The sequence below is a fragment of the Pelmatolapia mariae genome, linkage group LG3_W (assembly GCF_036321145.2).
Source record: "Pelmatolapia mariae isolate MD_Pm_ZW linkage group LG3_W, Pm_UMD_F_2, whole genome shotgun sequence".
Classification (NCBI taxonomy): domain Eukaryota; kingdom Metazoa; phylum Chordata; class Actinopteri; order Cichliformes; family Cichlidae; genus Pelmatolapia; species Pelmatolapia mariae.
Genome location: NC_086229.1, coordinates 1,105,192 through 1,177,280, shown reverse-complemented (window position 1 = coordinate 1,177,280; position 72,089 = coordinate 1,105,192). Strand labels below are relative to the sequence as shown.

The following is a 72,089-nucleotide window of genomic DNA, read 5'->3' as shown; positions in this document are numbered from 1 at the left end:
TCACCTGCAGAAACAGTCGGTGCAGACAGCAGCAGCACACACACACCTGCAACAGGAGGTTACTAAAGGTCAGAGGTCACAAACAGGCAGACCACAGTCTGGACCCAGACCCTGTCAGATCCAAACCAACAACCAAATCAGATTTTCCAACCTGCATTTAGCTGATGCGACTAACGTGGACCTGAAGCTTGTAAGAGGTGACCTTCCACCACTGAGACGAGTTTCTCAGCTTTGACTCTGAGCATCGTCACCATGTTTGGCTCCACACACTAAAGCAGTTTCTCCACAGTCGACATAATCACAGCTAAATATGGTTCCCAGCTCATCAGTGAGCTCCTCCACATGTGTGTGAGGCTCTGAGTCAGCCAGGGTTAAAATCCTGGCAGCACAAGCTGGAGCTCAGTTTACTCACAGAGCAGAAACGTGCAAAAGCACAGCAGAGTGGAAACTGTGGTTGAGATGTGTTACCAGTATAACTGAGACACAGTCAGTGTGTGAAACAGAAAAGAGGAAATTCAAGTTCTTTCTCTTTTTATTTATGTCCCTTTGAACATGCATCACATTGTATTATGTTAAAATGGAGCATTATGCATATGAACAGTCTTACATATGTGTTTACTTCTATGTTGCATCTACATATCTGTATCTGTGTGTTTATGTTTGATCCTCTGGACTTTAGCTTCAAGACACTGTCTCTGACACGACCTCTTTAAACTTTAGATTAATACACCTGGTTTACATGATCATTACACACACACACACACACACACACACACACACGGTTACCAAGACTACGTGAAGTATCCTCAGCAGATCTACTAGATGATGTGAATGCAGGACCACACCTACTGCAACCAGCTCATCTACACCACAGCAGGAGAGATCAGTGAGATGCTACAAGCAGCAGTGGCCTCCATGGAGAAGGAGACTAGAGGCCAAGGTCAAAGTATCACGGAGGGAGGTTGAAGTGGTCTTGAGCAGCAGTTCTCCAGGGTTTATGATCAGCATTCAAGTTTTTTCTTTGGACATATTTGGTTGTTTTCTCACTGGTTTCCAGTCGAGTAGAAGTCAGCAGGAAGTCACATGTTGTTAGTAGCATTAGCTTCAAATTCAGAACAGGGTGCTCTCTGTGCCCTGTGCTGTGTGGATGGAAGAGTCAGCACTGAAAATCCACCACGCACAGACCTGTACCTACCCCCATCACTCCCACAGATGGTTTTAAAGGTGAGTGAAAAGAGGCAGCAGTAATACAGAGATACTATTTCCTGAGGAGTGTGTTCTTTTTCATGTATTTACATTCACACACTGGTGATGGTAAGCTACATTATAGCCACATCTACCCTGGGTTGCATTAAGACTGCTAGACACTGGCAGCACCGGGCCCTCTGACCAACCAGTAGGCAACAGTGAAGTGTGTTGCCCAAGGACACAACGACCGGGACTGTCCAAGCCGGGGCTCAAAGCAACAACTTTCCGATTACAAGGCGAACTCCCAACTCTTGAGCCACGATCGCCCCGGACTGGCAGCCTTCCAAATCTCATCCTCTATATGAACATGTTCCCTCCTTTCATCCCTGAGGGAAAAAGAAGTGGCTGATTGGGACCCACAACCGTTTTCACACCTTGGCTCATGTGATTAGGTAAAAGATCATCAGGAGGTCCTTTGTACCTATTTGGGGGGAAACTCCCACTGGGTTTAAATCTGGGACTCTCCACCATTGGACCTTAGAACTGAAGAAGCTTCTCGGGTGAAACGTCTTCAAGCAACTCAAAGAAGTCCAGACGCTTTTCTTTCCAAGCTCTGTGGCCTGTGCTGTGCTCTTTAAGGTGGATGGAAGAGTCAGCACTGAAAATCCACCCACGCACAGACCTGTACCTACCCAAGGGCGTAGATTTGGCATGGACGGAAGGGACATGTCCTCACCAGTATCCAGAGATTATTGAATTGTCACAATAATTTGATCTCTTTGAGTAAAGCAAAACAAACCCAATAGAAGAAAAAAACAATCTGTCAACATCTCATTCACCCAGCGGTGCAGAAAGAGTTAAATTACGTTCTCTACTGGAGTCCTACATCATGTGACAAATATTTCAGGGAGCTCTGTTTAGTTTTAGCAGCGGCAAGCCTGCGCTGCGAGGACCTGCAAGGAGGACGGCAGCAAAAAAGGAAGAACCTGAATATTAGAAAGTATTTTTCAAAGAAACCTGTAAGTCACTCAAAGCCAAGTTAACTCATAAAATGTGTCCGTCATAATAACGTTACAGGCTATGCTAGGCTTTGGCACACATCAGTCTAAAATTATATGTAACCATTAATAACGTGTTTTGCAAACTAACTCAAAAACATGCAGCTCTGTTAGTTCTCTCAGTCTCAGAGCAGCATTTCTAATTTTGATTGAAACTGTCAGAGAAAACGGCAGCCTGGAGCAAGCCAGGATATTAGTTTAAGGTGGCTGTTAAAATTATATGTCTAACGTTAAAATGTTGGTGACACAGTAATTTCATCCTAATGGTACTGACATATTCATAGGGTTAATTTTTGAGACAAAATATCATGAGGTAGTCAAATATTCCACCTTGTAGTGCAGTTTGAACATTTTTTTAAAAAATGCACTCACCCTACAAACATTACTGATGAGTGACTCATCAGTAATTTTTGGTAAGTCCTTGTGTTTTACACCTTTTCATGTACACAGTGTCCTAGACCACTGAAATCAGTATTTTAAAATGCTTTTCCTGCTTGTTTAACCATAATTATTAGTGTGTAGTCACTCTGGTGTACTGGAGAATTATTAATGTGTATAAAAAGTGTTTTTATTTAAATTCATGACCTGATGGCATTGTTTTTGTAAACTGTTATTAAACGACGGTAAACATTAAGTAGACTGAACTCAATTTTTATCAGTTTGTTATTAGATCTCAGGTTAGGTAAGTTACCAGTACTTTATATTCAAAGAGCTGATCAACTCAGTTTATTTGAGTTGTCTTAAATTAGAAAAACTAAGTAAGCTGGAAATTTTGACTTTATGGTTTGAAAATGCCACGTCACTACCGTCCTCTTTTCTGGAATATGTTGAGCAAACCTGGAGAAGCTTCAGCTCAAGAGATCATTGTTGTCACTGCTGTGGATCTTTACCTGATACACTGACTCAGTGAGTAAATCTTTACTCTTATTCAAACTGTTTTTGTGCCTTCTCTCAGTTTAGCACCAGGTTTAAGAACTTGCTAGCTAGCTAGTGTTAGCCTAGCGTTGCTGCTGCCTCTGGGCTCATGTTACTTAAAAATTAACCCACAGCTTTAAAAACATATAAAATCTCTCAGTGAAGTTTTCTGTTGATTGTTTGAAATAGAAATATGAGCAGATACCAGATAAGAGCCCAGCTGTTAGGGGCGGGGCTTGTTTTCAACCCACTTTTATAACACATGCACTGCATCTTCTTAACCTCTGTATTTACAGGGAGTGCAGAATTATTAGGCAAGTTGTATTTTTGAGGAATAATTTTATTATTGAGCAACAACCATGTTCTCAATTAACCCAAAAAACTCATTAATATCAAAGCTGAATGTTTTTGGAAGTAGTTTTTAGTTTGTTTTTAGTTTTAGCTATTTTAGGGGGATATCTGTGTGTGCAGGTGACTATTACTATGCATAACTATTAGGTAACTTAACAAAAAACAAATATATACCCATTTCAATTATTTATTTTTACCAGTGAAACCAATATAACATCTCGACATTCACAAATATACATTTCTGACATTCAAAAACAAAACAAAAACAAATCAGCGACCAATATAGCCACCTTTCTTTGCAAGGACACTCAAAAGCCTGCCATCCATGGATTCTGTCAGTGTTTTGATCTGTTCACCATCAACATTGCGTGCAGCAGCAACCACAGCCTCCCAGACACTGTTCAGAGAGGTGTACTGTTTTCCCTCCTTGTAAATCTCACATTTGATGATGGACCACAGGTTCTCAATGGGGTTCAGATCAGGTGAATAAGGAGGCCATGTCATTAGTTTTTCTTCTTTTATACCCTTTCTTGCCAGCCACGCTGTGGAGTACTTGGACGCGTGTGATGGAGCATTGTCCTGCATGAAAATCATGTTTTTCTTGAAGGATGCAGACTTCTTCCTGTACCACTGCTTGAAGAAGGTGTCTTCCAGAAACTGGACTGGGAGTTGAGCTTGACTCCATCCTCAACCCGAAAAGGCCCCACAAGCTCATCTTTGATGATACCAGCCCAAACCAGTACTCCACCTCCACCTTGCTGGCGTCTGAGTCGGACTGGAGCTCTCTGCCCTTTACCAATCCAGCCACGGGCCCATCCATCTGGCCCATCAAGACTCACTCTCATTTCATCAGTCCATAAAACCTTAGAAAACTCAGTCTTGAGATATTTCTTGGCCCAGTCTTGACGTTTCAGCTTGTGTGTCTTGTTCAGTGGTGGTCGTCTTTCAGCCTTTCTTACCTTGGCCATGTCTCTGAGTATTGCACACCTTGTGCTTTTGGGCACTCCAGTGATGTTGCAGCTCTGAAATATGGCCAAACTGGTGGCAAGTTTTGACTTTTCTGAGCCTGTCAAGTCCTTCTTTTGACCCATTTGGCCAAAGGAAAGGAAGTTGCCTAATAATTATGCACACCTGATATAGGGTGTTGATGTCATTAGACCACACCCCTTCTCAATACAGAGATGCACATCACCTAATATGCTTAATTGGAAGTAGGCTTTCGAGACTATACAGCTTGGAGTAAGACAACATGCATGAAGAGGATGATGTGGACAAAATACTCATTTGCCTAATAATTCTGCACTCCCTGTATTTTAATACTTTGTGGTAGCTTTTCACATTACATCAAACTCTTGCAAGTCTAGAAAAGGAGCTGTTGGACAGAAAGACATCAGCTGAGTGGGAAGTATTTTGGTTACAGTTTACTTCCCACAATATATTTGTAGCTGTCACATTTATATTGATCAGGCTGAACTTGAATCATACTTTAGATCAAACTCGCTGTTTCCTTTATGCTTTGGTTTCCTGTCTTCTATTATTAGACCTGAGATGTGACTGCTCTGTGCTGTTGCTGATGACTCCAGTTAATCCTACAAGACATGCTGTGTAAGTAACAAACAACGACAGTTTGGTCTGCATTTATTCAAAGATCACAGACTTAGTTTAGAGGGTCCACACTGTCTGCACTGTATATAGTGAAGTCTGTAAGTTTTTGAACAGTGAAATTTGTTTTGTGCTCAAATTATTCTATTTTTAAAATTATGCTTTCATGACATTATCATGTGTCGGGTGGTGGTCAGAGCTATCAGTGAATGTCACCTCTCTGGTGGGGGTGGAGCCTGAGATTGAGTCTAAACTGAGGTCTGTTCTATAGCAAATGCTGGAAAAACATGTTTTAATAAAGCAAATAAGTTGTTGTTCTAAAGAATCTGATTGTTTGCTTGCAGGACACCAGCAGAGATGAGTCCTCCATCACTGATGGTTGGTCAGTGACCTGCAGGTCAAAGGTCATTGCATCTCCAGCCCACATCCACTGCTACTGTACTGAAGGGAAGTTAAAGACTTTCTGCTGCACTTACATTTGGATCATCTCGATCCATGACAGTCATTCAGGCAGTGATGCCTGGACTGGAAACAAGCATCCTTAAAATATTACAACACACCAGCTCCTGTGTTTGAATGTAAAACAAATGTGTTGTTTGATCTGGAGACTGAACAATAAATACATTTTATTTTGATTATAGAAGTAATGTAACTACAAACAAACTTAATAAAGTAATAAGAATAAACTAATAATAAGAATAATTAAATCTGAGACGTTGTTTCATTGTAAGATATAACAATGATGACAGTATAACTGTTGTTGTTCAGCAGAACAGTGTCCAGGATGTTGGCTGTTGTTTTACATTTCAAAATAAAAGTTGGGCTGATAGAAACACCATTACAAGAAGTGTTGTTAATTATTCTCTTTGAATCACATTTGCATACAGTGTTATATTAATATAAGTTACTACAAGTTGTTCTTTAATGTAGCAGAACTTGACATGTTTGTCAGTGGGTGAACACTCAGTGTTACACAATCATCAAGTTATTCTTAGAACTGTGCACTTAATGAATAAGTTGTCCTAATATAATCATCTTAAGCTTTACTCTGTTTTTTTGAGGCAACAAGTTTATTAGTTTTTTTAGTTCTGGGAGCTAATTAGATTTCACAGTGTGGATTTAGTGTCTGTGTCTGTCCTGCATGACAGTTTCCCACATTCCCGGCTGTGTGTAGCAGAGCTTCCATTCAGTTTAATGCTGATGAATAAAGGAGCAGCAGCTCTGAGTTTGACTCACCGAGGAGCAGAGAGACACACGGAGTCTTCATCGTGTCTGGATGACGACTGAACATCAGTCTGAGCAGCAGCGAGACGCCTTCAGCTTCATCACTTCCCCTTTAACAAGTTTAACACATGAAGTGTTTCACTGGCTGAACTCCACCACACTGTGTGGTTGGTGAGGGCGGGGCTTACTTTACTGCGCCGCAGCCTGTAGTTATCATGTACCAAGCTAACGTTCATCATTGTCCCAGCACACACACACTCAGGAAAAGGACAAAGCCCACCATCAGAACCATTAACACCTTCTCTGAGGAAGCTCTGGCTCAGCTGCAGGACTGTTTTGCTCACAGAGTGTCTCTGAACAGGACGACCTAGAGACTCACACAACCGCAGTGCTGGGTTACATCAAACACTGCATGGACACGGTCACCACGGAAAAGTGCTACAAACCGTAAACCCTGGATGACAAGTCAGGTTCAGGCATGTTAAAGGCAACTCTACATACAAATCTGGGGACCAGGACATGTACAGCAGAGCAAGAGCAGACCTTAAAAAAGGCGTCAGAGCAGCAAAACTGGACATTTCAAACAAGTTATCAGATCTCCTCTCTGATAACGACTCCAAGAAGGTATGGGAGGGCCTGAAACACATCACCAACTACAAAGGCAACTGGACAAATACAGATAACATGGACATCTCATTAGCAGAGGAACTTCCACTTCGAGAGAACTGCAGACACCCCCACCATGCACACTGCCCACAGCCTCCTGTGAGCACAGCAAACACACATTTAGCCTCCAAGAACAGCAGGTTCACTGTGTTCAGAGCAATAAACTGCCTCCCATAGGAGCTCAGTTTGAGTGGAGTTCTGTTTTTTCTCCTCTTGTACCTGATGTGGGTAATTTCCTTTGTTTTCCTACCATTCCACCTCTCTGACCTGTCTTCACTATGTGAATGTTTGTGCTGTGTATGTGTGGTCGGTAGGGTCCAGTTTTACTGCAAGTAATTGTACGTGTAACATGCAACATGTAAACTTTGCATGTGACAATAAAGATTGACTTTACCACAGGGGTGTGTGCTGAGTCCTCTCCTGTACACCATCTACACCAGTGACTGCACCCCCATGCATCCCTGCAACATCATCATCATCTGCAGCTGTTTGCCAGGTGTTTCCACTTCCCCTTTATTTAAGTCCTCTGTGTTGTTCAGTGTCAGCTCGTCTGTTCTCCTCCTACCACGTCACGTCAGGACTTTCACGATGCTCAGGTTATATTCATGTTCATGTTCTTCAGAGTTTGTCTCACACACCTGTGCAGAGTTGTGTTCATGTCACTGTTTAATAGTCAGTCATTCCAGTTTAGGCTTTAATTTAGTTTTGTTCCCGTTCCTGGATCTGTACATGTGATCAGCAGTATATTCTCCACACTACAGTGGAGACTATGTCTGCTGAGAAAATGTTTTTTACAAACACAGTTTCTCTCATGTTTCACATACAGAGAAATCATTTATGACACACCTCCAAATTTCTTTGTCCATTAAATATAAAAAGAAAACACCAGCTGGCACAAACTTGTCACTTATAATTAATTTAAAAAATGCAAAATAAATAAATGATTAAATCAATATGTGAGGAGTCTAATAAGTCACCCTGATCTGTGACTGAAATTGCTGTTTTACCCGAGTGACTCTGAACTAAGCAGGAGGCTCAGTTATGATGTCACATGAAAAAATGATTTGCAGTGGTAAGAAGATGAAAACAGGAACAAAAGAAAAAAGGAGGACGTGCCACAACAAAAATAGATGATTACTGAGGAAGGAAACAGCACAGAGCTGAGTGACAGAGCTACTTAGATGTTCTTTTAGATTATTGTAGGCTCTGCTTTAACTGTTGTTGTGATTTGCTGCTGTATAAATTGAATTAAATTGAATCGTTGCCTCTAAACCAGACAGTCTGCTGGAGCAGACATTGTCCTCATGTTAGGGTACCTGGGTCGTTGACCCAGTGGTTTCAGTTTTGTACCTTTTTATTGGTGTTCTTATCTTAGTTTGTTTTTGTGAAGGTTTTGGTTTCTGTTTTGCATTTCTAATTCTTCCCCAGTTCTTCTTGATGTTTGATTATGTAGTTCTCAGGTTTGGGTTTCTCTCTCTATTCTGTGTCCAGTCAGTGTGTGTCTGTTCCCACGTCTCTGTTACCTGCCTGCTTGTGAGTCTGTGTCTATAAGTTCAGTCTGTTTCCTGTTTTATTTTGAAGGTCCATGTCTTATGTTAATGTATCTGGTTTTGCTTCCCCTGTTTCGTTAGGCCTGATTTGCCCCAGCTGTGTTTCTCTGCTGTTACTCGTTCCCTGATTGCTGCTCTGTGTATTTAAGCCCTGTGTTTCTCTGTGTCCGTGTCGCCATCTGCCCTCATCTTGCTGTGTGTTCTGTCTGTGTGAGCTTATTTTGTAGTCCTAGTTTTGTTACCCTTTTGAGTTCAGCATTAAAGCTGTTTTGAGTTCATGTTTCGTTCCCTGAGTCTGCATTTTGGGTCCACCGTTCCTGCCTGCACACAGCCCTCACATGACAGGCTGAGAATATATAAATTGTAGTTGTTGTGGAAAATCTTGACCCAGAACAGCATTTATTAAACACAAAATAAACCTTTATTATCAGAGATAGTAAATCCAGATGGCTGAAGAAGGAAGGGTTCAAATCAGGTAATACTTGAGGCAAACACTTAAACAATCCGAGTACAACACGAATTAAAGAAAACTGAGGCTTAACTGCACATAAGCGAGTCAGGAAAAGACACACAGTTTGGAAAAAGAAGGCACAGGAAAACAGGATATCAAAATAAGACAGGAAACATCAAATATCAAACAGGAAACTGGGTACAAAACCCAGGATCATGACACTAATGCAGATATCTTCATTCTTGATTCAAGTCTCAGTTTGATCTCATATGAGGAAATGAAAACATTAAATATAATGAAAGGTCTCAGGCACACTATGGTATTTTGGTTGTTTCTTGAACATGTATGCTGCATGAGGTCATGCAACAATCATGCATGACCTGCCGGATACATGATGGACGGGTGGCATAACTGGAGGGTCGTGTGCCTGGCGGGACTGTATTGAGGACACTGAAGACACCTGCCTGTTCTGAACCATGATAACAGGGTTCTTGCTGATCAGAGCTGGCTTGGCCCTGACTTATCGAAGATTAAATAAAACAGAACCAGCTGTTCAAACCCCACAAGTCTGCCCACTGGGATTGAAACGATGGGATGAGTCGTGAGTTCTCAAAATGGGCTCATTGAGTGCAGCACAGATAAGATATTGGAGAAGTTTACGGCTGCCGTGAACACTCAGAATAAGATCTCTGAGTGCAAACTGGATTACATCATGGAGAAGCTCACGCCTCTCCAACGGGAGATTGAGAGACCAGTGTCGGACTGTTACAACAGCTTTGAAATTCACATGAGTTGTTCGCACTAAAGTTTAAACCACCATCATTTCATGTGGATACCCCTTCAGTGCCAGCTGCGGTCTCAAGGCTGGAGCTGAACAACAACACCCTGATAACGACTGTGTTTAGACTGTTCTTCCTATCCTATGCAAGGCCACCTGGGTTGGCTGGAAGACTGTTTACTTAGCCTGGCAGGGCGAAGGACACTGTCTCAGCTGAACTCTGGACACACACACACACACATATACACACAGATATACACTCATCCCCCCTCCACTTCCAAACGCCTTCGACGCTTATCCCGATGCAGACGTGGATCAAAGGAGACCAGCGCATACGCTGCAGGCACAGATGTGCTGTCTACACTGGCTGTCTCTCACCCTTTACCATCCCTGTTGCTTGTCATGCGTTTCTTTTGTGTATTAAGAGTTTTTCATGTGCTATGTGCAGAGGTGTTTCTTTTTTCTGGTCCCAAACTGATCTCCCTGTTGGAGCTCAGTCTGGGGGGAGTTATTTTTTTTCTCCTTGTCTGTCCTGATGTTGTGGATGTTATTTTCCACTGTTCCTGGTCGCTGCTCGTGCGGCTGACCGGCCAGCTACCCAGCCTGACCTGTCTCCCCAATGTGATGTTTGTGTTTTGTATGTACCGACCGTACACACAGACAAGGCCAGTCTCTCAAATGCCCCTCAGGGATAAATAAACTTGTCTGAATCTGAATTTCACAAGCCTCCCACTTCCGGCCTTCTTGGCCTTCGAGGACACGGCCCACATAACGCGAAGGCCGCCTCCTCCAAGGATGCAGACCCTGAATTGGGACATGCCAAGAGGCTTCAGTTTTCAGGCCCCATCTTATCTTAATGACCTTGTAGTACCATATCACCCTATTAGAGCACTTCGCTCTCACACTGCAGGCCTACTTGTTGTTCCTGAGTATTTAAAAGTAGAATGGGAGGGAGAGCCTTCAGTTTTCAGGCCCCTCTTCTGTGGAACCAGCTTCCAGTTTGGATTCAGGAGACAGACACTGTCTCTAAAATTAGACTTCAAACTTTCCTTTTGCTAAAGCATATAGTTAGGGTTGGATCAACTCTGTGGAGATGGACAAGTCTGTGATGCTTCAGTGTTCAGCTATTTGAACTTAACAGATGAATTAAATGGATCAATCACTCTTACTGGCCTCAGCAGTAAAGGCCCTCCATCAGGACCTGGGTGGTGTAAATCCATGTTCTTTGTTTTTCAATGTAAAAGGTTTACATGCTGTGACATTTTGTTTTTTTAGGATTTCAGTTTAAAAACAGTTTACAGTTGCTTGCAAAAGTATTCAGCCCCCTTGAACTTTTTGAATGGCCCAGTCAAAGTCCAGATCTAAATCCAGTCGAGAATCTGTGGCAAGATCTGAAAACTGCTGTTCACAAACGCTGTCCATCTAATCTGACTGAGCTGGAGCTGTTTTGCAAAGAAGAATGGGCAAGGATTTCAGTCTGTAGATGTGCAAAGCTGGTAGAGACAAACCCTAAAAGACTGGCAGCTGTAATTGCAGCAAAAGGTGGTTCTACAAAGTATTGACTCAGGGGGCTGAATAATTAGGCACACCCCACTTTTCAGTTATTTATGTGTAAAAAAAATGTTTGGAATCATGTATGATTTTCGTTCCACTTCTCACGTGTACACCACTTTGTGTTGGTCTTTCACGTGGAATTCCAATAAAATTGATTCATGTTTGTGGCTGTAATGTGACAAAATGTGGAAAAGTTCAAGGGGGCCGAATACTTTTGCAAGCCACTGTAGATGAGGTAACAGCTGCAGGTTGTTTTTGCTATTTTCTTCCTGTCAGTTGAAGACAGAGTAAGAAGTCTTGTTCCTGTTTTTCTCTGTGGTCTCAGAGTTGAAGAGATAAAAATGTGCAAACAATTAATTTATTAAAACTAAAGAAAAGCAGAAGTCCTGTGAAGGACAGTTTGACACATCAGCTGTGAGTGAGCTGTTTTCACATTAAAAACAGGAGTGACGTCATGATAAGATCAGCTCTGTGTTTGTGAGGACTCGTCTTACTTGGAGGTGCGATGTTTGTCTTTGTTCTGTTTGTTCCTGTTTCCTAGTGATGTGTTGGTCGCGAACGAAAAGGCTCTTAGAGCCGGATCTTTGAGGTGAACGACGCGAGCCGGCTCCTTATCGCGAGCCGTGGGTTTTGTTTGTTTTTTTTCTTTCTCTCACCCTCTCTCTCGCACTTTTTTTCCGCATCACTCGTGAGGCCTTGTGCTTTGCGCTGGGAAGAGGGGGGAGGGGCGGTAGTTACACTCGCAGTAGCACAGGAACAGAGCGGGAGGGAGAGAGAGAGAAAGAGAGCCAGGGATTAGAAAGGTATAGTAATCATCAACAACTATTTTCAGTTGCAGATGATAAAGGATTCAGAAAGTTTATTCATGCAGGCCCACATGACAGAGAATATGCATCTTCTTTTTGTTTTCATATTTTAATTTATATTTAATTGTGTTGTGGTTTGCAGTGTTTTGTGTTGTTTCTTTTTAATTTGTTTAAAAGGAAAAAGCTGAAAATTTAAATAGTTAAAAGTTGAAATGTGAATAGTTGGTTTTTTTATTATATGATTTATTTATTGCATTTTATGTGGAGTGAATAAATAAAAGTATATTTACGGTGGCCCCTACAGACAAAGCACGTACAAACTCCAAAACACGTAAAAACTCCAAAACATGTAAAAACTCCAAAACACGTACAAAACACAACAGAAGTGCTCCAGGATGCTCGGCGCAGTGTTGAGCTTTTGTTACCTAGTGGCTACACAAGCCAGCAAGTACCAACGACTGGAATTGGTGTGTGGTAGTAACAGCTAAATGAACTTTTTTTTAAAATTATTTGAATATATATGAGTGCTTGTGTATAAATACACAAACCACACACATATGCTTTCAATTGTGTAATTTAAGTGATCTAGGTAGCTCTGTTTTGGAAGTTCAGTTAACGCTAGAAATGTGTTTTTGTCAGGGCTCTGTGTGCAGGCAGGCGGGGAGGAGGATCCAAGTGCAGGACTCAAACACAGAATTGTAACTTAAAACCTCAGCTTTATTGCTGGCATGAAAACGAAACATAAACTGAGCAATGGTACTGAATACTAGTGATGGGTCCTGCAACACTGACGCACCGACGCTTGTATCAAGCTCACCTAGCGAAGCCTGTATCGGTGCGTGTGTCGCTTTAAGAAAAAGTCACGTGATCGATACAGCTGCTGTATCGCTCATTGCCAACGCGCGAAACTGTGTTTAAAAAAATACCGCATCCGCATCTGTCAACGGAATGAGTCGCCACAAAACAAAAAACCCACGAAATTACTCTCGCAAAGATAAAAAACAAAACAAAAAACAAATCTCTCCATAACAAAATGGAGCCCGAAAGAAAAAGAAATGTTTCTGCTGTGTGGGATCATTTTGATCTTTTAACTGCAAATAAGGTAATAGTTTGTCTGTCTTTGTTTCAGTGTAATCTATCAGAACAGGAAAAACAGCAATGTCACTTGCAGTGTAAATTATTTATTTCATTTTATGCAGGTTAAATGTCGCATCTGTTCTGCATTTCTTACACAAACAAAAGCACCTCCTCAGTGTTTAGGCATTACAGAGCCAAACATGAAAATGACGAGACAAACACACCGAGAATGAACACAGGTCGGCCTATATTGACACTGAACAGCTTTATCAACACTTTTCTTTTATTAATATGTGTTTTATTATTTTGAAATCAAGCATCTAGGAAGACTGTTCTGGACCAGGCAGTCCTGAATTTTATTCTAAAGGGCTGCCAACCCCTTAGTATTGTGGAGAGTGTCGGAGAGAAACATTCCAAGATCAGAGGATCCTTTAACGTACTGGGGGAATAGGAAGACATCTTATCAGAACTTTTTCCACCTGGCTTTACAGTTTTTGTGTACCCCAGCTTCATCTGTGCCTGTGAGTTTTCCAAAGCTGGGGAAATTGTGTCAAAAAAACGCAATAGACTGAATGCAAAAACATTGGATAAACTTATTTTTCTGAATAGAATTTTATAATAAACTCTGAGTCAAATGGGTAATATTATATTCACAATACTTTCATTTTAATTTTCACTTAGTGTCATTCACAATATATTTTATAGATGTCTACAATATTTGAAATGTAAAAGATATAAAATGATTCCATGGAAAGTACAATACCTTAGTGTACAAGTATGACTAGGTCATTGAATCAGTGTCTGTTGTGAGTCTCAAGTAAGTTGCCTGCAATGATATTTAAGGTCCAGCAGGTGTCAGTATGGAGCAAAACAGCAACACTGTGTCGACACAGTATCGATACAGTTTGGGGAATGTGCTGAAACGCTTCACGAGGCCTCATCTACCCATCACTACTGACTACTGAATACTGAATACTGAATAACTGAAGCACTGACACGGAAACACACTGGCATAATCTGATGGTACGACGCGACACTGAGCAAGGGCAAACACAGGGCTAATGTACACAGGGAAGTAATCAGGGAATGGACAACAGGAGGGAGACGAAGCTGGGAGAGATCAGGGCTAACGAGAAAGGGGGAACAAAGCTGCACACACTAACATGAGGCACACTCCTTCAAAACAAAACAGGAAACCATAAACCACTAAACAAGGACGCAGACTGAAAGGCAGAATATAACACATGGAACTCAAACAATACATGACCACAATTCCTAAAACACAAATAAACAGAAACATGAAACTCTAATACTAATCATCACCATTATCATCATCATCATCATCATCATCAAGATCATCACCACAAGAGAATGAGAAAACAATCCCAGATGCAAAATTAAACCAAAACATAATAAACTCAAAATACTGGGTCCAACGGACCCAGAACCGTGACAGTTTTGGAGTTTGTACGTGCTTTGTCTCCAGGGTCCACCACAGATATATATAAATAAAATAAAATGTATATAAATAAAACCACTATATAAATAAAACCACTTTTTTTTTTACATTAGTAATTCCTTTTGGCATAATTTTATATTATTGTTAATAATAAATTAATTAAAGCAACAAAACAACCTGAAAAGCCGGTTTGGAGCCGAAAGAGCCGGTTCTCTAAAAAGAGCCGGAAATCCCATTACTACTGTTTCCATTGCAGCTTATAGTGCTTTGGAGTTGACGTCACGCCGCAGTGCATTGTGGGATCACGGCGCCATGTCAGAAGGCAACAAATCAAAACAAACACACTGTGTTGGAGGCGGGACTGCCAGAACCATGCATTCAGTGCAAAAGACAAAGGGCTGTATTACGACCGATTGTGCCCAGACGCCAAGAGACGGTACTTGGAAAAAATAGCGTGCATCGGTAATGTGGACCTGTATGAAATAAGGCAGTGGCGTGGAAACCCAGACAGCCTACCGCCGTTGTCCTATCCCGATATCTTCGCGTAACTTGTCAGTGCATAGAGGAAATCATTTTCGTAATTATAAATTCCTGGAGGCGCACATCTGATTCACAAACGGTTGGGTACAAGATTTGGCCGTTTTTAAGCCTCCACGTTGTGAGTACATTGACCATATGACCAAGATACAGCCTGAGGTTGCACATAACATTGACTTCTCCTCAGCACCTGCCCCAAAATTTGCTCTAGATGAACGATTCACGATTGATACCAGCTGTGCGTTGCCATGTAAATAGTTTGCATTTCATGTGTATGTACCTGCTAAGTACATGTGAACAGATCTTGAATTTAAAAAACAAAACAAAACTCTTTTCTGTTTTATTGAAACCACTTTACAGAAAGTACAATTATTTACAATGAACTGTACATGCAACACAGCAGTTTTATGAATATTCAACAAGAGCAAGTTTCATTTGGCCCTGGTTTGACAACCACACTGGGGCACATATTCACCAAAACACAGCACACCTTAACAATCTTATCAAGCAGTGTTGTGTCTTCACCCTCACATGATATGAGTAATCGGATTGGCATTGTAGTGTGTAGCATTTTGAACTTGTTACGCAAACTACCTGTTACTCGCTCAACATGAATTCTCAGGTGGACAATTGCTCTCGTTTGGGGATGGCAAAGAACTCAATATCCGCTCGTCTGACCGCTGCAATCCAAGCCTGACGTCTTCGTTTAGTATTATCGGATACATCAGATCCCTCCCGTTGCCTCCAGGAGGGGAAACGATGAAAAGAGAGCCCATTTTCCAGCTTCTTGCCTTCTCTATCGTTTTATCTAACGTTGCAACCGACAACACAGCACGTACGAACCATAGCTGACGCTTCCGTGTGCTTTGTCTGGCCTACTGTCATGGCGGGAGGGGGCGTGGCCCCGTGACATCACGCTCCAAAGCCCTATTGATGCACACACTTTAAGTCTGTGAAGGTTCTCAGTCATCCAGGTCATCGTAGTCTAAGGAGCTTGGAAAGAAAAGCGTCTGGACTTCTTTAAGTCTTGAAGACGTTTCACTTCTCATCCGAGAAGCTTCTTCAGTTCTAAGGTCAAATGGTGGAGAGTCCCAGATTTAAACCCAGTGGGAGTTTCCCCCCTAAAGAGGGACAAAGGACCCCCTGATGATCCTCTAATCACTTTGCAAACTCCTTTGACTCTAATCACATGAGCCAAGGTGTGAAAATGGATGTAGGTCACAATCAGCCAGGGTTTCAGGTGAGCTCATTGTGAAACCTGGCCCCACCCTATCATGTGATTTCCTGAGGTCAGATGGCCCAGGATGTGAGTGGGCATTAAGGCGTCTGGGAAGGGATCTCAAAACTGGATTATAGATGGCAGACAGTTGGTGTCGTAAACCACCGCCTCTGTTCAAAGATGGTCGCTCACAGTGGACATAGATGGCTTCTTTCACTCCTCTTTCAAACCATCTGTCCTCTCTGTCCAAAATGTGAACATTAGCATCCTTGAAAGAGTGACCTTTGACCTTTAGATGCAGATGGACTGCTGAGTCTTGTCTCGTGGAGGTGGCTCTTCTATGTTGTGCCATGCGCTTGTGAAGTGGTTGTTTGGTCTCTCCGATGTAGAGGTCTGGGCATTCCTCGCTGCACTGTACAGCAAACACCACGTTGTTAAGTTTGTGTTTTGGAGTTTTGTCTTTGAGATGAACCAGTTTGTGTCTGAGTGTGTTGCTGGGATGTTGTGCTTGGAGAAAACTCTCCTGAGTTTCTCTGATACACCGGCTACATAGGGGATGACAATGTTGCTGCGTCTGTCTTTTTGATCCTCCCTCGCTGGTGTCTGATCTTCTTTTCTGTGCCTCTTTGCTCATTTTATAAACACCCAATTAGGATAACCGTATGTTTTAAGTGCTTCCTTTACATGTGTGTGTTCCTTATTTTTCCCTTCAGGCTTAGAGGGAACGTGTCATCCAAGCCAAACCAAACTCCAAACCAAGTCAAACTTTCTGTTTTGGGATTAGTCAAGAATGTGTTTACTGACCCGTGTCAGGGTTGATTCTCAGTCTTCTAGAGGCCCCAAGAAACAAGCCCATCAAAGCCTCATCAGGAAGTTATGATCACACAGTTTATGAAATTACAACAAATAAAACTACATTTTTTTATTTGTTTGTTTCCATGTTCATGAATTAACCTCAGTTTGTCTGAAGGCTAGTTTTTATTTTTTATTTTAGTTGACTCCTTTCAGTGCTCCATTCAAGGCCCACATTTCCTGCAGCACATTGACACCAATCATAAACTGATTAGGTTTGTTTTTGCATTACAACACTGCACGACTAACGTAACTCTGAATACTTTTATCATTACAGAATTTTCTTTCACTTGTCTTTTCAACAAAGCCGTCTTCTTTAGTGACGTTTGGCAGCATAGATGCTTCTCTAGGAGGGAAGTTGCATAAACCAATAAAGCACAAATATTATTACATCTTAGTGTTATTTGTCATCTGCATGTTGAATTCTACACTTCACATACTTTGATCATATTGTGTATTCTGGTGGTTTACACTCTTGTCTTAAACTGTCACACTGTTTAATTGAATTATGTCATTGGCCTAGATCATTTTTGTAAGTGTGTCAGCCTGTTGTTTGAATACTTATTTCAAAATCTCATATGGTGCAGAGCCTGCTGAGGTGATGTTCACTGTGAGAGGATGTGGAAGCTTTATTAGTGGGAAAAGCACAACCAGAGGTGCTAAAGCTCTTAAGATCAAACTGACAGAACATTATTGTTATTTCATCAGGACTGGCTCCAGTTGAATTGCTGTTTGGCTGTTCTTTGTCAGTCTTCGATTGACCTTTGAGAACTTTTCTGTATTTTTCAAATGTAGAATTGAGCGTCTGTGGAGGGACGTTTGGACAGGTGTGACACATTTATTATGATGTACTCACAGCTTGGAGGAAGATGGATTTCTCATCATCTCAGATACTCTTCATCTCTTCTGTGCCCAGCACTCCTTCCTCCCAAGTCTCAAGGTGGATTTGTTCTCTGTTGTCTGGAATGATCATCCCATTAGGACCGAGCATTTCCTGAACCAGCTGTGGGAACTGTGGATGCTGCAGCAGCCCACCAGAGAGCCACAGAGATCTGAGGAAAATGAGGCAGTTGAGTAATAATGGCAATGATTTTCTTTTCTTGACTCTTCTGTGTTTTGAAAATCATTTACACATGCTTCTTGATGTCAGCAAATCCAAATTGAGGGCATTGATTGGGAGAGCTCAGGGCCGTCATACCCACCCAGGTGTTTTGGTGCCAGAAATGGAGTCTCCACTGAAGGCTGAAGATATCGAATCTCCACACCTTGACATTGATCCCCTTGTGCCTTCATCTAGTTTTAGAAGAGACATTTACTGGACCACACTCTCACATGCTCTGTACCTACATCAGCATCCCTGAGAGTCGCAGCTTGGCCCATCACAGGGTGAAGTTATAAGAACGTCTTATTTTACCAAGTCCTCTCTCAGGTTCCTAAATCATTTATGGCATTGAGATAGTTTTTTAAATAATCTCTTCTTCTGTAATATAAGAACCTCTCCTGCTTTTATTGGTACTTTTCATTTACTTCCTGTTGCATTCTCGTCCCAAATAGATGCTGACAAGCTGACACAGTCACATGGAAGAGGGAAAGAAATCTGACAAAACTGTTTGTAATGATTTCATTGAACCTAATGTCTAACAATGAAAAATGTATAAAATAAATAAAGATAAAAGTTACACACGTCCTCTTTAGTTTTCTGTTTTACTAATACTCCATTGATCAGATGTGTGGCTGGATGATCAGGCTCCTAAACATGATGAAATGACCACAGTGGGAGGCCTTTGTCATCACACGCTTGAACTCATCATATGTTTGCATTTGCTGAACAGGCAGTGGGACTGTATCACTACATGCTGTGACTGTTGGGTAGCAAACTGCATGAACACCATACTGAATATGACAGGTGTGGTTGAACTGCACGGACACTCTGAAGCTTCTCTTCTGGCAGGACAGGAGTGTGGCCTTGTCCTGTGAGCCGCTGTGAGGATGTACTTGGGGAAAGGACGGCTGGACTGTCACCGGCCTCGGGCTCTTCACCTTTTTATAGACAAAGCAGTCATTTAGATAGAAGATTGGATCGTGTTTACCTGCACAAAGAGAGAATAAATTAAATGTAATTATTGACAAACACTCGTAGTGTAATCTACAGCTGTGGCCAAACATTTAGACAATAACAAGTGTTGCTTTTCACACAGTTTTAGATCTTTTTGTCAGATGTTTTCTGAAGGACAGAAACATCTAAGTTTCTACAGCATGTGATTGATTATATTTGCTCAGCTCTGTGTTCTAATTGTAGCTGATGAGAAATGACTGAACCATCCTAGTGACAGTTCTGGATCTTAGACTGTAGGATCCACAGGATCTACAGGACTGAAGAGGATCAGCTGCATTTATTCAAAGAGCTTCTGATGGTCCCGTTCAACTTTTCCAGGTTCCCATCCCAGTGCTGAGGGAATGATCTGTATTCCTCACTGTGAGGAAGAGGCTGGGAACCCTGATTTCCATCCACAGAAATCAGATTCATTCGATCTTCCTCATTAAGACTGACTTGTACAGTTTTATAAATCTGACAGCCTGAATTTGGAGACCTGACCAGAGTCGGTGCTCAGCTCTGCTGGGTTCATGCAGGCTTGGAGGGTCACTGTCATTTTATTATTCCCACTATTCAAACTAAACCACAGCTGAGAGTCTTGCACATGCTCACCTGGTTTGTTTCTGATGTAGAAATAAGTTGATGAGCTCTGAGACTCGCCTGAGCCATGCTGGCACGTCTCAGGAGGAGGAGGGCACCAAATGCAGAGGTCAAAGAGGAGCTGAGGTATGTGTGTTTAACTGTGAGGTCACCAGGAGGAGGAGGAGGAGCTGGTGATGAAGAGCAGCCTGTGTGTATATACAGTATAAAGTATTTAGTGTGTATTGAGCCCTGAGGAAGATGAAGGTGCAGCTTTGCTTTGGCCTTCCTCTGCTAGCAGCTAACTAACCTCAGCCAGATGTTCTGCAGCTGTTTCTCTAACATTAGACGTTTATAATGATGATGACCACAAGCATGTTTCTGCTGTTCTGATGGATCCACGAGCGTCCTGACTCTGTGTCACATGTTAGCTTCATGTGGGTCAAAGGTCAAAGCTGCTGACTGTCAGGAAGCTTCAGAGAAGATCAGACAAAAATGAAACACAGAGCTGAAGATGAAGCAGATCTACATGTGACTGTTGATGCTTTCAGATGTAATCAGTGTCATGAATAATCAGAAAAACATTTCAAGATTTCAAAGCGTTTATTGTCATATATATACAAAGAAAAGCATTTCTCTGTGCAATGAAAGTCTTTCTTTGCTGTCCACACACAGATGCAGGCTAATATATACAAATAGAACAAGATAAAATACAAATACTATGAATAAATGAAGGAGACTAAATTTAAGTGTGAGCTTGATATGAAAGATGATCTGATGTGCAACAATTACTGTTAAAATAGGTCAGCTGTTCAAGAGTCTGATAGCCGTGGGGAAGATGGAGTTGTTGAGTCGGGATGTTCTGAATTTCACACTTCTGAACCTTCGTCTCGAGGTAAGAAGTGTGAACAGTCTGTGTTGGGGGGATGTGGGGTCTTTGAGGATGGAGGTTCTCAGACTTGCTGCTAACAGGTGAGTCTGTTACCTGGACTGAGTGAGCTGCTGTGTCACAGCTTTATCAGTGACACACTCAGCATGTGTGTGTGTGATATGTCATAGTGCTTGAAACACTATAAACACATTAAAGGTTGATTCTTGTTTTCTTTTGGTTTGTGGAACAAAAATCAGCAACAAAGAAACGCTGGCGTAAAACTTGGTGTAGAAGTGCAACAAATGTAAGCCGGCTCATTTGATGGTGTGACGCTTGAAAAGGATTTGCGCACCTACATTGTTATTTACGGTTTAAATTGTGCTGCCTTTAGGTGCACCTGGTAAATTCAGGAATCTCTACTCCAAACCACAGCAGGTTGTTTTAAAGGCTTTTCTGGGTTAATGTTTGTTTGTTGGCATAAACATGTCTGTGATCGCTGTGTTGTTCTTTTTGATGCAGTATTTCATGTAACTCGCTGCTAAAATCATAACAATTAAGTTTAACAGTTCTAGTGCTCATGCGTCAGCTAGCATGCAGCCTGTTTCAGTTGCTCCTGTTTTTACTCTTTACTTTATTTACTTTATGTTGGGTCTGTTCCCACAAACCCCGCTAGTTCTAGAGACTTATTCATCATGAAAGAAAACAAGACAGTCGATCGATGATTACTTGCGCAAGGGAGGCCTCGTTGGTATCTTAGCTCATCACGAATGACCCTCCTCTCGCTGCCTTTTATTGAGAGACAGTTCACACAAAACACAGTAAGCAACGCCCACATGGTTCTAAGGCATTGTATGTATATGTGTGAACTTCCATATGTAAGTAGGAATGTGTGTGTGTGTGTGTGTGTGTGTGTGTGTGTGTGTGTGTGTGCTGAGACCTCCTGCTGGGCAGGAAGCTTACATCAAAAAGACCTTCACAAGGATGTTGCCTGTAATAAAGGACTACAGCCCCTCACCCAGAACCTCGAGAATCTGGGGAGGGGGACAGTGGAATTCCTTTCATCCTACAGTTAAACAATGTAGAAATGGATGGTAAGCATAAAAATGACAAACATTTAACAATTCACTCTAACACCTTATTTCTTTGTCCTTTACTGAGTGTGTTCGTCTGTTTAAAAGCTTTCTTTTCAAACATGTGGATCTGCTGTTACTTTCACTGAGGAATGGGACCGCAGCACAGCAGCTACACACCAGAGATCAGCTGAGCCGCCTGATGCTCAGATTAACTGGAGACGCTCAAACAGATGTATGACAGACTTTAAGGAGCTGCTGCCAACAAACCAGCAAATAAACACTGAATATTTCATGTGTGACATTTGTGAGTTTACCTTAAACACAGTCCGTCAGTCTTTTTGCTCTTGAACAATAAAATATTAAAAACTGTCTCGAGTTTATTTGGTGATGTTCTCATGCATGAGGCGAAAACAGCAAACAAACGTCACAGTAAATCTTTCCAGCTGATGTTGGGCATCCTCCACCTGCTGAATCCACTTCAGCCTCTTCCTGCTCATGTTCCTGTTTAGAGGCACAGTCAGTCTGTACAATGGAGAAAACTGAACACAGGAATATTTGGATTTTCCTTCTTTTTCTCTGCTCATGTTCAACTTGTCTGATTCAAGCTGGGAATATTTATTAGAATTCAAATTTAGACAGAAATAAAGTGAATAATATTATTTTATTATTACATTGATGCAGCACATGGTTCAGTTAGCTTTGTATAAACATATGTGTTAGAAATGTTCTTCAATCAGCTCTTTTTACTCTCTTACATTTCACAGCCAGGACTTTTTTACTTTTACTTCAGTAAAGAAGTTGAATTAGTACTTGGAGTATTTTTAACAGTAGTACTTCTACTTCAGTACAGACTGTGTGTACTTTTACCACCTGTGTCTGAGACCTCCTTCAGGGTCCACCTGAAGCTCTCAGTCTGCTGTGGAAAAAGGAAATCCAGGTGAGTTTCTCCTGATCACCTGAGGCCGCCATTACTGTGTGAACCCGCACACCACTCCTCACTCCTCCCACCCGCTGCACACAGTCACTGAGTACAGACTGGCTGATAAAGGGAGAGGCAGGGAGAGGTGGAGCAACACTTGAAAAACAAGAAGTTCAACATCATTTTCCAGAAGTGAAAGTGTGAGAGAGCAGCAGCAGAGCTGCAGTAGAGTCCTGTTTGTCTCTAAAAGAAGATTCACTGGAGTCCATCAGGTTTCTCTCAGCAACAGTGGTGAGTGCAGCTGATCACACTTCCTGTTTCTACACAAATCTTCACTCTGTTCACTTCATGCTGACTCATCACAGTCACACTGGATCCATAGAAATCTGCTCATGTAAGCACAGATCCACTGCAGGAACATGGAGCTGCTGCTTCAGTCTCACTGTGGCTCTGCTCAGGACTGTGGACTCAGTCTGTGCTCTGGACTTCAGACTGACTCCACACTTCCTGGTTATTCATCACTTCCTGTTCCTATTAGATTGATTCTGGATCTGATTGATCATAAGGATTACAGACGTGAAAACACCTGTTTATTCTTTATTGATATAAAGCCTTTGATACTGTAAACCAGCAGATTTTGGTCAGTACTTCATAAAGTCATTCAAACATTTTACAAAGAGAGATTATCTGACTTAGTGTATCCTGTAAGAGTCACAGATGTTCCTGAATCATTCAGAAAACAGTCGATGCTGCACTTTATAACTTTGTGTGGAAACATAAATCTCATTATTTAAACAGATGTGTTTAAATCATCCTGATAATCGAGGCTTTAAATATGTCAGAGTTCACACATCAGCTGTGATATTCAAGCTGAACTGGATCAAACATGTCATCAGACACAAACATAGATGATGGTGTTTAATCCCAAAGCTTATTTAAACAAACTGGAGACAGAATTCCTCCTTAAATGTGATTTTGATCAACAAAATTCACTGATCTCATTTTCACACACAGGCTTTATCATGGTGGCTTCTACCCCAATTAACATAAATCTTTGATTTGGACAAACAAATATATGAAATACAAAAATAAATCAATGTTTTCTGAGGATCCAGAATAATTGAATGATGTATCCCAGCGAGTGACTGGAAAAGTTCATCTTCTTCCATATCCTGAGTTTGTGAGGATGTTCCAGTAGGGGTGGGCGATAGAAACGATATAAATTTAGTCAACGATAGAGATCTTAACTATACTGCTCTATCGCGATAGCGCATGTTGATGATGTCATCAAGCTGCGCCTGTTTTGGTCGAAAGCATCGCAGCGGCTACAACCATTATCATCTGCAAATTATGCCGGGTGACAGTCATAGCAAAGAGATGAAGCACGTTTGAAATATGGGGAAAGCCAAAAACTGCGCTTCCTCCACTTCAGTAACATTGATTCATTAAAGTTGAATTGTCTCGCAGCTGTTCTATTCCCATGTTGTTGCAGTATATTAATAACTAACCTTGTGTTTTGGATGAATAATCTCAGTTGTTCTCCTGACTGAAGTTTGTCCCATGTATATCATCCTGCTATGCGATTGCATTTGTCCCTGACCACCAGAATCCCTTACGTTAACTTTTATCGAGTGGAAAAAAGTTGGCGTTCATCCTCCAGCTTCACTGTGCTAATGTTATGCTAACATAGCTGTGTCGCTAGCAATCACGTAGCACAACATTATATTCCAGGTACTTCAACTTCAGTAACCCTGCAAATGCCACTGCTGTTTAGTTTTCTGTCTTCATTTATGTTGGAAGTGGTAGCAGAGCTGTACGTTTTAATTTGTTTCAAAAATCTCTCAGTCAGTCAGAATATGGTATGTCATGTTTAGGTGTAAACTAGCGAGCTAACTTCCTGTTAACTTCTAACTCTGTTAAATTTAATAAATTCTGTTTTCATGGATGCCTGGATGTTAAACTTAATTGTTACACCCGATAAAGCAGCAACGCTGATGATTTTATAAAAGATGAAAGAATTTAGACCGTTTTTAGCTCTCAGTGTTCGTTTGAATAGAATAGAATAGAATTCAACTTTATTGTCATTGCACATGCACAGGTACAGGGCAACGAAATGCAGTTTGCATCCATCCAGAAAGTGCTTTAGCCGTGATATAGATATATTACAATATATATTAGCAATAATATAGATATGTAAGTATATTACAGAAATGGGTCTATTATGGTATGTTATAATGTACACGGTATGAAGTATGTTATGAATATTCTATAAGTATGTACAGGCTGTAGTGAGTACAAGCTATGTACAGGCTGTGAACAGGATATAAACAGTGTTGGGTAAGTTACTTTAAATTAGTAACTTAGTTACATTACTAGTTACTTCTCTAAAAAAGTAACTCAGTTACTTCAAGTTACTCGTTACTTTCAGAGTAACTAGTTACTAGGGAAAGTAACTTTGGTTTTACTCAGAATTCTCTTGTTAATGTGTTGCTTCCGTAACTGGATACCCAGCCAGATTGTCAGTCTTCTAGCTTGCTTACTTGCCACAAGTGCACTGTGCCACCTACCAACAGAAAGGAAAAAATAATGTGCACATTTCCACGAGAGAAATCCCACGCCTGGACCGTCGTTGACCACCGCCATGATTCTAGCCTGCTTTTTACATCCAACACAAAAACTGCAGTCGTGGTGCTTTTGATTGTACTCAGAACTTGGAAATTCTGCCTTCTGAATAGGAAGATGTAGGTAACACCAGACTGCAGATGAGCTGCATACAGAGCTGGACTGGGACAAAACAATCGTCCCGGGCATTTTGACTAGAGACCGGCCCACCATTATAGGAAAAATCATAAAGCCTTTGAATGAAAATAAACACTGTTGTGACAGTGATGTACACTGTTCTGATGGTATATATGTATCAATCTATCAATCGTTTGTTGTAAGACTCAGATAATTATTTTTTTAAAAGCGAGACATTTTAAATGAGAATAATAAAGAAAAGTATTTCCTTGTCCCCCCCTTTCCCTGTTAATGCCCTACCTGGCCCCCTGGCAACACTTTGCTAGACCCGCCCCTGCACAGTTACCAGCTGTCAGCTACTTAGAAAAGGATGCTGGTGTTATTTGTCTCTCAGAAACAGTTCATAACTTCCCTTCAACTCATTCATGTCACCTAAAAGGTAAACCTGTTTCTCCATCACCTGTTCAGCTCTGATGATTCAGTAAGGACATCTCCTGGTTTCATCTTCATGTTTCCCTCTCACCAGATAACCAAACCGATATCATGACCAGCAGCTTTACAGCTGTGGCTCCAGCAAACATCAGCTGATACTAGAAATTAATATTAAATAAATTCTAACAACAGCTGATCAAGCTTAAACGTACTGCTGTTGTTTAACGCGACATCCGCTGGTTTCCTCTTTCTGGCGCAAAGTGGGCGATAAACAAACAAGACAGAAAAGCCGATCAGCTGATCATTGATCAGTTTCGTGATTGAAGTAGAAACGGGAGAGGGAGGGGGGAGAGAATGAGAGAAGAAGAGGCAGCTGTGCAGCTTCAGCTTTGTGTCTTTTTCATTGTAGCTGAAGTCCGGGACAAACTGTGTTCCTTTTCACCTCAGTACGAAACGCGTAATATTTTCTCTGAATACGAGACGATTCTGTTTTTTAGGGGACGGTTGGCAACTCTAATAATTAACCGTATGAACAAAATAAAGTTCAACATCAGTAACATAGCACCCACCCAGCTGTATAGAAACTCCGTCATGCTAGCTAGCACGCAGTACGAAAATGTCAGCATACCGAAAATAAACTCCACCTAAACTTGGTTTATATCTGACTCAGATAGACTGCAGGTCATAACTTCTTACCTGAAGTTCAGTTCACCTGACACGCGGACCGGCGGCCGCTTCGGGTCTCTCCTCTTGCCTCCCTTTTCCTTCATCCACCTGCTGGCCTCCACCACTTGCTAATGTTATGGAATCTGTGGAAGCTCCGCGATATCCACCACACGAAGTAACGAGTAACGAGCCTATCTAAATCCCAGTAACGAGTAACGCGTTCCTGGTTTTGGCATAATAACTAGTTACCGTGCTCGTTACCACAATAATAACGTAGTTACTGTAACGCGTTACTTAATAACGCGTCAGTCCCAACACTGGATATAAATATGAAATAAAAAAAACTATACAGAAATATGAACTATGCAAGTTATAAACAGTTGTAGGATTAAAAATTATTGTATGTACAGAATGATTATTACACAGAACTATACAGTAGTGCAGTTAAGATAAGTGAGATATGTGGATAATTTCTACAGAGGCTATATAAAGTGCTAGTGGTTGTGAGTGGTGGTTCAGTCCATGTTATTATTGTGTGTTTGAGGGTACGGTTGTCCATTGTGTGTGTGTGTAGGTGGTTGTGGGTGTGTGTATGTTCAGTCCATGAGTTTAACGTGGGTCAGATGTCAGGAGGCAGAGTTCAGGAGTCTGACAGCTGTAGGAAAGAAGCTGTTCCGGTACCTGGTGGTCTTAGTCCGGAGGCTCCTGTAGCGCCTCCCAGAGGGCAGGAGGGTGAAGAGTCTATGTGATGGGTGACTGGGGTCTTTGATGATTTTCCCAGCCCTTTTCAGACACCACTTCCTGTAGATATCCTGTATGGCAGGAAGTGGTGCTCCGGCGATGCGCTGGGCAGTTTTCACGACCCTCTGCAACGCCTTCCGGTCCGAGGCGGAGCAGTTCCCGTACCAGACTGTTATACAGTTGGTCAGGATGCTCTCGATGGTGCAGCGGTAGAAGTTCACCAGGATGTCTGAGGACAGGTGGTTCCTCCTCAGAGTCCTCAAGAAGAAGAGGCGCTGGTGAGCCTTCTTGACCAGCTTGGAGCAGTTGGTCGTCCAGATGAGATCCTCGGAGATGTGGACACCCAGGAACTTGAAGCTGCTGACACGCTCCACAGCCGTCCCCTTAATGTGGATGGGTGGATGTGGGTCAGCATTCCTCCTGTAGTCCACGATGAGCTCCTTGGTCTTCTCAGTGTTAAGCAGCAGGTTGTTTCTGTTGCACCACTCAGCCAGACAATCCACCTCCTCCCTGTAGGCGGTCTCATCGTTGTCACTGATGAGGCCAATCACCGTGGTGTCATCTGCAAACTTAATGATGGTGTTGGAACCATCAGCAGGTCTGCAGTCGTGGGTGAAGAGGGAGTAGAGGAAAGGGCTCATCACACAGCCTTGTGGTACACCGGTGTTCATTGTGATTGTTGATGAGCAGCGGTTATCCAGCCGGACATGTTGGGGGCGGTTGGTCAGGAAGTCCAGTAACCATTTGCAGATGAGGGAACTGATGCCCAGGTCTGTCAGTTTCCTGATGAGTTGTGAGGGGTGGATTGTATTGAATGCTGAACTGAAGTCTATAAACAGCATTCTTTTTTTTCTTTTTTTTCTTTTTTTTTTCTTTTTTTTTTTTGTCTGTCCCATTTGGTTCTTTAGCCGTCAGAATTGTTGTCTGAAGACCAACAAGGATACCAAATGGATTTATTTTGCCAAATGGATCATCATGGCATTGCCGTATTGGTCCATTTGATCAAACTTTGTTGTTATTATTTATTTTATTTTCAGTTGTTACAGATGGGACAGACATGACTGGGGGATAGGAAAGGGAGAAAGAAAGAGAGGAAGGAAAAGAAAAACAGAAGGGAAAAGGGACAGTGAGAAAGGGCACTTACAAAGACAAAGAGAAGAAAAAAAAAATCTCCTGGATCACCTGTTGAGAGACAAAGAAGAGAAGACAAGCAAAAAAAACCAAACAAAAACAAAGCAACATGCTAAACACAACACCATCATGTTAATCTAGCTAAGTGTGAACAGCAGTAAATACTAAATATTGAAAGTTGTTGTGCAGCACGCAGGACAGACAGCGCACAATGTGCTTTGAAGTAGCAGCTAAGAAAGGTGTAGTTTATGTCTACGAACAGTGAACACCCGTGTGCACACCTGTGTGGATCAACGCGCTTGTATACAAAAGGTTTCCCCATGTAACGGTCTGCTAGAGGGTGTGGAGGCCCATAGCCCCGTCCCCCAGGGCATGAAGCAGGCATGGAGGAGATCCAGGCTCCAGACATCCAGAGGCCCCAGAGTGCGAGAGCCCAAGGAGTACCACCGGAGGGGCATCCGTGCCACCCTCCTGGGAAGGGCTGAGGAGATCCCCAGACAAGGGGTCACCCAGTAGCCACGGAGCAGAAGCCAGAGGGGGCTGCACTGGCGTGCCCGCCGGCTCTGCCGGCAGCCAGCTGTGCCAGAGTGAACCGAGAGCCCCCTTTGCCCCGGAAGAGGCCTGACCGAGCGACAGGCACCAGGCCCCGCCAAGTAGCCACCGGGAGTGAGCTGGTGCATACCTGAGCGCCCGCCCAGCCCCGGACACCAAGAACCACCAATGCACCATAAACAGCATTCTGGCGTAGGTGTTGTTGTTGTCCAGGTGTGAGAGGACAGAGTGCAGTGCGATGGAGACTGCATCCTCTGTGCTCCTGTTCTGGCGGTATGCAAATTGGTGGGGGTCCAGGGTGGGGGGGAGACAGGATTTGAAGTGTGCTAAGACCAGCTGCTCTAAGCACTTAGTGATGATGGGGGTGAGTGCTACTGGGCGGTAGTCATTGAGGCTAGATGGGTTGGAGTTTTTGGGTATCGGGATGATGGAGGTGGATTTGAAGCAGGCCGGTACCACAGCGTGGGCCAAGGACAGGTTGAATATGTCTGTGAGCACTCCTGCAAGCTCCCCAGAACAAGCTCTGAGAACACGCCCGGGGATGCCATCAGGACCTGCAGCCTTGTGGACATTGATCCTGCTCAGCACCGCTCCTACATCGGTGGGGGAGAGAGTCAGAGGTTGGTGGTCTGGCGTCATGTCTGTTTTGGTTGTGGTTGTGGGGTTCCCTCGCTCAAAACGAGCATAAAAGTTGTTGAGCTCGTTGAGGAAGGAGACATCAGAGGATGCGGGGGAGGTTTTGGTGGTCCTGTAGTCTGTAATGGTCTGGAGTCCTTGCCACATGTGTCGGGGGTTGGAGTTGGAGAAGTGTTCTTCTACCTTCTTTTTGTAATGGTGTTTGGCTTTTTTGATGCCCTTCTTTAGATTAGCCCTGGCTGTACTGTAGGCGTGTGCATCTCCTGACCTAAAAGCAGTGTTGCAGGCCTTCAGGAGGAGACGAACATCCCGGTTCATCCAAGGCTTCTGGTTGGGGTACATGGTGATCCGTTTCTGGGTGGTGACACTGTCTGTGGTTTCGGAGATGTAATCCAGTACAGATGAGAAGTACTGGTCCAGGTCTGTGTTGGTGAATATATTCCAGTCTGTGTTTTTAAATCTGTCCTGGAGCACTGCGTCTGTCCCCTCTGGCCACACTTTAATTGTCCTCACAGCAGGACAATTGACTTTGGGACCTGAAGCGGACGGAGTTTTGAACCCAGATTACTCCGCGAAGCTCCTTACTACGGCAGCCGTAATGCTCTGACAATCCATCAAAACATTTTTTAACAGATTTCTGCGCACCAAAATCGGTTCGAGGTCAGTAAGCACAACCAGAATTCATACATAAGGCACACTTTCGATTTTTGAGAAAATTAAAGGATTTTAAGTGTGCCTTATAGTGTTGAAAATACGTTATATAGAAGAAAAGAATATATTGTGATATATATCGTTACCGCATGTGCTTCAAATTATATCGCGATATGGATTTTAGGCACGGTGGCACGATGGTTAGCACTGTTGCCGCACAGCAAGAAGGTCCTGAGTTCAATACCACCATCAGGCCGGCGTCTTTCTGTGTGGAGTTTGCATGTTCTCCCCGTGTTTGCGTGGGTTCCCTCCGGGTACTCCGGCTTCCTCCCACCGTCCAAAGACATGCAGTTTGAGGGGATAGGTTAATTGGATAATCCAAATTGTCACTAGATGTGAATGTGTGAGTGAATGTGAGCGTGAATGGTTGTCTGTCCCTGTGTGTTGGCCCTGTGACAGACTGGCGACCTGTCCAGGGTGTACCCCGCCTCTCGCCCTATGACAGCTGGGATAGGCTCCAGCGCCCCCCGCGACCCTGGAAAGGATAAGCGGAAGCGAATGGATGGATGGGATGGATTTTAGGCCATATCGCCCAGCCCTATGTTCCAGTATCTGTGAGAGAAAACAGGACAGTTTTTAATGACGCACAAATGGACCAAATATACAGACACCACTGAATAAACATGTTCTCATAAATGCCATTAATATACTGGATCAAACAGTTAATAACACATTTCTGAGGTTTATGATTCATTGTCCTCCTCACTGTCACTTCTATTGGAACAGTCACTGCTTAATATTAATGGCTCGTTGATCTGGACTTACAATAAGAAGTATTTAGTCACCAACAAGGTCAAAGTTTACTTCACAGTAATTGATGGAATATATCCAACAAACTGATTTATTCAAGTATACAAATGATCTGGATGAATCTTGGAGCTTCTGTAAAACAGTCAGAGAAACAATTTCACATCTTTTTAATGACTGTATTTATCTTCATCCCCAAAGTTGATCCTGTTCATCTGGATGCTGCACTGTACAGCAGACACGACGATGTTAAGTTTGTGTTTGGGATGAACCAGTTTGTGTCTGAGTGTGTTGCTGGGTCTCCACCAGTTACTCTGAGAACTGAAGAAGCTTCTCTGATGAAACGTCTTCAAGAAACTCAAAGAAGTCCAGACGCTTTTCTTTCCAAGCTCCTCAGACTACTGACGCTTGTTTCTCTCTTTTTAAAAATGAAATTTAAAGTGAATTTTGAATCAAATGTTTCTTTTCTTTCTCCCTCAGAGTGCAGACATGTCTGCTGCCAGCAATCTGCGATCTGAAGATCAGTTTCTGTGCTCCATCTGTCTGGATGTGTTCACTGATCCAGTCACTACATCATGTGGACACAACTTCTGCAAAACCTGCATCAGTCAGCACTGGGACATGAATCAGAGCTGTCAGTGTCCCATGTGTAAAGAGACTTTCTACACTAGACCTCAGCTGAGGGTCAACACCTTCATCTCTGAGATGGTTGCTCAGTTCAGACGTGAAGCTCAGCAGAAAGCCAGCAGCAGCAGCTCAGAGCAACAAGCTGCCAAACCAGGAGAAGTTCCCTGTGACGTCTGCACTGGAACCAGACTGAAGGCCCTGAAGTCCTGCCTGGTGTGTCAGACCTCCTACTGTCAGACTCACCTGGAGCCTCATCTGACAGTGAAACGTCTGAAAAGACATCAGCTGATTGATGCTGTGGAGAACCTGGAAGGCAGGATGTGTACGAAGCACGATAAACTTCTGGAGCTATTCTGTAAGACCGACCAGACATGTGTCTGCGTGCTCTGCTCTGTTTTAGACCACAAGAACCACGAGTTTGTTCCTCTGAGAGAAGAATATGAAGGAAAGAAGGCAGAGCTGGAGAAGACAGAGGCTGAGATTCAGCAGATGATCCAGAAGAGACGACTGAAGATTCAGGAGATCACAGAGTCGGTGAAGATGAGTAAAGGTGCTGCAGACAGACAGAAAGCAGAAGGTGTTCAGGTCTTCACTGCTCTGATGGAGTCTGTTGAGAGACGCCTGAAGGAGCTCACGAAGGAGATCGAAGACAAACAGGAAACTACAGAGAAACAGGCTGAAGGTCTCATCAAAGATCTGGAACAGGAAATCTCTGAGCTGATGGAGAGAAGCTCTGAGGTGGAGCAGCTCTCACGCTCTGAAGACCACCTCCACCTACTCCAAAGCTTCTCCTCCCTGAAAGCTGCTCCACCCACCAAGGACTGGACAGAGGTCAGAGTTCATCCACCATCATATGAGGAGACTGTGGGGAGAGCTGTGGCTCAGCTGGAGGACACAATCAGGAAACTCATGAAGAAGAAGCTGTTTGAGGCTGAGCTGCAGAGGGTGCAGCAGTATGAGGTGGATGTGACTCTGGATCCTGATACAGCAAATTCCTGGCTCTTCCTGTCTGATGATGGAAAACAAGTGTACTGTGGTGATGTGAAGAAGAAACTTCCAGACAACCCAGAGAGATTTTCTCTGTGTCCTTGTGTTTTAGGAGAGCAGAGTTTCTCTTCAGGCAGATTTTACTTTGAGGTTCAGGTTAAAGGAAAGACTGAGTGGGATTTAGGAGTGGCCACAGAGTCGATCAACAGGAAGGGAAAAATCACAGCGAGTCCTCAGGATGGTTTCTGGACTGTGAGGCTGAGAAATGGAAATAAGTACAGTGCTCGTGCTTCCCCTCCAGTCCCCCTCTGTCTTCATCCTGGTCCTGAGAAGGTGGGGGTGTTTGTGGATTATGAGGAGGGTCTGGTCTCCTTTTATGATGTAGGTGCTGCAGCTCTGATCTACTCCTTTACTGGCTGCTCCTTCACTCACAAACTCCACCCATTCTTCTGTCCCAGTCCTAACGATGGTGGTAAAAACTCTGCACCTCTGATCATCTGTCCTGTCAATCAAACTGAGTCGAACAATGACTGATTTTATTTGATTCAATTCAATTCAATTCAATTTTATTTATATAGCGCCAAATCACAACAAAAGTCGCCTCAAGGCGCTTTATATTGTACAGTAGATCGCACAATAATAAATACAGAGAAAAACCCAACAATCATATGACCCCCTATGAGCAAGCACTTTGGCGACAGTGGGAAGGAAAAACTCCCTTTTAACAGGAAGAAACCTCCGGCAGAACCAGGCTCAGGGAGGGGCGGGGCCATCTGCTGCGACCGGTTGGGGTGAAAGAAGGAAAACAGGATAAAGACATGCTGTGGAAGAGAGACAGAGATTAATAACAGATATGATTCGATGCAGAGAGGTCTATTAACACAAAGTGAGTGAGAAAGGTGACTGGAAAGGAAAAACTCAATGCATCATGGGAATCCCCGGCAGCCTACGTCTATTGCAGCACAACTAAGGGAGGATTCAGGGTCACCTGGTCCAGCCCTAACTATATGCTTTAGCAAAAAGGAAAGTTTTAACCCTAATCTTAAAAGTAGAGATAGTGTCTGTCTCCCGAATCCAAACTGGAAGCTGGTTCCACAGAAGAGGGGCCTGAAAACTGAAGGCTCTCCCTCCCATTCTACTTTTAAATACTCTAGGAACAGCAAGTAGGCCTGCAGAGCGAGAGCGAAGTGCTCTAATAGGGTGATATGGTACTACAAGGTCATTAAGATAAGATGGGGCCTGATTATTTAAGACCTTGTAAGTGAGGAGCAGGATTTTGAATTCAATTCTGGATTTAACAGGAAGCCAATGAAGGGAAGCCAAAACAGGAGAAATATGCTCTCTCTTTGTAGTCCCTGTCAATACCCTGAACTGATTGATTTTTTCCTGAAGGGACCAAATGAACATATTGAGTGTAAATCCTCTACAGTCTCCATGTTTCTATAGAATCTGATCATCAGGACTCTGATTCACACTTTGATTCTCATGGAGTTTGATTTGAACAGAAGAAAAGTTGAATCAGGAAATGTTCCCACTGATGGAGACTCGAGCTGAAGAGCAAATATCAGAGAATAAATGTCCAAAAGCTTCATTTACAATAAAGTTTGTTCAATGCTTTGAGTGAATCCAGACTCATGTGTGGCTGTTATACGGAGCATCAGAGTCCAGCTGAGTTATGTTGGATACAAACTGCTTATTTTGGCTCTGTGAGGATTTTTGTTCACTGAAAACTGATAAGACGGATAATATTCAAAGAACTCTGTAGAGATTCATGCATCCATGTTCTCCACCTGCAGGTGTGGAGGAGAAAGGTGGAGCACAGACTGCTGCATCCTTCCAGTCACATCATTTTGATGATTATATTTCCATGTTGTGATGATTTGGGTTAAAGAGAAACAGAGTTGAACGGCTGCAGTCACAGCATGAAGAAGATGCTGAAGCTGAGCTGTCAGTGAACATGTTTCACTGTGATTTGATTTGAAGAATATAAAGTGTGTGTGGCTGCTGACAGCTGCAGTCTCTGTGAGTCTGCATGTTCAACACACACACAACTTTCCCCCTGAGGCAACGATCCAGCAACAACACAAAGAACAGCTACACACACACACACACACACACACACACACACACACACACTGTTAAAGAACACTTTACTGTTTAGGGCAGAATTCCTCCTTCTTCAGTAACAATGATTTGAAGTCTCTACCAGTGACTACTGCGGTTTTGGATCAGTAACAATTTACTGAAACGTGTTTTTCTTTATGCCGTACAAACTATTTTAAAAGAGCTTTGATCACATCTTTGCTTTTTCCTCCAATCGTTTATTCTGATTATTTTATTTAGTTTAACTAACAAAGGGTTAAAATTTAACTCTTAACCTGATTTAAACGTTTAATTTCTCATTAACTCAGACTTTTAATTTATTTCCTTGTTTAATGTTTTATTTCTTTATCCTTGTTTAACTTTTGCCGATCCTTTCTGTTTAACCTTTTTAATCTGACCTTTGACCTATTAATTTTAACTTAACAGTACTCTTGTTTTGACCTTTGACCTATTCATTCCTTATAACCAAAAAAACCCTTTTATCTGATATTTTCACCTTATTTAACGATTATATATATATATCTATTATATTTTATCACCTTACCGTATTTTGACCTTTGACCTATTTCCTTGTTAGCCTTGATAAACCTTGATCTTCCTTCATCAAACGTGAAATTTCTTTCACCTTTGAACTTAAGGCTTAAATTAAACCTTCGTTTAAAACCTTCTTAACAACACATAATTCCAACTTTCTACATTAAACATGTATCTTATCATATAAACACTCGATCAGTGAGAGAACTTTAACCTAACTTTAACTTTAGGCCTAACCAAATTAAGCAGCTAATCTCGTCAAACTCATAGCGACAGTAACTGACAGTGAATTATTTTAATGTTCTTCATTGTATTTGTTAGAAATTTTTTTTTATTTTCCTTTAATTGCAGGACTTTGGTAAAGTTAAATCCAAAGTATTAACCGACCTTTGAGGTGAAGTGCAGCTGCGAAGAACGCTACGGCAGGCAATGAGGTGCGTTTAATGTCACTCTGTTAATTTGAGTGTCCATAAATCAGTGGTTCCCAATCTCTTTTTGCTGGGCCCCCCTTTGTTTTACAAGAAAAATGTCGTCCCCCCCCCCCCCCCCCCCCCCCTCCCGCACGTGGCATGCACGCGCACAAACACATCCTCCAACCACACACACCCATATTTTGCTCCATTGCTGTTTATTTCACACCTCAAACATTTAGTAAACAATTAAGCAAATACAAGTAATCTGCAATAAATTACAGGTAGTAAGAAAATAAACTACTATTTCTTTTACACTATATCCGCACCTACACGGGTATTTTTGAACACGCAGCTGTTTCGTCCACACGTAAACGACTTTTCGAATCACCACAGAGACGTGTGGACGAGGATTACAGAGTTCGTCACGCAACGTCAAAGGTGTGTGCCTTTTTTCACGTCACGCTGTGCTCCACGTTTTTGTTTACATGAGATGAACTGCAGAATGGCAGGTAGAGACAAAATACTGTTAATCTGACTACCTTCAGGTTTTACACGCTTACATATACACACGCAGTTACTGTCCCTCCATTTACAAAGGCAGAGGCGTCAGGGTGTGATTATTTTAAGTGTAGTTGTTTTTTTTCCTGTGTAATAATATTCAACATTGCTATCAATACATTTTTCAAAAACATAAAGAACTGTAGGATACTGTTTGTCTGTGATTTGGACCAGGGGAACAAATCGTGGCAGGATCAGCCTGATGTTATTTGTATCCCACTGTAACTTTACTGTATAAAGAGCTAATTCAGGGTATGCACGCTTGAAGTACGCATTTTAAGTGCGATTACGTCACCGCCACGCGACGACGGCTGTCCCAATATGAAGTGTACTCCAAATGCATACTCCAAATGCGCCGTCGATTTCCCCAAATATCAAGCGTGGTCCGGTGCACGCTGCGTGGTCCCATATATCCCACAATCCATAGCGCGGTGGTGGGTGTGGATAATTTTGCCGCAAAATACGGCAGTCGGGAGCGGCCGAAGAGTGAACTGTCAAAAGTAAGTACTGAATATGATGTCACTGGGAATGTTATTAAACATGTGCGAATGTTTAATAACAAAGAACATTAAAACATTACAGTTGGTCATATGTCGGCAAAGTTATGTGACATTAGTGATGTTTGTACTTTCAGCGTCAGCTTGGTTTTAAAGCCTCTACTTCCAAATATATATATAGTTGACCTTAATCTTACAGAGAATGTGATGATTTTATGGATAATTAAAGTCAGGCATATATCCATTATATCCAAAACATTTTTTTCTCCTTCATTTCTGTCACACAAAGCTGTATTAAACGTTTCTCGCAGTTAATATCATGGTTGCTAGGCAACCTGAACAGCTCGACGGAGGCTAGACCGTCCCATTTCACAAGCCTCTCACTTCCGCACTTCTCATACAGTACGCACCGTACGTAGTACGGGTAGTGTGCCTACTTCAAGCGTGCAGACCCTGAATTGGGACACAGCCAGAGTTAGCCTGTGCCTGTTGTGTTTTGCTTGGACGTGTCGTCTTATAGGGTCAGGAGGTCAAAGGTCAGAGCTCCTGTGGGTCTGAGGGTGGCCTCATGCTGGAGAAGGATGAAGGAGTCTGACCTGAGCCCTCCAGAGGACGACAAAGCAGCACAGACAGAGAGCTCCATTCAAACTTTGCTGCCATCAGTAATAATTCTTCAAATATAATCATCAGTGTTTGAGCAGTTATGATATCAGGGACAATCTAGACACGTGTGACAATACTGAACATGTCACATGACACACCTTAAACATCATGTGATCCAATCTCAGTCTGCACTTTCATTCATGACTTCAACAGGTTGAAATGAGCTTTGAAGAAACATCCATTTAGTGCTGAAATATTCAAACGCTGCAGGAAGAAGAACAACAAAGTGATTACGGATGTTTGTGTTTCAAACAGGAAAACCGGCAGAAATAAATCACGACCTGCCAACAATATGGGAGTTTCCGAGGTGCACCTGAACGCAGCACACGTGTTTCGATGCTTGTGAGTGTCCTCAAATGCCTCTCTGGGTGTTTCCCTCCTGCTCAAAGTTTACTTTCACTTTCCTTAACTTCGTGGAGTGGAGCTCTTTGGTGTGTGAACAAACTGTAAGTTTGCTTTGTTTCCTCCTTAAACAGTTTGTCTTTAGGAACTTTAATAATAATAATAATGGATTGGATTTATATAGCGCTTTTCAAGGCACCCAAAGCACTTTACAATGCCATTATTCATTCACTCTCACATTCTTACTGTTTGTTCAGCTCATGTTTGATTTTTTCACACAACAAACTGTGTGTTTTTATTTCCGGTCTCTCCATTAAAGTCAGTGTGTAATGTTTTTCAACGAGGTGGAATGTGTCCGCCATTAAAACACACTGAATGTTGCCTGAGCTCGACCGGAGAGCTCCGGGTCTTTTTATTCGCAGGGACAGCAGGAGACGGAGAGCGGACTTCATAAATGAATATTTTGTTTACATGTATGTTAGATATAGATTCAACTTGTTGTTCTTCAAAAAAAGAAGAAGAAGAAAGTGGAGACATCAACTGTTGGCTCTGCTCCAACCCTCCTGAGCTGAGCTTCAGGTTTAAACCCGCCTCCTTCCAGGAAGCAGCTCACCTGTGTGTCCATGTTTAGTGTCCAGGTGTGACGTGGAGCCTGTAGTTGGTGTGCGTTTTGAAGAACGCGTGTTCTTCATGTCAGAGAGCTGCTCAACATGTTTTCATGTTAGTGTCTTTAGGATTTGATTAAAAAAAAGCCCTGATTGAATTCACTACCCAGGTTAAGTGGAATGAGTGGAATATTTCCCAACAAAGAAATCCAATAACAAAAGATAAGATCAGTTTCTTTTTTTCTATCTTCTCTTTTCTTATGCTAGTTTTATTTCTCTGAATCTCCACAGCAGCAGGTGGAGGAGATGGTGTCAGCATAGATTCTGTTTATAGAAGCAAAATAGACTTAAGGATAATTTAAAACACTTTCAGACATCAGTATATGTAGCCACTAAAGCTGGTAGTTCTAAATTTCCCACGAGAACGTTCTTTCACATAAAAGGAGGAGGTGAGCGCGCGCACACACACACACACACACACACACATTTGGACAGCACACATGATGGAAAGGAGGATTTCAGTTGATGTGCACATGAATGATTTGTGTTTCCTCTGCAGGTGAAGGTAGAAAGTGTGTGTGAGCTGAATTGAGCAGCATGGATCAGTGTGAGGACAGAGCGGAGGGAGTCCCTCCCTCTAAATCCACTCTGTGTGGGGAACATGAGAGCCAGACCAAAGCTCAGAGGTGAGATGACCATCTCTAACTGTCCATGACTCTTCTCCATGTCACAGCTCAGCATTCACATCACTGCTCCATCATTATTCACAGGAAGAAGCGAGGAACTAAACGCAAACATGAACCTGGACCCAGCTGTGTGTCCTTAAAGAGTGACCGGTCTAAAGCTGACATTATTGATTTTAAAGTCCAGCCTCTTTCTGCTGCAGTGAGGTGAGCTGTGAACTCTTTGAACTGAACTCTTTGATTTAACTGCTTGATGTTGTTGGATATAAACTGCAGTGCAAACACGTCATTCCCTAAATCCCATTTAAACTGTCTCTTAAAAACAAGCCTTTGGGTTCTAAACAACTGAAAATCACCTAAAGCAAACCAGAAATAAAACATATTTTTTTAAAAAATCTAACATTTGGTCTTCTCCAAAGTGGTTAATGTTGTTTTTTGTGATCCGGCTGAGGAACATTCACATTACAGATTTTATTACTACATGAATTCCTGGAAATAAAATGTCACAACAGAAAGAAATATTTGCTTTGTGATAAAAAAACCCCCACTGAAATTAAATCATTAATTTTAAATCAGGCGTGTGTCGTCCGGCAGAGAGGTAATGTGTGTGTAAATGTTGTTGTGACTCAGTGTTTGTGAATAAATCTCTATCATGTTTAATGTCAGCTCAGCTTTTTTTCACACACATTTCTATTTTTTTAATTTTTAATTTTTCTCCTACAGTGTCGGTCGTTGTGTCTTTGTGCAAGACGCTTCACCCGTTGCCTACTGGTGGTGGTCAGAATGTGTCTGGTACAGAGCAATAGCAATTATCCAGAGTCTTCCCCTGACATATGCTGCATGTAACATACTGTTGGTATCCTTTAAACGACTTGTCAGGGGAACAGTGGTTGAAATCATCCTGGATGAACTTGGGAGAGTCCGGTGATAATTGTTCCAGTTTGTACAGTTTTGGTGAAGTACTCACTCACATAGCTTAAGCTGCATCAGCTCTGGGGTGGATGTAAACCAAGGAGATGGAAAGCTGTGGGAATTCTCGGGAGAGGCAGTAGGGGCGCAGGGAAAAAGCCAGAAGCTTGATGTCTGTAGTGCAAAGCTTCTCCCGCAGAGTGACTGTAGAGCACCAGCTGCTGTTTACATGCAGACATACACCGCCGCCATGTTGCTTATGGTGCATTCATGGTCTTCTTCCAGACGAAGAGGTAGTGAAAATCCATCAATATGCATTGTGCTGCATCATCACTCGTGCAAGTGGTTGACGCAGGCTTGCAGCTCAACCAGCTTGTTGCGGAGAGACCACACATTAGGTTAATGGACAGGAGTGCTCGTTGTTTGTGTGTCTCCCTCTTGAGTCTGGCTCTCACCCCTTCTTCTTTAATCCCCTCCTGGTTACCTTGTTTTTGTGAGTTTTTCGATTTCCGTGTCCAAGAGTATTTCATCGGGAAAATAAGTCAGTAGGAGCGGAGCGGAAAAGCCGGAGCCTGGGCTGCAGCTGCAGCTGAATGAGGGAGTCTCTGGTGTAGGTGAGCCTTGGGGTCATGTCGGAGTGTCAGAAATGAGTCCACAAATATGAGGAAAAGGAAAGAATATGAAATGTACAGAGTAGACGGCGAAAAACAACAATGGAAAGAGCATTAAAGTTAGAAAAGAATGCAAAACTGCTCAGCTGACCGGCCAGTCGACCACAAAAACAGTGAACTGGAACTGGAAACCTCAAATCACAGGCCGAGGGGGCGGTGTGGCAGCAATTTTTTACACCAGCCTGTGTATAAGCCTTACACAGAGTTTCTGTTTGATTTCTCAGACTTTTTATCTGATTTAGTGCTCAGCTCAGATAAAATAATTATTGTGGGTGATTTTAACATCCATGTAGATGCTAAAAATGACAGCCTCAACATGGCATTTAATCTGTATTAGACTCAATTGGCTTCTCTCAAAATGTAAAAGAACCCACCCACCACTTTAATCACACTTGATCTTGTTTTAACATATGGCATAGAAACTGAACATTTAACAGTGTTTCCTGAAAACGCTCTGCTGTCTGATCATTTCCTGATAACATTTACATTTACAATAATTGATTACACAGCAGTGGAGAGTAGACTTTATCACAGTAGATGTCTTTCTGAAAGTGCTGTAACTAAGTTTAAGAATATAATCCACCCACTGTTATCATCTTCAATGCCCTGTACCAACATAGAGCAGAGCAGCTATCTGAACGCTACTCCAACAGAGGTCGATTATCTTGTCAATAACTTTGCCCCCTCTCTATGTTTAACACTGGATACTGTTGCTCCTGTGAAAAATATTCAAATCAGACATAATTGACTCCGTGGTATAATTCTCAAACACGTAGCCTAAAGCAGATAACTCGTAAGCTGGAGAGGAAATGGTGTGTCACAAATTTAGAGGATCATCATTTAGCCTGGAGAAATAGTTTGCTGCTTTATAAGAAAGCCCTCCGCAAAGCCAGAACATCTTACTATTCATCACTGATTGAAGAAAATAAGAACAACCCCAGGTTTCTCTTCAGCACTGTAGCCAGGCTGACAAAAGGTCAGAGCTCTACTGAGCCAACAATCCCTTTAACATTAACTAGTAATGACTTCATGAACTTCTTCACAAAAAAAGTTTAATCATTACAGAAAAAATTACCAGTAATCATCCCACAGATGTAATATTATCTACAGCTACTTTTAGTAACATCAATGTTAAGTTAGACTCTTTTTCTCCAATTGGTCTTTCTGAGTTAACTTCAATAATTAATTCCTCCAAACCATCAACGTGTCTTTTAGACCCCATTCCTACAAAACTGCTCAAATAAGTCCTGCCATTAATTAATTCTTCGATCTTTTTTTTAAAGTATGTTTATTGAGATTTTTTGATATAAGAAAAAAAAGAGAAACCCCCCCCCCCCAAAAAAACAACAGACAACATAACAGCAAGGGCTAAAACACACAAATAAGACAAAAGTTTACACTGCAATGACAAAAATGCTATTTCTATAACATCATTTGAAGTAGTATTACTAGTAAAAGTACTATATTAAATTATTCAAAATTACTTCAACTGGCAATAAACAGAAATAAAACGCTAAGGTGGTAGGCTGAGTTACTGGTGATTGATCAAACAGGATTTTGTTTTAATACATGGTCTAAAAATGGCTGCCACACATCAAAGAAATTACTAAGTTTGTCCCCTAATGTGTACCTAATTCTCTCCATATGTAGTAGAGCAGTCAGTTCTGTTAGCTACATTTTGAATTGAGGTATAATATCTGACTTCCATAGAGTCAAGATAATTTTCTTAGCAATTACCATTCCGAACAAAACTGTAGTTTGTGCAGAAGAGCTGAGGTGTAAAAGGGAAGAGGAAGATCCAAACAATGCAATTATTGGGTCCGGCTGTAATGTGCAATTATAGATACCAGAAAAACATTTAAAAATGTCCAACCTATAGTTATGCAATTTGGGACAAGTCCAAAATAAATGAGTGAGAGAGCCTTCTCCATGTTTACAACGATCATATATCACAAATCCTGTGCAGTTTAGTTTTTGAATAATGAAGTCTATGAAGCACTTTGAATTGAATTAACTGATGCCTTGCATTTATAGAGCAAGAATGGATCCTACACAGACTCCTCTCCCACACCTCATCTCCTATTTGCAAACCAAACTCATCCTCCCATGCCATCTTCAAAAAGTCAGGTTTAAAATTTAAATACTCAGAAAAAGCTTTCACAAAACCAGAAACCAACTTTTTAGAATCCGGGGAACTCAGGAGTGTAAAAATTGACCCCTCTTCTGGAAGAGATGGAAAATTAACAATACTCTGACGAACATAGTTTCTTATCTGTACATAATGAAAATGTGACGCAGGGAGAGAGAACTTGATCTGCAACTGAATAAATGATGCAAACTGGCTGTCAATATATAAATCTTTGAGAGTAATAATACATTTCTGTGTCCAGACCTCAAAAGAGGCATCTAAAAATGAGGGTGGAAATGCATGATTACAATATATTGGAGTATGGATCAAAGTGTCTGGTAGAGCACAACCCTTTCTGATTTGACTAAAGATTTTAACGCAGTTTGAAACTATAAAATTATTGACCTTGGTTTGTGGATTAGAGGACGAAAAAAGAAGAGCAGGGAGGGAACTATTCTCAACCCCACCACTCTCTATGACCACCCAAGGTGCGGTATCGGCAGACATGACCTTTTTGTACCCTTCCTGCCAGTAAGCAAGAGTTCTAGCATTTGCAGCCCAATAATGAAACTGAAACAGTGGCAGAGCAAATCCACCCTTAAGTTTAGACTTGCATAGATGAACTTTTGATATCCTGTGAGTTTTAAAGCCCCAAAATGGTAATACTACTGTATCGATCACTTTGAAAAATTGCTTATTCAAAAAAAATAGGTAAATTTAAAAATAAATATAGAAATTTAGGAAGGGAAACCATTTTAATTACGTTAATGCGACCTACCATGGAAACAGGGAGAGCCCTCCATTTCCCAATGTCCTTTTTCAGTTTTTCAACTTGTTCAAGATAATTCAACTTAAACATCTATTTAGGATCCTTAGGCAAAATAACACCCAAGTATTTCAATTTGTCTGTAATTTTATAAAGGCAACATCCAAGTTTGCAGTTAAAGCCACAAACTCACTCTTCTGTCAATTAATTGTATAACCTGAGATTTCCCCAAATGACCTCACCACATCTAAAAGTACAGGAACAGATCGCTCAGGATTTGACAAGAACAAAAGAACATCATCCGCATGTAAAGAAATGTAGTGCTTGATATTCCCCAATGGGACAGGTTCAATAGAGGGCTCATTCCTAATGGCTACTGTAAGAGGTTCAATAGAAATTGCGAAGAGCAAAGGGCTCAAAGGGCAGCCTTGTCGTGTCCCGCGGTGTAAAAAAAAAAAAAGGCGTTGATCTATCTTGGTTAGTAAGAATGGAAGAAGAGGGATGCCTATATATCATATCAACCCATGATATAAACTGTTCGCCTAAACCAAACTTCTCCAGTACCCGAAGTATATAGGCCCACTCGACCTGGTCAAACGCCTTTTCAGCATCTAAGCTCAGTACTGGAACTTGGAAGCTCCCCAGTGCCTTTGATACATTATGTTCATCAATCTTCGAACATTAAAGAAGGAAAACCTCTGGGGGACAAACCCAGTTTGATCCGCATGGATAATTGATCCAACATGTCCATTTAATCTGTTTGCCAAAATTTTTGTGAAAATTTTCATATCCAAATTCAACAAAGCAATAGGTCGATAAGAGGAACATTCTGTTTCATTCTTTCCTTCTTTCAATAACAAAGAAATATTAGCTTCATATAGCGTACGGGGAAATCTTTGAGTATGGAAAGAATGCTTAAACATTCTCAAAAAAAGTGGGGCCACCTTTTCAGTGTATTTTTCTATACAATTCAATACCAAACCCATCTGGGCCTGGGGACTTTCCATTGGAGAATGACTTAATAGCTTTCGAAACTTCTTCAATAGTAATATCTGAGTTTAAAGCCTCTCGTGCAGCATCATTCATTTTCGAGAGATCCAGCTTCTCTAACCAATCAGAAATATTGCCCCAAGATTTCGACATATAGAGCTCTTCATAATATTCTCTAAATCGCTCATTAGAAGCTTTAGAGTTAATTAAAATTTCGCCTGATCTTGATTAAATTTTGTGTATAGCCCTACTGGCCTGTAGGGCTCTCAGCTGCCGAGAAAGAAGCTTATGGGGCTTATCTCCAAACTCAAAATGCTTCTGTCTGATCCTAAATAGCTGATGTGTTACTTGACTAGATAAAATTGTGTTATACTCAAACTTCCTTTTAGTGATGTCTTGACACAATGAGGGACAAGACAAGGCCTGTGGTACTGTTCTAACTGTGTTAATTCAGCTTCTTTTTCGAACTGGCGTTTCCGGCATTCATTTTTTTAATGAAGATTCAAAAGAAATAATTTCTCCTCACATTACCACTTTAAATGTTTCCCATAAAATCGAATCAGAAACGTTTATCATTAGTTTCCAAGAAATCTGATATTTTAGTTGTCATAAATTGGCAAAAGGATGTCTTAGACAGGAGTGACGGGTGAAAACGCCATTTACCCTGTTGTTTCGTATCACAGAAGTCCAGGACTAAAGAGGTTGGAGAGTGATCTGAGATCAAGATGTTATGATAAGTTGAGCATACAACTTTAGACATCAATTTAGAATCAAGCAAAAAATAATCTATTCTGGAGTACGATTTGTGCACTTGTGAAAAATAAGAGTAATCTCTTAATTCTTCAGTCTTAAATATGATCAACCTATCTCTAATAATCAGCTATGTACCACAGGCCTTCAAGCTGGCTGTGGATAAAACTTTACTTAAAAAGCCATCTCTAGACCCAACTGTCTTAGCTAATTATAGGCCAATCTCCAACCTTCCTTTCATATCAAACATCCTTGAAAGAGTAGTTGTCAAACAGCTAACAGATCATCTGCAGAGGAATGGCTTATCTGAAATGTTTCAGTCAGGTTTCAGAGCTCATCACAGCACAAAAACAGCTTTAGTGAAGGTTACAAATGATCTTCTTATGGCCTCTGACAGTGGACTCATCTCTGTGTTTGTCCTGCTAGACCTCAGTGCAGCGTTCGATACTGTTGACCATAATATTCTATTAGCGTGATTAAAGCATGCTGTAGTTTGTATCACATTTATCTAATAGACTCCAAATTGTTCATCTAAATGGAGAGTCCTCTTCATACACTAAGGTCAACTACGGTGTTCCACAGGGTTCCACAGGGTTCAGTGCTAGGACCAAGTCTGTTTACATTATAGATGCTTCCCTTAGCCTAAAACGCTTGCCTGATATTGACACTTAAGTATGGGTCTGTTGATTGATTTAACTGACTGGCTTCAAGTTCCACACCACATGGCCGCTGGACCTGTATGCCACTCCTTCCTCGCTAGACTGCTATTACAAGTCCAATCACTGTCTTGCAAGCTCCATGATGGCTGAGAAACTACACAGAAATTTATGTAGTTTCCAAGGGGTCAAGTATGGATGGCTAACTCTGTGCCTTAATCTTGGCAGGTTAGAAAACGCTAATGACACATGTCATCTGTGTCATTACTGTTAAGATAATTAGACCATTGGAAATATTACAAAAGATTTACCAGTCTTTATTCTTGTAAGAGCTCCAGGTATTTATAGGTGTAAGCTGTTTTTTTTTTTTCATTTTTTATTTATTTATTTATTTTTGCCAGCAGCATTAAGATGGTGTTTTCTGAGAACTAAAACTCAGCAGTTAAAATATTGATCTTTCTCCTGTATTGAACTAATTCTTTATGATTCCTCCACAGAGTGGACCAGCAGAGCTCAGAGACTCCCAGTAGTCAGTCTACCCAGCAGCATCAAACACAGCTGGACTCCATATTTATGGTCTGTACATGTACAACTACTTTTACATCTATTCTGTTCAGTCATTTCTCAAAAAGAACGGCTATTTATACTTCAAACATATTGCAAGTATTAGTTTTTTGTAGTATTAATTGCAAGATAAGAAAAGTTAGAAGCACAACTAAACATTGTTTCAAATAAACAATGAGCTTTGACAGCTGGGCTGGTCAAAAAAAATGTGTTTGTAATTTTATCTATACCCATGACCACCTTGACACATATTGCTACAGACATGTCCTTTAATTTTTGGCTGTCATGGTAGTGTCTAATAAACTATGTAAGCTGGATAAATGATTGGAAAACTTTAGAAAAAGTTATTCATCATATTATTATAGCATTTATTCCACTTTAAGCAATGCAAAGTTGAGTTATCTGATCTCAGAATTTGATTTATTTTTTTGCTTGTTTTTTTTAACATTCCAATTTAACAACAATTAACAATTGCCATGATGTAGCAATATTCACTGTGTTTCCAGAATCAGGATTTGCTGTGGACTGCAACAGAAATATGATTATGACAACACCTTCATATAACCTGGCTATTTCTGTCTGTTGTTCCTGGTTTCCCTCTGTTCATTGTTCCTCTCTTCTTCCACTGCACCACCAGTTGAGGTTATAATGTAACATATTAATTCACACAATACTCCTTTCCAGCTACTGCAGGACAACATCATCACTTTTGTGAAGAATGAACTGAAGAAGATTCAAAAAGTTGTCAGTACAGATTTTCCGAAATACTTGGAGGGTCAGAGCACTGTTGAGGAGCAAGAGGGTGAGGATGAGGAGCAGAGGAGGAGCAGCAGAGAGGCATTTGTGAAGATCACACTGGACTTTTTAAGGAGAATGAAGCAGGATGAGCTAGCTGACCTTCTGCACAAAAGTAAGAGGATTTCCATAAAGATTTAAGCTGCTGGCTAAAGAGGTTGCTTACTAATGTCTAACCCTAAAGTGCTAGTCAAACATAAATATAAAAATTCTGGACTTATATTTGGACTATTCTGCTGTACAATCTCAAGCGCCTTGATGCGAATGTTGTTGTGATTTGGCGCTATATAAATAAAATTGAATTGAATTAAATTATTATTTCTTTTAGAAACTTCAAATAGAGACGTCTATTGGAGTGAGTGTAAACTTAAATCTACACTAAAGAAGAAGTTCCAGTGTGTGTTTGAGGGGATCGCTAAAGCAGGAAGCCCAACCCTATTGAATCACATCTACACAGAGCTCTACATCACAGAGGGAGGGACTGCAGAGGTCAATGATGAACATGAGGTCAGACAGATTGAAATGGCCTTCAGGAAACCAGACAGACCAGAAACAACAATCAGACAAGAAGACATCTTTAAAGCCTCACCTGGAAGAGATGAACCAATCAGAACAGTGCTGACAAAGGGAGTGGCTGGCATTGGGAAAACAGTCTTAACACAGAAATACAGCCTGGACTGGGCTGAAGACAAAGCCAACCAGGACATCCAGTTCATATTTCCATTCACTTTCAGAGAGCTGAATGTGCTGAAAGAGGAGAAGTTCAGCTTGGTGGAACTTGTTCATCACTTCTTTACTGAAACCAAAGAAGCAGAAATCTGCAGCTTTGAAGACGTCCAGGTTGTGTTCATCTTTGATGGTCTGGATGAGTGTCGACTTCCTCTGGACTTCCACAAAACTACAATTATAACTGACCCTAGAAAGTCCACCTCAGTGGATGTGCTGCTGATAAACCTCATCAGGGGCAAGCTGCTTCCCTCTGCTCGCGTCTGGATAACCACAAGACCTGCAGCAGCCAATCAGATCCCTCCTGAGTGTGTTGGTATGGTGACAGAAATCAGAGGGTTTGCTGACCCACAGAAAGAGGAGTACTTCAGGAAGAGATTCAGAGATAAGAAGGAGGCAAGCAGGATCATCTCCCACATCAAGACATCACGAAGCCTCCACATCATGTGCCACATCCCAGTCTTCTGCTGGATCACTGCTACAGTTCTGGAGGATGTGCTGAAAACCAGAGAGGAAGGACAGCTGCCCAAGACCCTGACTGAGATGTACATCCACTTCCTCGTGGTACAGGCCAAGGTGAAGAAGATCAAATATGATGGAGGAGCTGAGACAGATCCACACTGGAGTCCGGAGAGCAGGAAGATGATTGAGTCTCTGGGAAAACTGGCTTTTGATCAGCTGCAGAAAGGAAACCTGATCTTCTATGAATCAGACCTGGCACAGTATGTCATTGATATCAGAGCAGCCTCAGTGTACTCAGGGGTGTTCACACAGATCTTTAAAGAGGAGAGACGACTGTACCAGAAAAGACTGTTCTCCTTCATCCATCTGAGTGTTCAAGAGTTTCTGGCTGCTCTTCATGTCCATCTGACCTTCATCAACTCTGGAGTCAATCTGCTGGAAGAACAGCAAACAACCTCCCAGACACGTGAAACAAGAGAATCTGCAGAGACACGCTTCTACCAGAGTTCTGTGGACAAGGCCTTACAGAGTCCAAGTGGACACCTGGACTTGCTCGTCCGATTCCTCCTTGGTCTTTCACTGCAGACCAATCAGACTCTCCTACAAGGTTTACTGACAAAGACAGGAAATAGTTTACAGAACAACCAGGAAACTGTCCAGTACATTAAGAAGAAGATCAATGACAGTCTGTCTGTAGAGCAAAGTATCAGTCTGTTTCACTGTCTGAATGAACTGAATGATCGTTCTCTAGTGGAGGAGATCCAACAGTCCATGAGTTCAGGAAGTCTCTCCGCAGACAAACTGTCTCCTGCTCAGTGGTCAGCTCTGGTCTTCGTCTTACTGTCATCAGAAAAAGATCTGGATGTGTTTGACCTGAAGAAATACTCTGCTTCAGAGGAGGCTTTTCTGAGGCTGCTGCCAGTGGTCAACGTCTCCAACAAAGCTCTGTAAGTAAATATGTACTCATTTTAAAGATTTTTGTAACAAAATGATATAAAGTGTATTTGTCTTGTCTGCATGAAACAATAAAACTATTTTCAATAATAATTGTTTCAGACTAAGTGGCTGCAACCTCTCAGACAGAAGCTGTAAGGCTCTGTCCTCAATTCTGACCTCCCCGTCCTCTAGTCTGATGGAGCTGGACCTGAGTAACAATGATCTGCGAGATTTAGGAGCGAAACTTCTGTCTGCAGGACTGGAGAGTCCATATTGTACACTGGAAACTCTCAGGTTAGAATTCAGACAGTGTTTTTCACTAACTGTAATGTGACCTTTCTATTCTTTTATATTAAAAGAAAATGTCTGCTTTGTTGGCATTCTATTCAACACAACCTCACGTTTAAATTGGCAGTTTCTTTGTTTGTTTGTTTTTTCCATTTTGACTTACTGCCTTAACACAACCTAAAATCTCACAAAAAACACTTAAAAAAATGGTTTTTTTTATTTTTTTAGCGTTAAATCACCAACGTGTTTAAGAAATCATTTAAAACTTCAACCGCTAATATTAACTAGAGCAAAAATTTACTGCTCTTGAGTATAGTTTACCTTTCTTTCACTAGAGGAAGCCAAACGCACCATCACTGTAGTTTGCCATTCATACCACTAGATGGACTGTAGTTTCATATTCATTTCAATGGGACGAACATTTGTGCAGAAATTTCATATATTGAAAAGTATAAAGGGCTATAACCATCAAAAGTCATAGAACACCATTTGCGATCAAGCCAGATGAAACTATATAACATATTGTAACATCCCTCCGACAGAAGACAGAGACGATCGGTGATCTGGTTACCATGTGTTTTTTAAGAACAGTAACACAGGCTACTGTGGGCCGTAGCCAATGCCAGAACAACAAGGGAAAAAAACGTGCTCCTCCGAATCAAAACAAAAGTTTTTACAGAACCCCCGATAGAACCCTGCCATCCCAGAAACCGACGCAACGTGCGCTGAGTTTGTGACACTGGAAAGTCCACAACAACCTGAACAGGCCATACCTGCCCTTGTCCCACTTGCTTGCCCACATAGGTAATAGTAGCCTTCCCGAACTCACATTTAGAAAGGTTGAGCGTGAGGGAGGCATCGTTGAACAGCCCAAACACCTCAGAAAGTGTTGCGAGATGTTCAGGCCACGAGGTAAAATAGACAACTACGTCAACCAAGTATGCCTTGCACTTAGATGCTCCACAAAGCACCTGCCACACAAGGCGTTGAAATGTTGCGGGCACATTATGTAACCTGAAAGGCATCACTGTGTATTGGAGGAAGTGATCGGGCATTACGAATGCAGAGATCTCCGAAGCGGTAGGTGTTAATGGAACCTGCCAGTACCCCTTTAATAGGTCCAGCTTTGTAACATACTGAGCAGAACCAACACGATCGAGGCAATCTTCCATCCGCGGGACCGGAAACGAGTCTGGTTTGGTAACCGCATTCACTTTCTGGAAATCTGTGCAGAAGCGGGCCATATTGTCCGCTTTCGCTACCAGAATACAAGGCGAGCTCCACACGTCATGACTGAAAATGGCAAGACCATGCTCAATGAGATATTCAACTTCCTACTGCATCAAGATCCGCTTTGTGTAGTTTACACGATAAGCGTGCTGTTTTTATCGGCCTTTCCACCGTGATGTCATGACACAGGACAGATGTTGCTGATGATGCCTACGGTAGTCAGAAAACAAAGGTTGACACAGTCACTGGAAGCAAAACCAGCACCTTCTCCCCCGGGGCAAAATTCCGAACCACAGATTTCTTGTCAAAATGTGCTTTCATACTGCCCTGGGCTCGCCTCAAGTGGTCGCGGGCCAACTGCACAAGAGAGATGTTCCTTAAAAGCACACACATAATCCAACGCATTATCCTCCACCCGATGCGATTCGGACAACCATTTCTCCTTAAGTAATCGCAATGGCCCACATACCGTGTGTCCAAAAACAAGATCAGCTGGGCTGAAACCAAGGGATTCCTGCTTGGCTTCTCAAATGGCAAACAACAATAAGGGAAGCTAACTCAGAGGAGCGATTGCTTACCTAGCCCCCAAAAAACATAACCAAACAACAATCACTCACCTCACTGACTAACTAAACATGAGAAAACTGTACCCAACTGAAAAGGCGATCCACTCCTTCTTCCTCCTGGACTTGCAAAGCAACACAGAGCATGTCGCAGCCCCAGCTGGTTGGAGTAAAACCGAGGATGGATGATTGCCGTCCTCAACCGCGCCGCCTTATACTCCGCCTCCAGAGCAGCATTCAGTCCTGGTGTACCATCTTCCGGATCCACCACTCCTGGAGGCGCACCTGCACACTCACATTATAACTGGTTTTCCTTGGCCTATCGAAAAAAATATTACAATATTACATATCCGAATTTGATGAAATTGTCTATTTCTTCTTAAACAAATTAAACAAGAAATCTTACAAAGTCTTCTTCAGGTGTTTGAGGGTGCATGGAATTTAACCAACAAGTCTACATGTATCTTGGACTTGGCATTTGACTATCATTCATTTGTTTGTGACAAATAAAATTTGAATTTGAATGGATATTTTATCCATAAAAATAATTGAAAATAAGCCTTTAGTGAAGTGTTAACAAATGTATTGTTTTTTTTGTGTGTGTGTGTGTGTTTATATAGTCTATCAGGCTGTCTGATCACAGAGGAAGGCTGTACTTCTCTGGCTTCAGCTTTGAGCTCCAACCCCTCCCATCTGAGAGAGCTGGACCTGAGCTACAATCATCCAGGAGACTCAGTCCAGAGTTTGTTGGCTGGACTGAAGGATCCACATTGGAGACTAGACACTCTCAGGTATGGAGAGAATGTCTGATAGAGGATGAAGAGCTGAAAACATCAGCTGTGTCCAACATTCAGTTCCTGATTTTTTCATGCAGATGTCACAAATGAAGGGAAGATTTTTTTCTTGCTCATTACAGACAATCTAAGGAGCTTGAAAAGAGCAACTGGACTTATAAATCTTTCTTGCAGACATTTCATATGAGAAGCTTCTTCAGTTCTAAAATCAAATTTTGGAGAGACTTAGGTATTTAATTTAATTTAAAATTTGGTTATCTCTAAAAATGGTCGTTGAACCGTTATTAATTATGTGCCTCATCACATGAGCCAAGGTGTGAAATAGATAGAAATGTTCAGCTGAGTCTTACCCTGTAAAGGTAGCTGCCATCTCTGTCCCACATCTTGGGTAGCACTGCTCTGTGCTGTCAGGGTCCCATGTATGGGTTGGGCTATGTTGTCCAACAGGGATGACATCTTAGCCACCATTCTCCTTTCTCCATTCTTACTCACCACCTCCACTGGGTCTAGAGGGCATCCTAGAAAAAAGCTGGCCCTCTGGATCAGCCTGTTCAGTCTCTTCCTGTCACCAGCAGAGATGGTGCCGCCCTAGCAGACCACACCGTAAAAGATGGCTGAGGCCACCACAGAGTCATAAGTCTTCAGTAGTGAACGCTTCACTCCAAAAGACCTCAGTCTCCACAGCAGGTACAGCCTGATCTGCCCTCTTCTGTAGAGGGTGTTTAAATTGTGAGTCCAGTCAAGTTTATTGCTCAGATGTACACCAAGGTACCACAGCCTCAATGTCCATACCTTGGATGTTTAGTGGTTGTAGTAGATGATGTTTTTGCTTGTGGAAGTCTACCACCAGCTCCTTGTTTTTTCTTGTGTTGATCTGGAGGTAGTTCTGCTGGCACCAGTCATCAAAGTCACTGAGTGAGGTGTTCCAGAACATGCCCGGAACACCTCACCCAGGAAGCACCCAGGATGCATCCTTGTCAGATGCCTAAACCACCTCAGCTGGCTCCTTTCAATGTGGAGGAGAAGCGGCTCTACTCTGAGCCCCTCCCAGATGGCTGAACTTCCCTACCCTCTCCTATCTCTAAGGGAGAGACCAGCCACTGTTTGGGGGAAGCTCATTTCCAATCTCTAAGGGAGAGACCAGCCACTGTTCGGGGAAGCTCATTTCCACTGCTTGTATCTGTGATCTTGTTCTTTTGGTCACTACCCACAGCTTGTGACCATAGGTGAGGGTAGGGACGTAGATCAGACAGGTAAATTGAGAGCTTCGCTTTTGCGCTCATCTCTCTCTTCACCACGAAGGACTGGTGCAGCAGCTGCAGCACCAATCCGTCTGTCGATCTCCGGCTCCCTTCTCCCATTACTCACAAACAAGACCCCGAGATACTTAAACTCCTCCATTTGGGGTAGGAACTCGTCCCGGACCCAGAGTGGGCACTCCATCCTTTTCCGGCTGAGAACTATGGCCTCGGATTTGGAGGTGCTGATCCTCAGTCCCACTGCTTCACACACGTCTGTGAACCGTTCCAGAGTGAGCTGGAGGCCAGCAACCGATGAAGCCAACAGAACCACATCATCCACAAAAAGCAGAGATGAGATTCTGAGACCACCTACGTGAAAGACCTCCGCCACTTGGCTGCGCCTATAAATCCTGTTCATAAAAATTAAGAACAGAATTGGTGACACAGAGCAGCTCTGGTGGAGCCCATCACCCACAGGGAACAAGTCCGAATTATTGCCGGCAATGTGAACCAAGCTCTTAATGGTTGTATAGGGATCAAATAGCCCGTAGCAATGTGCCAGACACCCCATACTCCCATAGCACCTCCCACAGGACACCCCAAGGGACACGGTCGAATGCCTTCTCCAAGTCCACAAAACACAGGCTAGCCAAGCCTGACAAGATACCTTCTTCAGCCTTGTGGCTCCCTTCACCTCTGGTGTCCACCATTTGGTTTTGGGGAATACCACCACGACAGGCACCAACCACCTTGCGGCCCCAACTCAATGCTGCAGCTTTGGCAATGGAGATGCTGAACATGGTCCATTAGGACTCAATGTCCCCAGTCTCCCTCTGGATGCTGTTGAAGCTCTGCCAGAGGTGTGTGTTGAAGATTTCATGGACTGGGGCCTCTGCGAGGTGTTCCCAGCACACCCTCACTACATGTTTAGGCGCACTGGGTCTGTCCAGCGTCCTCCCCAGCTCAGCCCCTCTCTTTACCTGATTGTCCAGAACATATGGTCGCAGGTGATAAGATTACAAAATTGATCATCGACCTGTGGCCTGGAGGGTCCTGGTGCCATGTGCGCTTATGGACACTTTTATGTTCGAACAAGGAGTTTGCTATGGCCAAACTGTGATTTGCACAGAAGTCCAATAACCAAACACCACTTGGGTTCAGATCAGGGAGGCCGTTCCTCCCAATCACGCCCCTCCAGGTATCGCTGTTGTTACTCATAAGAGCATTAAAGTCTCCCAGTAGGACAACAGAGTCTCCAGGTGGAGCACCTTCTAGCACCCCACCCAAGAAGGCTGGGTACTCTGAACTGCAACTCGGAGCATAAGTGCAGATGACAGTCAGGACTCGTTCCCTGAACCTAAGGCGCAGAGAACAAACACTTTCATCCACCGCGAAGAACCCCAATGTACAGGCAGCAAGCCGAGGGGATAGTAGCATACCCACCCCAGCCCGCCAGACTGAGACAGAGTCCACCCCCTCTCCGGGAGACTGGTTCCAGAGCCCAAGCCATGCGTAGAGGTGAGCCCGACTATATCTAGCCGGTACCTCTCAACCTCACGCATTAACTCAGGCTCATTCCCCACGAGAGAGGTGACATTCCATGTCCCTATTGCCAGTCTTGGTAGCCGGGGATCGGTCCGCCAGGGCATCTGCTCCTGGCCTTCTCCCGGCACACAATGCACCCGACCCCTACGGCACCTCATGCGGGTGGTGGGCCTGCAGCAGGATGGGCCCATGTCCCCTTTTCTGGCTGTGCCTGGTCGGGGCCCATGGAATAAGGCCCGACCACCAGACGCTCACCCCCGGGCACCCTCCCCAGCCTGGCTCCAGGGCGGGGCCCCGGTAACCCTATCCCGGGCAGGGTAAACTGTTCTCTCAATGCTTTCCTCATAAGTGTATTCATGAAAATGTTGCACTGTTACTTTATCAGTGTCTAACAGTATGTAAATGAGAGCCATGTAATGTCCAGTTGTGTATGCTGAAAGAGACTGTGCCGGTCTGACCTCTCCCCCCCTCCTCCTTTCAGGGTGGAGCCTGCTGGAGTCCGATGGTTGAGACCAGGTCTGAGGAAATGTAAGTGGGTTTTTAATGTGATTCATGAAAATAAAGAAGCACACATTCAACCATCTTCAAACTGTCACATCACTCATTCACATCTCTGATGTCAGGAGTCAATCAATGAACAGATGATTAATACCTGCAGCTGGATTGTGTTTGTTCTCTCCATCAGATTCCTGTCAACTCACAGTCGACACAAACACAGTACACACAAAACTCCAACTGTCTGAGAACAACAGGATGGTGGCACATGTGGAGGAGGTTCAGTCATTTCCTGATCATCCAGACAGATTTGATTACTGGCCTCAGCTGCTGTGTGAAAATGGTCTGACTGGTCGCTGTTACTGGGAGGTCGAGTGGAAAGGAGGGGTTTATATGTCAGTTAGTTACAGAAGAATCAGAAGGAAAGGAGACAGTAAAGATTGTTGGTTTGGATACAATGATCAGTCCTGGAGCCTGATCTGCTACGATGATGGTCCTCATTCTGTCTGGCACAATAACAGAGGAACATCCATCTCCTCCTCCTCCTCCTCTGTCTCTAACAGAGTAGCGGTGTATGTGGACGTTCCTGCTGGCACTCTGTCCTTCTACAGAGTTTCCTCTGACACTCTGATTCATATTCACACCTTCAGCACCACATTCACTGAAACTCTTTATCCTGGGTTTAGATTCAGGTATCTTGGTTCCTCAGTGTCCCTGTGCTGAGTTGAGTTTAACGAGTGTCCTCCTGTTAGAGAAACACTCTTGACTGTTGAACATATAGTTCAGTCTGTACATGTCTCTCTTTCACTCAGAAACACGTTTTCAGATTCATGGATTCAATCAGTTGATGTTTGAAACTCTTCTAAATGATTCCTTGTAAACGTCTTCCTCTTCAGTCCTTTAAAGATGGAAGCTCCCATTATTCCAGGATCCACATGTTGTTTTTCTGTCTTTTTACACTCAAAGCTTCAGAGTGAATATCAATATGTTGTTTTTCTCTGAAGCTCAGTTCACAACTATCTCCTCTGCATTTTCAACAAGTCTGCACTCATTAAAATGACTACGAATGTTTGATTTATCTTTCTTAATGAGATGTTTCCAAACTCTCCACATCTCTTACTCATTGTTGGAAGCTCATGATTTCAAAATGTTTCAGCCATATAAGCTGAAAATATTTGCTCAATTGTTTTGAATGCAGTTCAAGCAGAATATGATTGCACTGAGGGATCATAATGCATGCGGCTTATTTAATAAACAGCAGACGCTGATTATTTGTAACTAGTCTTGTGTTTTTCCCAAATTGAACAACAACAAGAACATGGTGCAGGATGTTGATAACAGCTTCATTATCAAACTCTTAGAAACATGTAAATATCTGTGTATAGCACTGCATATGTTGTGTATCACTTTAGTTTGTATGAAACATGAAAATGTTTCACATGTTTATGTCCACAAAGCAGAATGAGTCTATTGCTGACAATAAGTGATGTACAAACAGAGTGAGCATTTCTGAGACCCCCAAAAATTGAGTAGTAGTTCACTAAATGAAAAATGGACTGTGAGCTCAGTTCCTTCATCATTAGTATGTATTATATATGTCTATGTATTTTATTACTATAATATATATTAGGTATCACTGCTGCTAGTTTCAATCATTGTGCAAATGTGCTGTTTATAAGGTTGGAAACCTGCAGTCAGCTGAGACTGAAGAGGTCACCTGGATCAGTGACCAAACGTTTCTCCCACTGAAAACGTCCAGATGAGCAGAATCAACCTTTTGGGATCAGCCAGCAATGCAGCTGTCAGTGTTGCTGGGTCATTGACCCAGTGATTTCAGTTTGCTCATGTTCAGTTTATTTTTGCCACATCAATGTTGTTCTCACTTCCTGTTTTTCCCGTATCAGCTCGTCTCTCATGTCGTTAGCCAGATTATGTTCAGCTGTGTACTCACCAGTCTCTCATTATCATCCGCATCAGTCTGTGTATTTAAGTCCTCAGTTTCCTCCAGTTCTTTGTTGTGTCATTGATGTTGATGTCGTCTCTCCGCATGTATGTTCAATTCAGTCAGTCAGTCAGTCAGTCAGTCAGCCGGTCCAGTCCAGTCACCCAGTCAGTCATTTCAGTTCATGTTCTGTTCATCCAGCCTACCTATAATAAAACACCATTAACACCATTATCCTGCACCGTGAGTCCAGCGTTTGGGTCATCTCTTCCTCGCATCCACACACGACATGCCTGACAGAATGACACGACCCGTGCCAAGAAGACACGCTTTTGACCCAGTGGACTGGGACCTTTTTGAGTGGCAGGAGGCAGCACTCTCCTTGTGGGCGGAAAAGCTTAAGGAGAGACAGCAGCTTTTCGCAGAGCGAGAGCACATCTTCGAGGGTACTCGCTTGGCTCTGGACAGGCCTTGGAGACGCCGCGTTCACCCACCTTCTAACTTCCCTGCACCGGAGCATATGCCGCGGAGAGTGGGCGTTTCGCGCCGCACTTCGGCGCCTCCCTCTCCCACAAGTTCACTCCTCGCTCACACGCCACCTGCCTCATTCACCAGAACTTCAACCTCGCCATGGCACAGCGGCTCCGCCTCCCACCTCAGCTCAACGGAGGCTCCCATGCCAGAGGCTCGGCTGTGTACCCCGCCCACTGTCTCTTCCCGGAGAAAGCATCGCACACCCCGCCATAACATGGACCATTTTCAGCAACTCCCAGTGGTGAGTTCCAGTGACTGTTTTCCACCCTCTCCATTTAATTTTTCACCTAAAATAAATAATAGACTCATTTCTGATTCATGGGGAGTTTCCCTTCTAGACGATGATGTGGACTGGGAAGTATTTTTCTGCTCTGCTCCCCCAAAGACTGTTCAGTTAAAGACTGTAAATAGTGGTGGCAGAAGGACCAGAATAATCCCTGATAAACCTGTCAGTATCACACACCCAGTCACTATTTCCAGCCCTGTCAGTCAGCCTACACCCATCACTCAGCCATTTCCTGCCAGCACGGCGGCCTGGATTCGCCCTTCTTCTTCAACTGTTTCACCTTCTCAGGTGAAGACAGCTACGGCTCAGCCTGTCCCTACAGCACCACCTCAGATGGCTAGGGCCCAGCCAGCAACCTCTCCTGTGCCAGCTCCCCGGACGAGGGCAGCTGTGACCCAGTCCACCTCCCCACCCACTCCTGTTTCTCGGGTGGGGGTGCTAGCTGACCTGTCCGCTGCTCAGGCACCAGCTTTACTATCCCAGGCTGTATCTCAGCCATTAGTCACACCAACCTCAGCTCAGTCGTTAGCCTTGCCAAGCTCGGTTTATCCCTTAGCTTCCCCAGTCCAGTCAGTTTACACGCCTGCTTTTCAGCTTCCAGCCCAGTCAATCCAGTCCCCTGTAGGTCAGTCTCCTCCTGTCCTCCAGTCCCCTGTAGTTCAGTCTCCTCCTGTCCTCCAGTCCCCTGTAGTTCAGTCTCCTCCTGTCCTCCAGTCTCCTCCTGTCCTCCAGTTCCCTGTAGTTCAGTCTCCTCCTGTCCTCCAGGCCCCTGCAGCTCAGTCTCCTGTCCTCCAGCCTGTCCAGTCTGTTGTCCAGTCTTCTGTAGTCCAGTCAGTTAAGTCTGTCATTCAGTATCCTGTAGTTCAGTCGCCTGTTGCCCAATCTATTCAGTCTCTGGTCCAGTCATTCATTCACCATCCTGTTCAGTTTCCTGACCTGCAGCCACAGCATCCAGAGGTAGCTGTGAGCTCGGCCGCTTCTCAGCCAGGGGTTTCCGCATCCGCTGACCTGGCCGCTTCTCAGCCAGGGGTTTCCGCACCCGCTGGCCCGGCCGCTACTCAGCCAGGGGTTTCCGTACCTGCTGGCCCGGCCGCTACTCAGCCAGGGGTTTCCGCACCCGCTGGCCCTGCCTGTCTCCAGCCAGAGGTCGCCGCACCTGCTGGCCCTGCAGCTGCACCTCCGCAGTCACCTCGTCCTCGTCGGATTCGGCGTCAGCGACCCCCTTCCAGGCCGCTGACTGGACCTCGTCGCCAGGGTCATCGACCACCGGACCTGCTCAGTGGCCGCCGCCATCTTCCTCGTGGCCGCCCGTCATTAGATTTACTGCTAAAACTGGATCCAACTGGAGCTCTTGTTGGTATCCAGGGTGCAGCACGTCTGTGCTGAGCAGAATAAATAAAGCCAATAAGATGTCTCTGTATGAGGAGGCGGGGTCACAGGAGGTTAACAGAAACTCTGCAGCACCATCATCAGCTCACATGGAAACTTTGATGATTCACTTCTGTGGTGTTTTTACAGCAACACGTCACAAAATTAGCACCACCTGTTTTGTGTGTGAGCTTTGAGTTTCTTGTCTTCATTCTGGATTCTTGTGTTGGTGTTTTTACACACGGCAGATATTTCCTGGTTGGTTCCTTGATGATCACATCAAGCTTTCTGAAGCTTGGATTGAAAACGCTTTTCAACTCAGGCCTCTGTGGTGCCATCTAGTGGACAAACATATGAAGTGCAGCGTGAAGCTACAAATTAAAACAAACTGCTTCAGCTACATTTATATATAACATACTATAACCTATATAAATATATGTATTGTGCATTATGTAGGTTTTAGACCCTCACTCTTCTTCACTTCGTCCTTAAACATGTAGAAGGAGAGCAAAGTGCTGCCACTCTTATTGCTGCCACTCTTATTTCTGACAGGAACAGAAGAAACCACAGCAAACTGTTCCAGTTATTCATCTTCATCACAATCTATTTATTTATTATGCTGTCTTCAGTCTGAGGGTTTGAAGTTTCCATGACTTAAACTGGGACTCACTGTTTAAAGCACTGAGCGCTCATAGAGAGATGCTCCATGAGTCCCAGTACAGACTACAAACATGGTGGAAACTTTGATATCCACACAGTCTGCACGTCTGTGAGTAACTGTGATGAAGATGTGCAGAGATCTGTGTACAAACAGGAGAAAGACTGTAAAGACTCTGTGCTTCTAACAGCCTCTGTTAAAACATATGTGAGGCTGTTTGTTGTTGTTGCCATGGAGCTTTTCACTGTTTGGGTCAGCGTCAGCTTCACAGGTCATGTGATCAGGTTTGTTCTACACTGTGAAAGCTAGATGATGGTTCAGTGTCAGGGTTTGTTTGCATTCATCAATAAATATCTAAATAAATAAAAGACTCCATGTTTTTTCTTTCAAGGCGAACATGTGACCTCAGCAGGTCAGCTGATCACAGCCTGTACTGAAGCTCACATTAGAAATCATTGTGAGCTGTGATTCTGTTCTCTATGCTGAGCCACTGGAAAAGCTCTGATGGTTTCCCCCAGCTTCCAAACCCTTTACCTTGGAAGCAACAGGAAAGAGTTCTGTTTAAATTCTCTGTCACTGCTTGTGTCCTATAGAACAGATTCAAGTGAACAACTTGGATTTACATTAGAACAACATTTGGATTCTCATCTATCATCTATCCATCCATCTTCATCCGCTTTATCCGAGGCCGGGTCGCGGAGGCAGTAGCCTAAGCAGAGAAACCCAGACCTCCCTCTCCCCAGCCACCTCCTCCAGCTTATCTGGGGGAACACCAAGGCATTCCCAGGCCAGCTGAGAGATATAATCTCTCCAGCGTGTCCTGGGTCTGCCCCGGGGCCTCCTCCCGGTGCGACATGCCCGGAACACCTCACCCAGGAGGCGCCGATCCTTGTCAGAATACCGAACCACCTCAACTGGCTCCTTTCGAAAGGATTCTCATCTAATTATATTATATTATTAATGTTAAGGTTCAGTTTGCATGCAATTACAATAGGTTACAATTGTCCGACAATGAGCTACTTTTTACTTTCAGTACATTTCAGAACTTTTACTTTTTATTAAAGTATTTTTCAACACTAGTATCTGTACTTTGTTGAGAAATCAGTTTTACCCCGGTTCTTTTTTATTCCTCAGGTCTCCAGAGATGCACCGGACCCAGTAGTCATTTTTACAAAAACGTTATTCATCTTTATTTATTTATTTTATTGCTGCTTACACTGACTCCACCCTCTCTGACTGTTACTGTTTACTGCTGTGGAAAAGCGGGCTGAACGTAACAAAAGCTGAGTGAAACAAAATGCTGGTCAAAATGTTTGTGGCTGTGTAATTGTGGACCCTCTGTCCCACAAGCCACTCCCTGATTTTGTCATCGTGTATCTGGGATGAGGTAACATCAGAAACACATGCATTCCTCCGCAGTCCAAGCATCATTACGTCACTGAGTTATTTGGGAAAACAGCAAGAAACTCCCTCCTGCAGCTGTGCACACTGATGTCATCATTTATACTCAGTTCAGTTTCACGAATCAAAATCTAAAGCATTTTGCTCCACATGTCCACATGCAGTTTTGAGACAAATTTCACGCTGCCAGCTTCATGCAGCTTTCCACAAACTAAGCTACAGTTTGTCTTGCAAATAAATAGATTTGGCTTAAAAACAAAGGAACTGTAACAACCATGAAAAACTAAGTGTGCTATCATTACTTATATCAGTGTCATCCTGTGGCTCCATGCTTTACTTCACACTCTTTAATGTTTTTATATACATTTTCTGAACAGCATTAACATGAGTTAGTGTGACCGATGTGTTTCTGCATTGTGTCTGACAGAGACAGGTAAAAGAAAGAAAAACCTCCAGGTAAATAACTTGCTTGCTCCAGCTCCTCTCCCACAGGGGAAGTAAAGAAAGGGCTGCATTTATTTTTACATTAAACATAAAGTACAAACTTAAATGTAACATATTTGACAAAAAACACCAACACAAAATTTGACATACCTGACAAACAAAGGTAAAAGAAAGAAAAACCTCAAAATAAATAACTTGCTCACTCCAGCTTCTACAACCAAATACAAACAGTGGGGAAGAGGGTTAGCTCAACCCATCACAACTTCCAAGCCAGCCAGAATTATATATTCATGCTAGCATTAATGGCACCTAAAATACATTTTTGGCACACACATACTTCACTACGTCCAGATGAACAGAATCAACTGTTTGGAGGCCATTATATCTATTGGCAAGATGTGAAGAGCAGGATCCAAGTCGACTACCGTGTACAGCACAGGTTGCCATTTGTCAGAGAGCGTCCTTTTCCGTCTGACTCCCTTGTTTGCCAATGACACCTGGTCTCCCAGTGAAAGAGGCAGAACCTTCACCTTCCTGTTGTACTGGTCAGACTGCTGTCTCTGCTCCATTGTGCTGTGTTCCTGGGCTTGGAGCAGGGCAGTGCGCAGGTCATCCATCAGTGACTTGACATAGGTATCATAGTCACAAATGGTGTTGTCATGAAGGACATCCGGAAACATGAGGTCAACCTTGGGACCCTTCCAAACATCAGGTAGAATGGTGCAAAGCCGGTGGTCTCGTGTGCCGTACAGTTATTCAATTCAATTCAAAATGTATTTATATAGCACATATTAAAACAACAGTGTCGACCATAGTGCTTTACAGTCAGTAAAAGCATGAGACAATTAAAACAAACAATAAAAGAGGACACCAAACACTAGGTAACAACACAACAAGCTAGACCAGCCAAATAGACAGAATCAAAAGCCAAAGTAAAAAGATAAGTTTTAAGACGTGATTTAAAAGACTGGATAGACTCAGCAGTACGAATATGAACAGGGAGGTTATTCCAGAGTCTAGGTGCCACGGATGCAAAGGCCCAGTCAGCCTGTGATTGGACAATCTAAGTGCTCTGTTGGGATTGTATAAGTGGAGTAGTTCAGAAAGATAGCTGGGTGCTACATTATTCAGAATATTAAAAGTGAACAAAAGAATTTTAAAATCTATGCGATATTTAACAGGGAGCCAGTGTAATTTGGCTAAAATTGGAGTTATGTGTTCGTCCTGTACATGTGGCAGAATTGACAAATAAAGTTGACTTTGACTTTGACTTTGATGGATTCTCGTACCTGTAAATGACGCGCAGCTGCATTCTGAACTAACTGAAGCCGTCAAAGAGAAGATTTAAGAGAAACTCACTTCACTCACTTCAGGAAAGTGAAGTGAGTGAAGTGGATCGGGTTTTCACCACTGCAGAACACATCCACATATGTCAGGGAAGTGGGAGGGGCAGTAGGAGTGATGGGAGGGACAGTGAGGGGAGCAGTGGGAGGAGCAGTGGGAGGAGCAGTGGTTTGTAATGAACTGTGTGGGGAGGGGAAGGTAACAAAGCCTGCTGGTGTCCCTGTAACTGTGTCGCTGATCCATTTCTGGTACTGGGACACAGGACTGTAGGCTGAAGGAGATGAAGTGCATCCAGGCAAACTGAAAACTCCACTCTGGAGCCAGACTGATTTACTCTGAGTCATGAGTGGCACTCCAAGAGTATCCTGTGGAAAGACAGTGATGAAAGTTATCAGGACAGATGTGTAACTCTTAGAGGTCGACCTTTTTCACCTGAGAAAGTTTCAACTTTCTCAGGTGAAAAAGGTCGACTTCTCAGAGTGCTCTGAGAAAGTTTTAACTTTCTCAGAGCACTTTTTTTTAAAGCAGGAACTTTTTCCAACAGATATGTAACTTACATCTTTATGATTCATTTTAGAGTTTCAAAAAATCAGATCTTGGATCAGTGGATGTGCTGCTGATAATTCTGTGTTTTCCAAAGGTTGCATAAACGTATCAGATGAGTTCAGGTTAAACTGGTTCGTTTGCAGGGCTGTGGTGAAGGTTACAGAGGAGCTCGGTGCAGAGCGTGGTCAGTGTTTGAGTGCACCAAGGTTAGCAGACGCCAACGTCGATTTATGCGGATCCTTAAGTTCTCTTTTGAAAGCTGGTGTTACAGAGTGCAGGCTTTGGATTTCAGCCACAGAGCTCATGTAACATCTGTTTAGATGTTGTTGAACTGAGAGGTGACTGTGACGTGACGTCAGCTGATCACAGCTGCACACAAAGAAACAAAACAAATGACTGTGCGACTGAGTCTTTCCCATCATATCTTCATTAATGAGCCTCACAGAGGTGCGTAGTTGTATTTATTAGCAGCAGTGTTTAACCACTCAAACTTAACCCTGAAAATAAAACACAATTTAAAAAAAGATTATTGGAAATTCAATGCAGATTTGTTAATTGATGATGGGCATGTTAAGATGGTTAAAGACCTCCATAAAATTTGCAATGATGGAACAATTGAGAATTTTCAATTACGTTTAGTAAAATGAAAAGTAGACAACAAAAGGAATTTGAAAGTAAATTACTTTACAATATGAATAACTATTGTAATAGACAGTTTATGTCAGAGGCTGATAAGAAATCCCTGTTGTCTTTACAGGCTCAGTTAGATGATTTATACAAGAAAAAGGCTCGTGGAGCATACATTAGCGCTCATGCAAAATGGATAGAAGAAGGTGAAAAAAGTACTTTCTGGAGAAACGGAGGCAAGAGAAGAAATCTATTAATACATTAATTGTAAACGGGGAAGAATGCACAAATCATAAGACTATAGCAGAAGAAATACATATGTTCTATTCAAATTTATACTCATCTAAATATTTAACTACTGATTCATTTACCTTTTTTGATCAGATTGAACCTTATATTCAGAGAAATTTGTGATTCTGACATATTACTGGGTGACTTAGGTCAAGCCTTAAACTGAAAATGGACAAAGCTCCTGGTCAGGACGGCTTGACTGCCATCTTTTATAAATTCTTCTGGAAAGAAATAAAATAATTTTTCTTCAAAACTATCAGGGACATCATTAGTAATGAAACATTAGCAACAACAATGAAACAGGGTCTTATCTCCCTTATTCCCAAACCTGGTAAAGATAAAAGATTAATCGATAATCTACGACCAATTTCTCTCTTGAATGCAGATTATAAAATTCTTGCTCATGTTATTGCAAACAGATTAAAGGACGGCTTAGATCAGATTTTTAGTGAAACACAATCTGGGTTCCTTAAAAATCATTCTATCCACAATAATATTAGATTGGTTTTAGATCTACTGGATTAAAATCACTTAATTGAAGATGATGGTGTGATTCTTTTTTTAGACTTTTATAAAGCATTTGATACGGTTGAACATCCTTTTATTTTAAAAGCTTTACAGTATTTTGGTTTTGGTAAAAAATTCATAGATTTCATTTCTTTCTTAAACTCTGATATCAATAGTTCTATTTCTTTACCTTTTTGAACGTCTAAACGATTTAACATCAGTCGAGGAATCCGTCAGGGGTGTCCAGCTTCTCCGTTACTTTTCATTATTGTAACAGAACTTTTAGCTATTTTCATGAAACACAATCCAAATATTCAACCACTGAATTTGATGGGAGCCCCATTGATCATAAGTCAATTAGCAGATGATACTACACTATTTTTAAAGAACCTGTCACAGGTTCCTCTCGCACTAAATGAAATTTCACTATTTTCAAAGGCCTTTGGTTTGTACCTGAATATTAGAAAATGCTAATTATTAACTATTCATGATTGTAAACCCAGTATCTCTCTTAACATAGCTGTTAAAACTGACATTAAATATTTGGGTATTATAATCTCAAATAATACAAATATTGAGAAAATCTAAATTTTGAGCATATTACCCAGAAATCTAAAAAGATCCTAATCTGCTGGTTACAAAGAGACCTCTCCATCTTCGGACGCGTCTTGCTTACTAAAACAGAAGGTATCTCTCGACTGATTTATCCATCACAGTGCTTATATGTTTCCAATAGACTAATCAATAATATAAATCAAATTAACTTTAAGCTTGGTGGCATTGAATCTCTCTTAAAGTGTGACTTTGAAATTTCCAAATTACCAATTAAATTATCTAATTTTCATAAACAGGTTCTCCAGTACTGGAAAATTTACAGTACAAGCATAATTTTTCTCCACATACAAATTCGATTTGGAACAACAGATGTATATTGATAAAAAGAAAATCCATCTTTTATAACGATTGGATGGATCATGGAATTTGGACCGTTTTACACCTTTTAAACAATGACAGCAATGTATTATCGTATAATAAATTCAAAGATAATTATGGCTTATCATGTACTCAAAGTAAATTCATTAAAGTTGTGAAAGCCATTCCCCCTGCAAAGATTCACATGGCTAAAGCCCGTTTAACCTATTCTTCCTCTATAATTCGTGAACCGTCCTTAATTATTGATGATCGTCAATTTGAAGGAAAGACATGTAATAATAAATTTGTAAGGACACTTCTAACCAAACAACTTTTTTCCTTCTCAATTAAAAAGAAAATATTTGTTTAAAGATAATAATTCGAGGTTTTTGACTAAGTATCTTTCTTTCCCAATTCCACCAAAAGCAAAAGAAAATCACTTTAAAATCTTAAATGCTATGTACCCGTCCAATGCCTATCTTCACAAGAAATTCAATATAGATACGAATGTATGCACTTTTTGCAACACTGATATTGAGACTACAGAGCACCTTTTTTATTCATGTGAAAGTTGCAGATCTTTTGGGGATGATTTTCAGTACTGGTTAACCTCTAAAAATATTGACTGCCCTTCTCTAACCTTTCAAGTAATTAGATTTGGCCTACAAACAGAAAATAAGAAAATAGAATTTAGGATTAACAACTTATTTATAGTCGCAAAATTTTTCATTCATAAATGTCGCTTCTTAAAAATTACTCCGATTTTTGCTGGCTTTAAAAATGAAGTCCTTCTATTGAAGGCTTCATTAGACAAGTGTAACCTAAATAAAGCTCACACCTTACTTGAATTTTTGATGCTGCTTTTCAACTGATGTAGCTAGACTGTGTGTGCGTACTTTTGTTTCTTTTTTGTTTTTTAATTTTTTTTCTCTTACTTTATATGGAAGGTCATTTAATGTACTTGTATGCTGCTTTATGTTATTTCTGACCTATACTCTTCTTTTGTTCTTTGTTCGATGGCTGCTTTGTTCTTAACCACCTATACTTGTACATATCTTTTTGATTTGTAAGATATGTGCTGTATTTGTTAATTTGTACAACAACAAAAAAAGACCCTGAATTGGGACACAGCCTGAGGTTCTTCTGCAGGAGTCAGACATGTTTGGTTATCTGTGGTTTGTTGCTGGGAAAAACATGAATCAGTTTCACAGTAATGACTGCGTCCATCTTGTATCTTATTTTTAAAAAGGACAGCACAGGTGTTGGTGTCCATGTCACACTCAGAGGGGGCAGCTGAAGTCACCTTTATAAGTTAGACCATGGTTGTGTCCCAATTCATAGGCTGCATCCTCCTGAGGACGCATTTATAGACCGATTACGTCACAGCGACGCGCCGAAGGCTGTCCAAATTCGTAGACTCCTCTGAATGCAGCTGACAAATGTGTCCTCCTTTTCCCCGAATTTGAAGGATGGTTCAGGTGTGTCCTTTGTGCCTACCATATCCCAGAATTCATAGCCAGCCAAACTCCAGTTTCCAACAATGGTGGCCGCTACTAAATTTTAAAATTACTCATACTAATATTTCTGAGTCACAAAATAAACTTTTAACATATTTTCAGGCAAGAAAGTAGCTGTGTAAACATCAAATATCTGCTCGGTTTATCAAGGTATCGCATATTTGCAAAAGTGCTTCGACATTTTCGGAGACGTCTGTTACCCACCAGCTCGATAGCTAGCTGGGAGCTCGAGGGTCACTGAAGAACGGCACAACTCCCGGCACATCATTTTCAGACCCCCGCGGACTTTCGCTACTCAGGTTAAACGTAATATATAAGTCACTTAGACAACCTAAAAATGTTATTGTTGGGCTTTTTCAGTGTTTTGTTTGTTCGTGTGAGACGGTCGAGAACTTACGTCAGTGTCCTGTTATATTTTAGATAGCAAGGAGCAGATGGACGAGTTTATTAAACTCCACTGAGACAGCGGTGACGTTAATCAGAAGGCTAGACCGTCCAATTTCCCCAGCTGTTTACTTCCGGCCTACCCGACCTTCTGAGGACCCGGCAGATGTAGACCGCGAAGGCCGGGTCCTCAGGAGGATGCAGCCCATGAATTTGGACACGACCTATGTCCAGGAGACTGAAAGAAGAACAGAATCAATACAATGAAACAGGAGCAGACAGGACTGGCTCACAGACGCCTTCTGCTGGTTGCCGGTTAGTGCATAAAACTGTGTTTCATAAACACTCAAACACACATTGTGATAGATTTCCTGTGACATGTTCATTTTTACTGTGTTCATGTGGCTTTTGTTAAAGGTCTTTGGCTCTGAGTGTGTATGTTCAGCTTGTACTTTAAATGATTATGTCCTGTTATATCTGAGCTGTGAGGCTCACCAGCTGCTGAATATCAACATCTGAATGCAGCACTCGTAAAAACAGGAAGGTTTCAGGTTGTTGAGTTTTATTCATAAAGTCATAAAAAGCACTTTAAAGCTTCACACAGAGCACATGGTCATCTGCCTTTAACACTTTTCACGTCCATGCCTCTGGCGCCCTCTACAGACGGCAGTAGAAACTGCTGCAGAGCTGTGAGTCAGTGGGATGTCACACGATGTTGAAGTGTGTGTCAGTGACTCAGTGAGCAGCTCTTACTGACCCACAGTCTCTGTGAACACTTTACAGAGCTCCCACAGATCTAAGTGCTGACTCACCTGTTCAACATGCCAGAGGAAGCTCACATACACACAGAGCTCTGACATCATGACTCATGACATCAGCTCAGTGTAAAACATTTCAACAACTTCTTTAAGCAGTTTGGCAAAAAGGATCCATCACTTTTATCTAAAGGAGGCTTTTTTTAATCACACATGCTAATATCACCCTTAAATTTGACCCAAAATGCACTTTGTGAAGGTGGATTCAAAAGTTCATACGTTCATATATGTATCTACATCACAGATATGAAAGGTTTTCCTACTAGATCACAGATCCATGTCTGATGGTATTGGTGCAGTTTCTAACAGAGCTTAAACATGTTTTTCAGGTCATAATTTAATAAAATGCTGGAACTCAGTTAAAGCACCACATTTAGACCCACCTGTGTGCACTTCAAGGGCCTGACACTCTTTTCTACAGAGGCCACATCAGAGCAGTAATATACTGGTTTACAGAGTCAGAGCGAGAGGAAGGATATTAATACAGCTCTGAGCCTGTAGATGAAAACATCCATTACTGTGCATGTGTGTGGTTGTTGTGTTACCTGTCCTCCTGCCAGCCTTCCTCTGAGGTTTGATGGCCACCTGACAATAAGTGACCTCAGGAGGACCTGAAGACATGAAGACATGAATGAAGTGATGCTGCTGGATCAGACACAGGAAACGTCTCAGACCTGAGAGACCTGAATCAGCTGAACGTGTCTCTGAAACACGTCTGAAACGCTCTGTGAGAACCATGAAACTGTTTTTGATAGAAACCCCACAAAGAACAGATCCAGATGGGGGGACAAAATGGTTTCAGGACATTTCTCAAATAAAAATGATTTTATCTTCATCTGCTGTTCTTAATAAAGCCAAAATAAAACGTGCTACATTAAAAACACATCAGTGAATGAACCTAAAGGAATCCTTCCCACCAGGTGCTCACACAGTCTGTCCCATCCTGAAGTTAATTTTAACCCCCTGTTCCTGCTCCAGGAGCTGAGCTCTCAGACTCTCAGCCCATGCAGCAGGTCATGGTTACATGTCCTCTACCTTTGATCACCTCTGTGATCCTCAGAGCCGCTATCTTCTCTAACTAGACTCAGACATGATTATCATCTTGTGTCACAGCAAGCGATAAACAGACACACTGGTCCACAGTGTGGATTCTACACTTTGCCTCTGCTCAGTGTGAAATGGACACGATTATTTATTCACAGCCAACCAGTCGCTACTGACAAAGGAATGTAGGAAGTACAGTCCAGGTTACAGAAAATTTAAAAGAATATAGAATTAACAACTTAATTATAGTTGCTAAATTTTTAATTCACAAATGTCGCTTTTCGAAAAATTACTCCAATTTTGGTTGGTTTTAAAAATGAAGCCCTGCTGTGGGAGGCTGTATTTACACAAGTGTAACTTAAATAAAGCTCAAGCATTACTTCAGTTTTTGATGCAGCTTTTCGGTTGATGTAACTAGATTGTATATGCATACTTGTATATGTTATGTTACCTTACTGTACTTGTATGCTGCTTTATTCCTGACCTATACTGTTCTTTAAATGTTCCTTTGTTTGACTACTGCTTTGTTCCACTTATACTTGTATATGACTCTTCGTTGACATGTCAAAATAAGCGCTGCACTGTTATATTGTTTGAGAATTAAAACAAGTACAGTCCAGGCACCTTTTCTGCCAGGTGAGATCGAGCTGAGTGTCTGATATGTCCTAACATGTCCTAGAACTGTCTTTGTGTTGGTCAGAAATCAAACATCTTCCTGCTGCTGATACTGCAGCTTGTGATTGCGTGTTCATTCCACATTCTTTCACAGTTAATAACATAATTTAATAATAGGCCCCGCCCTCGACTGTACCGCCACCTTTATTTACCAGCAGCTGGGTGGTCCCATTAGTCACATACTCAAGTTATTGGAGAAATGAGAAACACAGTCACTACATTATGAACACGTATGAATTCAGTCTTCTCCATTTTCACTTTTTTTACATTTAATGAAACAGTTCATGAACAACCAATAACTTTTATAAATTGTCCTGAATTTAAAGAACCAAGATTCATAAACGAACTTTTATTCAGGACATTTAAAGACAAAACCGAGCGTTACATTCAAACCAGGACAGATTCAAAAATCAGAAGGTGAGTTGTCATTTGTCCCTCTGCTGTGGTCTCTCTGTTGTTAATGTAGACGTATTAATGACATCATCGATAAAGAGAATAAAACAGCGGCTTGGTGCTGAGAAACGCCCCCTGTCAGTGTTTCCTGTCCAGCAGGGAGGAGACTTTCTGCGCCTCCTTCAGCAGAGTAACGGATCTGAGAGCTGTCGGTGTTTCCTGTGTCGGTGGTGAGGATCAGCTGTAACGGGACTGTTTAAAGATGCTGATGTTTCTGCTCCTCGTTTTCGGTAAGAAGGCCTCTCTGATCCTCCGAGCGCGCGCGCACGGACAGCTGTGAGCACGTGTTTAAACACCTACCACAGTAACGTGTGTGACGTCATTCTGTGTGGTCAGCTGCTACTCGTACATAAACTCACTGTGCGGCCTTCATGGAGGCTTTAAAACTATAAGTGCAGTTACTACAGTTATGTCACAGAAACCGCTGTCGTCATCATCATTGTTATTATTGTTATTACTGCAGATTAAATCTTTAAAACCAAACTTTATGGTCCATTTGCCGCTGTGTCGCTCGTGCTGTATGTACTGACGTCACCCGTACTTCCCCACAGTCACGCCTTCTTTTCCTCGGAGAGGATAATGCGTCAGTAAGGCTGTGGAAAACATCAGAGCTGTCTGCTGGAATTTGGGGCTTGAACCGA

At 42.3% G+C, this 72,089-nt stretch overlaps 2 protein-coding genes across 2 annotated transcripts; both read left to right on the top strand.

The window, feature by feature from the left end:
• The first annotated feature begins 31,453 nt into the window (after positions 1 to 31,453).
• LOC134615596 (E3 ubiquitin-protein ligase TRIM21-like) lies at positions 31,454 to 33,327 on the top strand. Its single transcript, XM_063460151.1, has one exon. It carries the CDS (start codon positions 31,636 to 31,638, stop codon positions 33,325 to 33,327), a length of 1,692 nt encoding a protein of 563 aa, XP_063316221.1. The 5' UTR covers positions 31,454 to 31,635.
• Positions 33,328 to 37,985: 4,658 nt separating this feature from the next.
• Positions 37,986 to 56,805, top strand: LOC134624140 (NACHT, LRR and PYD domains-containing protein 4E-like). The gene is made up of 10 exons (XM_063469112.1): positions 37,986 to 38,007; positions 39,068 to 39,194; positions 39,279 to 39,398; positions 46,559 to 46,637; positions 47,310 to 47,535; positions 47,749 to 49,555; positions 49,665 to 49,838; positions 52,246 to 52,416; positions 55,687 to 55,733; positions 55,891 to 56,805. The coding sequence occupies exons 2-10, from the start codon at positions 39,106 to 39,108 to the stop codon at positions 56,421 to 56,423; spliced, it is 3,246 nt and encodes a 1,081-aa protein (XP_063325182.1). The 5' UTR covers positions 37,986 to 38,007; positions 39,068 to 39,105; the 3' UTR covers positions 56,424 to 56,805.
• The last annotated feature ends 15,284 nt before the right edge of the window (positions 56,806 to 72,089 follow it).

Excerpts from the sequence above, each read along its gene's own strand:
- LOC134615596 (XM_063460151.1), top strand. The coding sequence starts at position 31,636 with ATGTTTCTTTTCTTTCTCCCTCAGAGTGCAGACATGTCTGCTGCCAGC.
- LOC134624140 (XM_063469112.1), top strand. The coding sequence starts at position 39,106 with ATGGATCAGTGTGAGGACAGAGCGGAGGGAGTCCCTCCCTCTAAATCC. Across the intron at positions 47,536-47,748 it reads AGCTGACCTTCTGCACAAAA|AAACTTCAAATAGAGACGTC; the intron begins GTAAGAGGATTT and ends TATTTCTTTTAG. Across the intron at positions 55,734-55,890 it reads GAGACCAGGTCTGAGGAAAT|ATTCCTGTCAACTCACAGTC; the intron begins GTAAGTGGGTTT and ends TCTCTCCATCAG.